This window comes from Oncorhynchus mykiss, chromosome Y, assembly GCF_013265735.2.
Source record: "Oncorhynchus mykiss isolate Arlee chromosome Y, USDA_OmykA_1.1, whole genome shotgun sequence".
NCBI lineage: Eukaryota > Metazoa > Chordata > Actinopteri > Salmoniformes > Salmonidae > Oncorhynchus > Oncorhynchus mykiss.
In genome coordinates this window covers 39752094-39824182 of record NC_048593.1, presented here as the reverse complement: position 1 = coordinate 39824182, position 72089 = coordinate 39752094, and the positions used below count along the sequence as shown (strand labels likewise).

Sequence of the window (72089 nt, the reverse complement as noted above, 5' to 3'; positions counted from 1 at the left end):
CAACATAATACAAAAATAAGAAACATGAACAACACACAGAACTGACACAGGAACAGAAACAATAACGCCTGGGGAAAGAACCAATAGGGAGTGACATATATAGGGAAGGTAATCAGGGACGTGATGAAGTCCAGGTGAGTCTGAAGACGCGCAGGTGTGCGTAACGATGGTGGCAGGTGTGCGTAACGATGGTGGCAGGTGTGCGCCATAACAAGCAGCCTGGTAATCTAGGGAGAGGGAGCACACGTGACAGTAGAAAATAGTAAAAATAAAGAAAACCCACTGCCATCAATTCTACTTGCTAACATGCAATCAATTGAATTGAAAATAAAATGACCTACGATTACGATTATTCTACCAACAGGACATTAAGAATTGTGTTTCACCGAGTCATGGCTGAACGATGACACGGATAACATAGAGCTGGAGGGATTTTCAATGAAAGGGCAGAACAGGGATTGTCCAAGCACCGGCAGAACAGAGAAGCTACGTCTGGTAAGACGAGGGGTGGGAATGTGTGTCTTCTTGTCAATAACAGCTGGTGAACGATGTCTAATACTAAAGAAGTCTCGAGGTATTACTCACCTGAGGTAGAGTACCTTATGATAAGTTGTAGACCACACTATCTACCAAGAGAGGTCTAATCTATATTATTCCTAGCCGTCTATTTACCACCACAGACAAACGCTGGCACTAAGACCGCACTAAACCAACTTTATAAGGCCATAAGCAAACAAGAAAATTCTCACCCAGAAGCAGCGCTCCTAGTGGCCGGGGACTTTAATTCAGGCAAACTTAAATAATTTTTACCATCATGTCACGTGTGCAACCAGAGGAAAAACGATTCTAAAAAACTTTTACTCCACCCATAGAGATCCATACAAAGCTCTCCCCCGCCCTCCATTTGGCAAATCTGACCATAATTATATCCTCCTGATTCCTGCTTACAAGTAAAAACTAAATCAGGAAGTACCAGTGACTCGCTCAATACGGAAGTGGTCAGATGGCGCGGATGCTACGAGCAGGACTGTTTTGCTAGCACAGACTGGAATGTGTTCCGGGATTCATCCAATGGCATTGAGGAGTATACCACCTCACTCATCAGCTTCATCAATGAGTGCATCGACGACATCGTCCCCATAGTGACCGTACGCACATATCCCAACCAGAAGCCATCGATTACAGGCAACATCTGCATCGAGCTAAAGGCTAGAACTGCCGCTTTCAGGAGTGGGACAATAGTCTGGACGCCAATAAGAAAATCCCGCTATGCCCTCAGATGAACCATCAAAGAAGCAAAGCGTCAATAGAGGATTAAGATTGACACCGGCTCTGATGCTCGTCAGATGTGGCAGGGCTTGAAAACTACTACTGATCCTCAGCACTGGGGCCCCTCAGGGGTGAGTACTTAGTCCCTGAACACTCCCTGTTCACCCACGACTGCGTGGCCAACACCATCATTAAGTGTGCTGACGACACAACAGTGGTCTGAACCCCGACAATGATGAGACAGCCTACAGGGAGGAGGTCAGAGACCTGACAGTGTGGTGCCAGGACAACAACCTCTCCCTCAATGTGAGCAAGACTAAGGAGCTGATCGTGGACTACAGATAAAGGCGTGCCGAACAGACCCCCTATAAACATCAACAGGGCTGTAGTGGAGTGGGTTCGAGAGTTTCAAGTTCCTTGATGTCCACATCACCAACAAACTAACATGGTCCAAACACACCAAGACAGTCATGAAGAGGGCACAACAAAATAGTTTCCCCCTCAGGAGACTGAAAAGATTTGGCATGGGTCCCCAGATCCTCAAAAAGTTATACAGCTGCACCATCGAGAGCATCCTGACCGGTTGCATCACCGCCTGGTATGACAACTAGTGCCTTACAGTCAGATGCCGAGCACAGAGGTTAGTGCGTACGGCCCAGTACATCACTGAGGTCAAATCTTCCTGCCATCCAGGACGTATATACCAGGCGGTGTCAGAGGAAAGCCCATAAAATAGTTATAGACTGTTTTCTCTGCTACCGCACGGCAAGCGATACCCGAGCGCCAAGTCTAGGACCAAAAGGTTCCTTAACAGCTTCTACCCTCAAGCCATAAGACTGCTGAACAATTAATCAAATAGCAACCGGACTATTACACCACCCCTGTTGTATATTATCTATGCATAGTCACTTCACCCCTACCTACATATACAAATTACCTCAACTAACCTGTACCCCCCGCACACTGACTCAGTATCGGTACCCCCTGCATATAGCCTCGTTATTGTGTTACTTTTTATTATTTTTTACTTTAGTTTATTTGCTAAATATTTTCTTAACTCTTCTTGAACTGCACTGTTGTTTTTAGGGCTTGTAAGTAAGCATTTCACCGTAAGGTATACAGTCGTGACCAAAAGTTTTGAGACACAAATATAAATGTTCACAAAGTCTGCTGCTTGTCACGACTTCCACTGAAAGTGGCTCCTCTCCCTGATCGGGCGGCGCTCGGCGCTCATCGTCACCGGTCTACTAGCTGCCACTGAAAGTGCCTCCTCTCCCTGATCGGGCGGCGCTCGGCGCTCGTCGTCACCGGTCTACTAGCTGCCACTGAAGGTGGCTCCTCTCCCTGTTCGGGCGGCGCTCGGCGGTCGTCGTCACCGGTCTACTAGCTGCCACTGAAGGTGGCTCCTCTCCCTGTTCGGGCGGCGCTCGGCGTCACCGGTCTACTAGCTGCCACTGAAGGTGGCTCCTCTCCCTGTTCGGGCGGCGCTCGGCGCTCGTCGTCACCGGTCTACTAGCTGCCACTGAAGGTGGCTCCTCTCCCTGTTCGGGCGGCGCTCGGCGCTCGTCGTCACCGGTCTACTAGCTGCCACTGAAGGTGGCTCCTCTCCCTGTTCGGGCGGCGCTCGGCGCTCGTCGTCACCGGTCTACTAGCTGCCACTGAAGGTGGCTCCTCTCCCTGTTCGGGCGGCGCTCGGCGCTCGTCGTCACCGGTCTACTAGCTGCCACTGAAGGTGGCTCCTCTCCCTGTTCGGGCGGCGCTCGGCGGTCGTCGTCACCGGTCTACTAGCTGCCACTGAAGGTGGCTCCTCTCCCTGTTCGGGCGGCGCTCGGCGTCACCGGTCTACTAGCTGCCACTGAAGGTGGCTCCTCTCCCTGTTCGGGCGGCGCTCGGCGCTCGTCGTCACCGGTCTACTAGCTGCCACTGAAGGTGGCTCCTCTCCCTGTTCGGGCGGCGCTCGGCGCTCGTCGTCACCGGTCTACTAGCTGCCACTGAAGGTGGCTCCTCTCCCTGTTCGGGCGGCGCTCGGCGCTCGTCGTCACCGGTCTACTAGCTGCCACTGAAGGTGGCTCCTCTCCCTGTTCGGGCGGCGCTCGGCGCTCGTCGTCACCGGTCTACTAGCTGCCACTGAAGGTGGCTCCTCTCCCTGTTCGGGCGGCGCTCGGCGCTCGTCGTCACCGGTCTACTAGCTGCCACTGAAGGTGGCTCCTCTCCCTGTTCGGGCGGCGCTCGGCGGTCGTCGTCACCGGTCTACTAGCTGCCACTGAAGGTGGCTCCTCTCCCTGTTCGGGCGGCGCTCGGCGTCACCGGTCTACTAGCTGCCACTGAAGGTGGCTCCTCTCCCTGTTCGGGCGGCGCTCGGCGTCACCGGTCTACTAGCTGCCACTGAAGGTGGCTCCTCTCCCTGTTCGGGCGGCGCTCGGCGCTCGTCGTCACCGGTCTACTAGCTGCCACTGAAGGTGGCTCCTCTCCCTGTTCGGGCGGCGCTCGGCGCTCGTCGTCACCGGTCTACTAGCTGCCACTGAAGGTGGCTCCTCTCCCTGTTCGGGCGGCGCTCGGCGCTCGTCGTCACCGGTCTACTAGCTGCCACTGAAGGTGGCTCCTCTCCCTGTTCGGGCGGCGCTCGGCGCTCGTCGTCACCGGTCTACTAGCTGCCACTGAAGGTGGCTCCTCTCCCTGTTCGGGCGGCGCTCGGCGGTCGTCGTCACCGGTCTACTAGCTGCCACTGAAGGTGGCTCCTCTCCCTGTTCGGGCGGCGCTCGGCGTCACCGGTCTACTAGCTGCCACTGAAGGTGGCTCCTCTCCCTGTTCGGGCGGCGCTCGGCGCTCGTCGTCACCGGTCTACTAGCTGCCACTGAAGGTGGCTCCTCTCCCTGTTCGGGCGGCGCTCGGCGCTCGTCGTCACCGGTCTACTAGCTGCCACTGAAGGTGGCTCCTCTCCCTGTTCGGGCGGCGCTCGGCGCTCGTCGTCACCGGTCTACTAGCTGCCACTGAAGGTGGCTCCTCTCCCTGTTCGGGCGGCGCTCGGCGCTCGTCGTCACCGGTCTACTAGCTGCCACTGAAGGTGGCTCCTCTCCCTGTTCGGGCGGCGCTCGGCGCTCGTCGTCACCGGTCTACTAGCTGCCACTGAAGGTGGCTCCTCTCCCTGTTCGGGCGGCGCTCGGCGGTCGTCGTCACCGGTCTACTAGCTGCCACTGAAGGTGGCTCCTCTCCCTGTTCGGGCGGCGCTCGGCGCTCGTCGTCACCGGTCTACTAGCTGCCACTGAAGGTGGCTCCTCTCCCTGTTCGGGCGGCGCTCGGCGGTCGTCGTCACCGGTCTACTAGCTGCCACCGATTCCTTTTCCCTTTTCTGTTTGTTTTGTCTTGTTTTCCACTGTTTCTTGTCTGTTGTTATTTCAGGGATATTTAAGCCTTCAGGGCCGCCTGCTTTTGTACAGGCTTGTTTATTTTTCTGTCAGTGGATGTTTGTGTTTTATTCCTGTACGGTTTGTTTTCGTTCTTGTTTTTGTGGTAATTTGTGTCTGTTGTTTTTGGCTTGACCCATATTTGGAATAAACATTCTCATTTGGAACATTTGCTCTCTGCGCTGGACTCCACACCCACCACTCCTAGCTATCGTGACACTGCTTCAGTGTCTTTAGATATTTTTGTCAGATGTTACTATGGAATACTGAAGTATAATTATGAGCATTTCATAAGTGTCAAAGGCTTTTATTGACAATTACATGAAGTTGATGCAAACAATATCAATATGTCAATATTTGCGGTGTTGACCCTTCTTTTTCAAGACCTCTGCAATCCGCCCAGGCATGCTGTCAATTAACTTCTGGGCCACATCCTGACTGATGGCAGCCCATTCTTGCATAATCAATGCTTGGAGATTGTCAGATTTTGTGGGTTTTTGTTTGTCCACCCGCCTCTTGAGGATTGACCACAAGTTCTCAATGGGATTAAGGTCTGGGGAGTTTCCTGGCCATGGACCCAAAATATCAATGTTTTGTTTCCCGAGGCACTTAGTTATCACTTTTGCCTTATGGCAATGTGTACAATAAATCCCCACACTGTCAAATCATATAGCATGTCAGCCCTATGGTGAGAGATCATTTGGACACAATCACTCTCTTTCTCTCTCTCATTCTGTCACTCCTAGTAGAGCCACGTATGAATGCAGATTAGGCTAGTAAAGCACAGGACCCTCCTAGTAGAGCCACGTATGAATGCAGATTAGGCTAGTAAAGCACAGGACCCTCCAGGGACACAAGCTGCCTGCTGTAACATGTTGATGTTGCTGCTGCTGCTGCATACAACACATTCCTCTATAACAGGCCTACAAGGTAATGACAAATATAGGGGGGGAGAGGGAGGTGGTGAGAGAGAGATGGGGGGGGAAGAGAGGGAGAATTTTTGTAATTTTTTTCATCTTTATTTTAACGGACCTAGAAAGTTAGAAACAAGCCCTAATCCTTGTCCACTATACCCCTGAGAGAGAAAGACAGAGAGAGAGAGAGAGACAGAGAGAGAGAGAGAGAGAGAGAGAGAGAGAGAGAGAGAGAGAGGGGGGGGGGAGGGGGGAGAGACAGCGAGAGAGAGGGAGAGAGAGACAGAGACAGAGAGACAGAGAGAGAGAGAGAGATAAAGAGAGAGAGAGGGGGAGAGAGGGAGAGAGAGATGGGGTGAGAGGAGAAGAATATTATTTTATAAAACTTTTTTTTAAAACTTTAACAGACCTAGAATGTTAGAAACAAGCCCCCCACCTACCATCCCTACACTCTAACCACTAGATTATCTACCATCCCTACACTCTAACCGCTAGGCTACCTGCCATCCCTACACTCTAACCACTAGGCTAACTGCCATCCCTACACTCTAACCACTAGGCTACCTGCCATCCCCACACTCTAACCACTAGGCTACCTACCATCCCTACACTCTAACCACTAGGCAACCTACCTTCCCTACACTCTAACCGCTACGCTACCTACCATCCCTACGCTCTAACCACTAGGCTACCTACCATCCCTACGCTCTAAACACTAGGCTACCTGCCATCCCTACACTCTAACCACTAGGCTACCTACCATCCCTACACTAACCACTAGGCTACCTACCATCCCTACACTCTAACCACTAGGCAACCTACCATCCATACGCTCTAACCACTAGGCTACCTACCAGCCCTACGCTCTAACCACTAGGCTACTTACCATCCCTACACTCTAACCACTAGGCTACCGACCATCCCTACACTCTAACCACTAGGCTATCTACCATCCCTACGCTCTAACCACTAGGCTACCTACCATCCCTACACTCTAACCGCTAGGCTACCTGCCATCCCTACACTCTAACCACTAGGCTAACTGCCATCCCTACACTCTAACCACTAGGCTACCTGCCATCCCCACACTCTAACCACTAGGCTACCTACCATCCCTACACTCTAACCACTAGGCAACCTACCTTCCCTACACTCTAACCGCTACGCTACCTACCATCCCTACGCTCTAACCACTAGGCTACCTACCATCCCTACGCTCTAAACACTAGGCTACCTGCCATCCCTACACTCTAACCACTAGGCTACCTACCATCCCTACACTAACCACTAGGCTACATACCATCCCTACACTCTAACCACTAGGATACCTACCATCCATACGCTCTAACCACTAGGCTACCTACCAGCCCTACGCTCTAACCACTAGGCTACTTACCATCCCTACACTCTAACCACTAGGCTACCGACCATCCCTACACTCTAACCACTAGGCTATCTACCATCCCTACGCTCTAACCACTAGGCTACCTACCATCCCTACGCTCTAACCACTAGGCTACCTACCATCCCTACAATCTAACCACTAGGCTATCAACCATCCCTACACTCTAACCACTAGGCTACCTACCATCCCTACACTCTAACCACTAGGCTACATACCATCCCTACGCTCTAACCACTAGGCTACCTGCCATCCCTACACTCTAAGCACTAGGCTACCTACCATCCCTACGCTCTAACCACTAGGCTACCTGCCACCTCTACACTCTAACCACTAGGCTACCTACCACCCCTACAGTCTAACCACTAGGCTATCTACCATCCCTAAACTCTAACCCCTAGGCTACCTACCATCCCTACGCTCTAACCACTAGGCTACCTGCCACCTCTACACTCTAACCACTAGGCTACCTACCATCCCTACACTCTAACCACTAGGCTACCTACCATCCCTACGCTCTAACCACTAGGCTATCTACCATCCCTACGCTCTAACCACTAGGCTACCTACCATCCCTACGCTCTAACCACTAGGCTACCTACCATCCCTACGCTCTAACCACTAACCTACCTACCATCCCTACGCTCTAACCACTAGGCTACCTACCATCCCTACGCTCTAACCACTAGGCTACCTACCATCCCTACGCTCTAACCACTAGGCTACCTACCATCCCTATGCTCTAACCACTAGGCTACCTACCATCCCTACGCTCTAACCACTAGGCTACCGAACAATCCCTAGGCTCTAACCACTAGGCTACCTGCCATCCCTACACTCTAACCACTAGGCTACCTGCCATCCCTACACTCTAACCACTAGGCTACCTACCATCCCTACGCTCTAACCACTAGGCTACCTACCATCCCTACACTCTAACAACTAGGCTAACTACCATCCCTACACTCTAACCACTAGGCTACCTACCATCCATACGCTCTAACCACTAGGCTACCTACCAGCCCTACGCTCTAACCACTAGTCTACTTACCATCCCTACACTCTAACCACGAGGCTACCGACCATCACTACACTCTAACCCCTAGGCTACCTACCATCCCTACGCTCTAACCACTAGGCTACCTGCCACCTCTACACTCTAACCACTAGGCTACCTACCATCCCTACACTCTAACCACTAGGCTACCTACCATCCCTACGCTCTAACCACTAGGCTACATACCATCCATACGCTCTAACCACTAGGCTACCTACCAGCCCTACGCTCTAACCACTAGTCTACTTACCATCCCTACACTCTAACCACGAGGCTACCGACCATCCCTACACTCTAACCACTAGGCTACATACATCCCTACGCTCTAACCACTAGGCTACCTGCCATCCCTACACTCTAAGCACTAGGCTACCTACCATCCCTACGCTCTAACCACTAGGCTACCTGCCACCTCTACACTCTAACCACTAGGCTACCTACCATCCCTACACTCTAACCACTAGGCTATCTACCATCACTACACTCTAACCCCTAGGCTACCTACCATCCCTACGCTCTAACCACTAGGCTACCTGCCACCTCTACACTCTAACCACTAGGCTACCTACCATCCCTACACTCTAACCACTAGGCTACATACCATCCCTACGCTCTAACCACTAGGCTACCTACCATCCCTACACTCTAACCACTAGGCTACCGACCATCCCTACACTCTAACCACTAGGCTATCTACCATCCCTACACTCTAACCACTAGGCTACCTACCATCCCTACGCTCTAACCACTAGGCTACCTACCATCCCTACAATCTAACCACTAGGCTATCAACCATCCCTACACTCTAACCACTAGGCTATCTACCATCCCTACACTCTAACCATTAGGCTACCTACCATCCCTACACTCTAACCACTAGGCTATCTACCATCCCTACACTCTAACCACTAGGCTACATACCATCCCTACGCTCTAACCACTAGGCTACCTACCATCCCTACGCTCTAACCACTAGGCTACCTACCATCCCTACAATCTAACCACTAGGCTATCAACCATCCCTACACTCTAACCACTAGGCTATCAACCATCCCTACACTCTAACCACTAGGCTACCTACCATCCCTACACTCTAACCACTAGGCTATCTACCATCCCTACACTCTAACCACTAGGCTACATACCATCCCTACGCTCTAACCACTAGGCTACCTGCCATCCCTACACTCTAAGCACTAGGCTACCTACCATCCCTACGCTCTAACCACTAGGCTACCTGCCACCTCTACACTCTAACCACTAGGCTACCTACCAACCCTTCACTCTAACCACTAGGCTATCTACCATCCCTAAACTCTAACCCCTAGGCTACCTACCATCCCTACGCTCTAACCACTAGGCTACCTGCCACCTCTACACTCTAACCACTAGGCTACCTACCATCCCTACACTCTAACCACTAGGCTACCTACCATCCCTACACTCTAACCACTAGGCTATCTACCATCCCTACACTCTAACCACTACGCTATCTACCATCCCTACACTCTAACCACTAGGCTATCTACCATCCCTACACTCTAACCACTAGGCTACATACCATCCCTACACTCTAACCACTAGGCTACCTAACATCCCTACGCTCTAACCACTAGGCTACCTACCATCCCTACACTCTAACCCCTAGGCTACCTACCATCCCTACGCTCTAACCACTAGGCTACCTGCCACCTCTACACTCTAACCACTAGGCTACCTACCATCCCTACACTCTAACCACTAGGCTACCTACCATCCCCACGCTCTAACCACTAGGCTACCTACCATCCCTACGCTCTAACCACTAGGCTACCTGCCACCTCTACACTCTAACCACTAGGCTACCTACCATCCCTACACTCTAACCACTAGGCTATCTACCATCCCTACACTCTAACCCCTAGGCTACCTACCATCCCTACGCTCTAACCACTAGGCTACCTGCCACCTCTACACTCTAACCACTAGGCTACCTACCATCCCTACACTCTAACCACTAGGCTACCTACCATCCCTACGCTCTAACCACTAGGCTACATACCATCCCTACGCTCTAACCACTAGGCTACCTACCATCCCTACACTCTAACCACTAGGCTACCTACCATCCCCACGCTCTAACCACTAGGCTACCTACCATCCCTACGCTCTAACCACTAACCTACCTACCAGCCCTACGCTCTAACCACTCTAACCACTAGGCTATCTACCATCCCTACACTCTAACCACTAGGCTATCTACCATCCCTACACTCTAACTACTAGGCTACATACCATCCCTACGCTCTAACCACTAGGCTACCTACCATCCCTACACTCTAACCACTACGCTACCTACCATCCCCACGCTCTAACCACTAGGCTACCTACCATCCCTACGCTCTAACCACTAACCTACCTACCAGCCCTACGCTCTAACCACTAGGCTACTTACCATCCCTACACTCTCACCACTAGGCTACCTGCCACCTCCACACTCTAACCACTAGGCTACCTACCATCCCTACACTCTAACCACTAGGCTATCTACCATCCCTACACTCTAACCACTATGCTATCTACCATCCCTACACTCTAACCACTAGGCTATCTACCATCCCTACACTCTAACCACTAGGCTACATACCATCCCTACACTCTAACCACTAGGCTACCTAACATCCCTACGCTCTAACCACTAGGCTACCTACCATCCCTACACTCTAACCCCTAGGCTACCTACCATCCCTACGCTCTAACCACTAGGCTACCTGCCACCTCTACACTCTAACCACTAGGCTACCTACCATCCCTACACTCTAACCACTAGGCTACCTACCATCCCCACGCTCTAACCACTAGGCTACCTACCATCCCTACGCTCTAACCACTAGGCTACCTGCCACCTCTACACTCTAACCACTAGGCTACCTACCATCCCTACACTCTAACCACTAGGCTATCTACCATCCCTACACTCTAACCCCTAGGCTACCTACCATCCCTACGCTCTAACCACTAGGCTACCTGCCACCTCTACACTCTAACCACTAGGCTACCTACCATCCCTACACTCTAACCACTAGGCTACCTACCATCCCTACGCTCTAACCACTAGGCTACATACCATCCCTACGCTCTAACCACTAGGCTACCTACCATCCCTACACTCTAACCACTAGGCTACCTACCATCCCCACGCTCTAACCACTAGGCTACCTACCATCCCTACGCTCTAACCACTAACCTACCTACCAGCCCTACGCTCTAACCACTCTAACCACTAGGCTATCTACCATCCCTACACTCTAACCACTAGGCTATCTACCATCCCTACACTCTAACTACTAGGCTACATACCATCCCTACGCTCTAACCACTAGGCTACCTACCATCCCTACACTCTAACCACTACGCTACCTACCATCCCCACGCTCTAACCACTAGGCTACCTACCATCCCTACGCTCTAACCACTAACCTACCTACCAGCCCTACGCTCTAACCACTAGGCTACTTACCATCCCTACACTCTCACCACTAGGCTACCTGCCACCTCCACACTCTAACCACTAGGCTACCTACCATCCCTACACTCTAACCAATAGGCTACCTACCATCTCTACACTCTAACCACTAGGCTACCTACCATCTCCACACTCTAACCACTAGGCTACCTACCATCCCTACACTCTAACCACTAGGCTACCTACCATCCCTACGCGCTAACCACTAGGCTACCTACCATCCCTACACTCTAACCACTAGGCTACCTACCATCCCTACACTCTAACCACTAGGCTACCTACCATCCCTACGCTCTAACCACTAGGCTAACTGTCTCTAACCACTAGGCTACCTACCATCCCTACACTCTAACCACTAGGCTACCTACAATCCCTACACTCTAACCACTAGGCTACCTACCTTCCCTACGCTCTAACCACTTGGCTACCTGTCTCTAACCACTAGGCTACCTACCATCCCTACAATCTAACCACTAGGCTATCAACCATCCCTACACTCTAACCACTAGGCTATCTACCATCCCTACACTCTAACCAATAGGCTACCTACCATCCCTACACTCTAACCACTAGGCTATCTACCATCCCTACACTCTAACCACTAGGCTACATACCATCCCTACGCTCTAACCACTAGGCTACCTGCCATCCCTACACTCTAAGCACTAGGCTACCAACCATCCCTACGCTCTAACCACTAGGCTACCTGCCACCTCTACACTCTAACCACTAGGCTACCTACCACCCCTACACTCTAACCACTAGGCTATCTACCATCCCTAAACTCTAACCCCTAGGCTACCTACCATCCCTACGCTCTAACCACTAGGCTACCTGCCACATCTACACTCTAACCACTAGGCTACCTACCATCCCTACGCTCTAACCACTAGGCTACCTACCATCCCTACGCTCTAACCACTAGGCTACCTACCATCCCTACGCTCTAACCACTAACCTACCTACCATCCCTACGCTCTAACCACTAGGCTACCTACCATCCCTACGCTCTAACCACTAGGCTACCTACCATCCCTACGCTCTAACCACTAGGCTACCTACCATCCCTATGCTCTAACCACTAGGCTACCTACCATCCCTACGCTCTAACCACTAGGCTACCGAACAATCCCTAGGCTCTAACCACTAGGCTACCTGCCATCCCTACACTCTAACCACTAGGCTACCTGCCATCCCTACACTCTAACCACTAGGCTACCTACCATCCCTACGCTCTAACCACTAGGCTACCTACCATCCCTACACTCTAACAACTAGGCTACCTACCATCCCTACACTCTAACCACTAGGCTACCTGCCATCCCTACACTCTAAGCACTAGGCTACCAACCATCCCTACGCTCTAACCACTAGGCTACCTGCCACCTCTACACTCTAACCACTAGGCTACCTACCACCCCTACACTCTAACCACTAGGCTATCTACCATCCCTAAACTCTAACCCCTAGGCTACCTACCATCCCTACGCTCTAACCACTAGGCTACCTGCCACATCTACACTCTAACCACTAGGCTACCTACCATCCCTACGCTCTAACCACTAGGCTACCTACCATCCCTACGCTCTAACCACTAGGCTACCTACCATCCCTACGCTCTAACCACTAACCTACCTACCATCCCTACGCTCTAACCACTAGGCTACCTACCATCCCTACGCTCTAACCACTAGGCTACCTACCATCCCTACGCTCTAACCACTAGGCTACCTACCATCCCTATGCTCTAACCACTAGGCTACCTACCATCCCTACGCTCTAACCACTAGGCTACCGAACAATCCCTAGGCTCTAACCACTAGGCTACCTGCCATCCCTACACTCTAACCACTAGGCTACCTGCCATCCCTACACTCTAACCACTAGGCTACCTACCATCCCTACGCTCTAACCACTAGGCTACCTACCATCCCTACACTCTAACAACTAGGCTACCTACCATCCCTACACTCTAACCACTAGGCTACCTACCATCCATACGCTCTAACCACTAGGCTACCTACCAGCCCTACGCTCTAACCACTAGTCTACTTACCATCCCTACACTCTAACCACGAGGCTACCGACCATCCCTACACTCTAACCACTAGGCTACCTACCATCCCAACACTCTAACCACTAGGCTACCTACCATCCCTATGCTCTAACCACTAGGCTACCTGTCTCTAACCACTAGGCTACCTACCATCCCTACACTCTAACCACTAGGCTATCTACCATCCCTACACTCTAACCACTAGGCTACATACATCCCTACGCTCTAACCACTAGGCTACCTGCCATCCCTACACTCTAAGCACTAGGCTACCTACCATCCCTACGCTCTAACCACTAGGCTACCTGCCACCTCTACACTCTAACCACTAGGCTACCTACCATCCCTACACTCTAACCACTAGGCTATCTACCATCCCTACACTCTAACCACTAGGCTATCTACCATCCCTACACTCTAACTACTAGGCTACATACCATCCCTACGCTCTAACCACTAGGCTACCTACCATCCCTACACTCTAACCACTACGCTACCTACCATCCCCACGCTCTAACCACTAGGCTACCTACCATCCCTACGCTCTAACCACTAACCTACCTACCAGCCCTACGCTCTAACCACTAGGCTACTTACCATCCCTACACTCTAACCACTAGGCTACCTGCCACCTCCACACTCTAACCACTAGGCTACCTACCATCCCTACACTCTAACCAATAGGCTACCTACCATCTCTACACTCTAACCACTAGGCTACCTACCATCTCCACACTCTAACCACTAGGCTACCTACCATCCCTACACTCTAACCACTAGGCTACCTACCATCCCTACGCGCTAACCACTAGGCTACCTACCATCCCTACACTCTAACCACTAGGCTACCTACCATCCCTACACTCTAACCACTAGGCTACCTACCATCCCTACGCTCTAACCACTAGGCTAACTGTCTCTAACCACTAGGCTACCTACCATCCCTACACTCTAACCACTAGGCTACCTACCATCCCTACACTCTAACCACTAGGCTACCTACCTTCCCTACACTCTAACCACTAGGCTACCTGTCTCTAACCACTAGGCTACCTACCATCCCTACAATCTAACCACTAGGCTATCAACCATCCCTACACTCTAACCACTAGGCTATCTACCATCCCTACACTCTAACCACTAGGCTACCTACCATCCCTACACTCTAACCACTAGGCTATCTACCATCCCTACACTCTAACCACTAGGCTACATACCATCCCTACGCTCTAACCACTAGGCTACCTGCCATCCCTACACTCTAAGCACTAGGCTACCAACCATCCCTACGCTCTAACCACTAGGCTACCTGCCACCTCTACACTCTAACCACTAGGCTACCTACCACCCCTACACTCTAACCACTAGGCTATCTACCATCCCTAAACTCTAACCCCTAGGCTACCTACCATCCCTACGCTCTAACCACTAGGCTACCTGCCACATCTACACTCTAACCACTAGGCTACCTACCATCCCTACACTCTAACCACTAGGCTACCTACCATCCCTACACTCTAACCACTAGGCTATCTACCATCCCTACACTCTAACCACTAGGCTATCTACCATCCCTACATTCTAACCACTAGGCTATCTACCATCCCTACACTCTAACCACTAGGCTACATACCATCCCTACGCTCTAACCACTAGGCTACCTACCATCCCTACGCTCTAACCACTAGGCTACCTACCATCCCTACGCTCTAACCACTAGGCTACCTACCATCCCTACGCTCTAACCACTAAACTACCTACCATCCCTACGCTCTAACCACTAGGCTACCTACCATCCCTACGCTCTAACCACTAGGCTACCTACCATCCCTACGCTCTAACCACTAGGCTACCTACCATCCCTATGCTCTAACCACTAGGCTACCTACCATCCCTACGCTCTAACCACTAGGCTACCGAACAATCCCTAGGCTCTAACCACTAGGCTACCTGCCATCCCTACACTCTAACCACTAGGCTACCTGCCATCCCTACACTCTAACCACTAGGCTACCTACCATCCCTACGCTCTAACCACTAGGCTACCTACCATCCCTACACTCTAACAACTAGGCTACCTACCATCCCTACACTCTAACCACTAGGCTACCTACCATCCATACGCTCTAACCACTAGGCTACCTACCAGCCCTACGCTCTAACCACTAGTCTACTTACCATCCCTACACTCTAACCACGAGGCTACCGACCATCCCTACACTCTAACCACTAGGCTACCTACCATCCCAACACTCTAACCACTAGGCTACCTACCATCCCTACGCTCTAACCACTAGGCTACCTGTCTCTAACCACTAGGCTACCTACCATCCCTACACTCTAACCACTAGGCTATCTACCATCCCTACACTCTAACCACTAGGCTACATACATCCCTACGCTCTAACCACTAGGCTACCTGCCATCCCTACACTCTAAGCACTAGGCTACCTACCATCCCTACGCTCTAACCACTAGGCTACCTGCCACCTCTACACTCTAACCACTAGGCTACCTACCATCCCTACGCTCTAACCACTAGGCTACCTGCCACCTCTACACTCTAACCACTAGGCTACCTACCATCCATACACTCTAACCACTAGGCTATCTACCATCCCTACACTCTAACCACTACGCTATCTACCATCCCTACACTCTAACCACTAGGCTATCTACCATCCCTACACTCTAACCACTAGGCTACATACCATCCCTACACTCTAACCACTAGGCTACCTAACATCCCTACGCTCTAACCACTAGGCTACCTACCATCCCTACACTCTAACCCCTAGGCTACCTACCATCCCTACGCTCTAACCACTAGGCTACCTGCCACCTCTACACTCTAACCACTAGGCTACCTACCATCCCTACACTCTAACCACTAGGCTACCTACCATCCCCACGCTCTAACCACTAGGCTACCTACCATCCCTACGCTCTAACCACTAGGCTACCTGCCACCTCTACACTCTAACCACTAGGCTACCTACCATCCCTACACTCTAACCACTAGGCTATCTACCATCCCTACACTCTAACCCCTAGGCTACCTACCATCCCTACGCTCTAACCACTAGGCTACCTGCCACCTCTACACTCTAACCACTAGGCTACCTACCATCCCTACACTCTAACCACTAGGCTACCTACCATCCCTACGCTCTAACCACTAGGCTACATACCATCCCTACGCTCTAACCACTAGGCTACCTACCATCCCTACACTCTAACCACTAGGCTACCTACCATCCCCACGCTCTAACCACTAGGCTACCTACCATCCCTACGCTCTAACCACTAACCTACCTACCAGCCCTACGCTCTAACCACTCTAACCACTAGGCTATCTACCATCCCTACACTCTAACCACTAGGCTATCTACCATCCCTACACTCTAACTACTAGGCTACATACCATCCCTACGCTCTAACCACTAGGCTACCTACCATCCCTACACTCTAACCACTACGCTACCTACCATCCCCACGCTCTAACCACTAGGCTACCTACCATCCCTACGCTCTAACCACTAACCTACCTACCAGCCCTACGCTCTAACCACTAGGCTACTTACCATCCCTACACTCTAACCACTAGGCTACCTGCCACCTCCACACTCTAACCACTAGGCTACCTACCATCCCTACACTCTAACCAATAGGCTACCTACCATCTCTACACTCTAACCACTAGGCTACCTACCATCTCCACACTCTAACCACTAGGCTACCTACCATCCCTACACTCTAACCACTAGGCTACCTACCATCCCTACGCGCTAACCACTAGGCTACCTACCATCCCTACACTCTAACCACTAGGCTACCTACCATCCCTACACTCTAACCACTAGGCTACCTACCATCCCTACGCTCTAACCACTAGGCTAACTGTCTCTAACCACTAGGCTACCTACCATCCCTACACTCTAACCACTAGGCTACCTACCATCCCTACACTCTAACCACTAGGCTACCTACCTTCCCTACACTCTAACCACTAGGCTACCTGTCTCTAACCACTAGGCTACCTACCATCCCTACAATCTAACCACTAGGCTATCAACCATCCCTACACTCTAACCACTAGGCTATCTACCATCCCTACACTCTAACCACTAGGCTACCTACCATCCCTACACTCTAACCACTAGGCTATCTACCATCCCTACACTCTAACCACTAGGCTACATACCATCCCTACGCTCTAACCACTAGGCTACCTGCCATCCCTACACTCTAAGCACTAGGCTACCAACCATCCCTACGCTCTAACCACTAGGCTACCTGCCACCTCTACACTCTAACCACTAGGCTACCTACCACCCCTACACTCTAACCACTAGGCTATCTACCATCCCTAAACTCTAACCCCTAGGCTACCTACCATCCCTACGCTCTAACCACTAGGCTACCTGCCACATCTACACTCTAACCACTTTGCTACCTACCATCCCTACACTCTAACCACTAGGCTACCTACCATCCCTACACTCTAACCACTAGGCTATCTACCATCCCTACACTCTAACCACTAGGCTATCTACCATCCCTACATTCTAACCACTAGGCTACCTACCATCCCTACGCTCTAACCACTAGGCTACCTACCATCCCTACACTCTAACAACTAGGCTACCTACCATCCCTACACTCTAACCACTAGGCTACCTACCATCCATACGCTCTAACCACTAGGCTACCTACCAGCCCTACGCTCTAACCACTAGTCTACTTACCATCCCTACACTCTAACCACGAGGCTACCGACCATCCCTACACTCTAACCACTAGGCTACCTACCATCCCAACACTCTAACCACTAGGCTACCTACCATCCCTACGCTCTAACCACTAGGCTACCTGTCTCTAACCACTAGGCTACCTACCATCCCTACACTCTAACCACTAGGCTATCTACCATCCCTACACTCTAACCACTAGGCTACATACATCCCTACGCTCTAACCACTAGGCTACCTGCCATCCCTACACTCTAAGCACTAGGCTACCTACCATCCCTACGCTCTAACCACTAGGCTACCTGCCACCTCTACACTCTAACCACTAGGCTACCTACCATCCCTACGCTCTAACCACTAGGCTACCTGCCACCTCTACACTCTAACCACTAGGCTACCTACCATCCATACACTCTAACCACTAGGCTATCTACCATCCCTACACTCTAACCACTACGCTATCTACCATCCCTACACTCTAACCACTAGGCTATCTACCATCCCTACACTCTAACCACTAGGCTACATACCATCCCTACACTCTAACCACTAGGCTACCTAACATCCCTACGCTCTAACCACTAGGCTACCTACCATCCCTACACTCTAACCCCTAGGCTACCTACCATCCCTACGCTCTAACCACTAGGCTACCTGCCACCTCTACACTCTAACCACTAGGCTACCTACCATCCCTACACTCTAACCACTAGGCTACCTACCATCCCCACGCTCTAACCACTAGGCTACCTACCATCCCTACGCTCTAACCACTAGGCTACCTGCCACCTCTACACTCTAACCACTAGGCTACCTACCATCCCTACACTCTAACCACTAGGCTATCTACCATCCCTACACTCTAACCCCTAGGCTACCTACCATCCCTACGCTCTAACCACTAGGCTACCTGCCACCTCTACACTCTAACCACTAGGCTACCTACCATCCCTACGCTCTAACCACTAACCTACCTACCAGCCCTACTCTCTAACCACTAGGCTACTTACCATCCCTACACTCTAACCACTAGGCTACCTGCCACCTCCACACTCTAACCACTAGGCTACCTACCATCCCTACACTCTAACCAATAGGCTACCTACCATCCCTACACTCTAACCACTAGGCTACCTACCATCTCCACACTCTAACCACTAGGCTACCTACCATCCCTACACTCTAACCACTAGGCTACCTACCATCCCTACGCTCTAACCACTAGGCTACCTACCAACCCTACACTCTAACCACTAGGCTACCTACCATCCCTACACTCTAACCACTAGGCTACCTACCATCCCTACGCTCTAACCACTAGGCTAACTGTCTCTAACCACTAGGCTACCTACCATCCCTACACTCTAACCACTAGGCTACCTACCATCCCTACACTCTAACCACTAGGCTACCTACCTTCCCTACGCTCTAACCACTAGGCTACCTGTCTCTAACCACTAGGCTACCTACCATCCCTACACTCTAACCACTAGGCTACCTACCATCCCTACGCTCTAACCACTAGGCTACCTGTCTCTAACCACTAGGCTACCTACCATCCCTACACTCTAACCACTAGGCTACCTACCATACCTACACTCTAACCACTAGGCTACCTACCATCCCTACACTCTAACCACTAGGCTACCTACCATCCCTACACTCTAACCACTAGGCTACCTACCATCCCTACACTCTAACCACTAAGCTACCTACCATCCCTACACTCTAACCACTAGGCTACCTACCATCCCTACACTCTAACCACTAGGCTACCTACCATCCCTACACTCTAACCACTAGGCTACCTACCATCCCTACGCTCTAACCACTAGGCTACCTACCATCCCTACGCTCTAACCACTAGAATACCTGTCTCTAGCCACTAGGCTACCTGCCACCTCTACACTCTAACCACTAGGCTACCTACAATCCCTACACTCTAACCACTAGGCTATCTACCATCCCTACACTCTAACCACTAGGCTATCTACCACCTCTACACTCTAACCACTAGGCTACCTGCCACCTCTACACTCTAACTACTAGGCTACATACCATCCCTACGCTCTAACCACTAGGCTACCTACCATCCCTACACTCTAACCACTAGGCTACCTACCATCCCCACGCTCTAACCACTAGGCTACCTACCATCCCTACGCTCTAACCACTAACCTACCTACCAGCCCTACGCTCTAACCACTAGGCTACTTACCATCCCTACACTCTAACCACTAGGCTACCTGCCACCTCCACACTCTAACCACTAGGCTACCTACCATCCCTACACTCTAACCAATAGGCTACCTACCATCCCTACACTCTAACCACTAGGCTACCTACCATCTCCACACTCTAACCACTAGGCTACCTACCATCCCTACACTCTAACCACTAGGCTACCTACCATCCCTACGCTCTAACCACTAGGCTACCTACCATCCCTACACTCTAACCACTAGGCTACCTACCATCCCTACACTCTAACCACTAGGCTACCTACCATCCCTACGCTCTAACCACTAGGCTAACTGTCTCTAACCACTAGGCTACCTACCATCCCTACACTCTAACCACTAGGCTACCTACCATCCCTACACTCTAACCACTAGGCTACCTACCTTCCCTACGCTCTAACCACTAGGCTACCTGTCTCTAACCACTAGGCTACCTACCATCCCTACACTCTAACCACTAGGCTACCTACCATCCCTACGCTCTAACCACTAGGCTACCTGTCTCTAACCACTAGGCTACCTACCATCCCTACACTCTAACCACTAGGCTACCTACCATCCCTACACTCTAACCACTAGGCTACCTACCATCCCTACACTCTAACCACTAGGCTACCTACCATCCCTACACTCTAACCACTAGGCTACCTACCATCCCTACACTCTAACCACTAGGCTACCTACCATCCCTACACTCTAACCACTAGGCTACCTACCATCCCTACACTCTAACCACTAGGCTACCTACCATCCCTACACTCTAACCACTAGCTACCTACCATCCCTACGCTCTAACCACTAGGCTACCTACCATCCCTACGCTCTAACCACTAGGCTACCTGTCTCTAACCACTAGGCTACCTACCATCCCTACACTCTAACCACTAGGCTACCTACCATCCCTACACTCTAACCACTAGGCTACCTACCATCCCTACACTCTAACCACTAGGCTACCTACCATCCCTACACTCTAACCACTAGGCTACCTACCATCCCTACGCTCTAACCACTAGGCTACCTGTCTCTAACCACTAGGCTACCTACCATCCCTACACTCTAACCACTAGGCTACCTACCATCCCTACACTCTAACCACTAGGCTACCTACCATCCCTACACTCTAACCACTAGGCTACCTACCATCCCTACACTCTAACCACTAGGCTACCTACCATCCCTACACTCTAACCACTAGGCTACCTACCATCCCTACACTCTAACCACTAGGCTACCTACCATCCCTACACTCTAACCACTAGGCTACCTACCATCCCTACACTCTAACCACTACCTGCCACCCCAGATATATAATCTTACCATTCCATAAACATCCGATTATGGTCAACCCTGTACGTTTAAGGTAAAGCATGATGGACATAGACAGAAAGTAACTTCCCGATTCACAACAACAGCATGATGTGATGTGACTGTCGTTGGATATGGCTATGGGCCCATGTATGTGTACCATTCATAGGGTGAACAGGCAAGACAAAATACTCAAGTGCCTCTGAACGAGGTTTGAGTGTGTCAAGAACTGCAATGCTGCTGGTGTTTTTCACATTCAACAATTTCCAGTGTGTATCAAGAACTGTTTCACCACCCAAAGGACATCCAGCCAACTTGACACAACTGTGAGAAGCATTGGAGTTGACGTAGGCCAGCATCCCTGTGGAACGCTTTCAACACCTTGTAGAGTTTCATGCTCTGATGAATAGAGGCTGTTCTGAGGGCAAAAGGGGAGAGTGCAACTCAATAGTAGGAAAGTGTTCTTAATGTTTTGTACACTCAGAGTATATTCTCCTGTATAAGACCCTATGATCTGTGCACCGCACATGATACAGACATCTTCATGTCGTTAAACTCCCTATAGTGTGTTTTAAAATACGTAGTAGGTCTAGATTCTGAAATTAAACCTTTCACATTACAAATGTTATGTCTCCAAACTACCCTTATTGTTTGTAACAATATACTCTACAAGTACATCACATTTCCAGAGGCTCTGTGCTAAATCTGAAGTAATGAAACATGTTATGAGAATCCACAACATGGTGAATGGGAAAATGGATTTAAAGAGAACTCCCTCTGCTGGTGATTTGCTGAATGTGCAATCCTAAAGGAGTGCTGTGATTGGTTAATGACCTATAGTGTCAGTTTTTAGGTATAAAATGAGCCATATCATTAAAAGTACCAGAAAGCACCACTCTGGAAATGTGAAGGGTTCGAAGAGTATATTGTTAGAAACAGTTTTTTTTTTTAAATAAGAAAAATCAAAGGGTGGTTTTGAGATATTCATAAATATTTGTAATGTTGAACTAATTCACGTGAAAATGTGTATTTCAGAATCTATGCATACTCCATTTGTTAGAGCACACCATGAGGAGTATAATGACAGCACAATGTCTGTATCATGTCTGGTTCACAGCTCATAGGAACGAATAGATCTAAAAATTGCCTAAAGGTTTTGTGATACAAATGTAAAAAGCATGTCAAACATCCTTTCCAGAACAATCTGAGATACCAACAACAACAAAAAATCAGACTACGCTGGCATGGAATCGCCCTATGGTATGGACAGTGTAGACAACCTACTGTATGGCTGACATGTAGGAGGAGGACGGAAGGTTTATGACACACTGTGTCACGGTGTTCTATGGAACCCTATGTAAGGTTTATGACACGCTGTGTCACGGTGTTCTATGGAACCCTATGTAAGGTTTATGACACGCTGTGTCACGGGGTTCTATGGAACCCTATGTAAGGTTTATGACACTCTGTGTCGCAGTGTTCTATGGAACCCTATGTAAGGTTTATGACACACTGTGTCACAGGGTTCTATGGAACCCTATGTAAGGTTTATGACACACTGTGTCACAGGGTTCTATGGAACCCTATGTAAGGTATATGACACGCTGTGTCACAGTGTTCTATGGAACCCTATGTAAGGTTTATGACACACTGTGTCACAGGGTTCTATGGAACCCTATGTAAGGTTTATGACACACTGTGTCACAGGGTTCTATGGAACCCTATGTAAGGTATATGACACACTGTGTCACGGTGTTCTATGGAACCCTATGTAAGGTTAATGACACGCTGTGTCACAGTGTTCTATGGAACCCTATGTAAGGTTTATGACACGCTGTGTCACAGTGTTCTATGGAACCCTATGTAAGGTTTATGACACGCTGTGTCACGGGGTTCTATGGAACCCTATGTAAGGTTTATGACACACTGTGTCACAGGGTTCTATGGAACCCTATGTAAGGTTTATGACACGCTGTGTCACGGTGTTCTATGGAACCCTATGTAAGGTTTATGACACGCTGTGTCACGGGGTTCTATGGAACCCTATGTAAGGTTTATGACACGCTGTGTCACGATGTTCTATGGAACCCTATGTAAGGTTTATGACACGCTGTGTCACAGTGTTCTATGGGACCCTATGTAAGGTTTATGACACGCTGTGTCACAGTGTTCTATGGAACCCTATGTAAGGTTTATGACACGCTGTGTCACGGTGTTCTATGGAACCCTATGTAAGGTTTATGACACGCTGTGTCACGGGGTTCTATGGAACCCTATGTAAGGTTTATGACACACTGTGTCACAGGGTTCTATGGAACCCTATGTAAGGTATATGACACGCTGTGTCACAGTGTTCTATGGAACCCTATGTAAGATTTATGACACGCTGTGGCACAGGGTTCTATGGAACCCTATGTAAGGTTTATGACACACTGTGTCACGGTGTTCTATGGAACCCTATGTAAGGTTTATGACACGCTGTGTCACAGTGTTCTATGGAACCTTATGTAAGGTTTATGACACGCTGTGTCACAGTGTTCTATGGAACCCTATGTAAGGTATATGACACACTGTGTCACGGTGTTCTATGGAACCCTATGTAAGGTTAATGACACGCTGTGTCACAGTGTTCTATGGAACCCTATGTAAGGTTTATGACACGCTGTGTCACAGTGTTCTATGGAACCCTATGTAAGGTTTATGACACGCTGTGTCAGTGTTCTATGGAACCCTATGTAAGGTTTATGACACGCTGTGTCACAGTGTTCTATGGAACCCTATGTAAGGTTTATGACACGCTGTGTCACAGTGTTCTATGGAACCCTATGTCCTGTATAGTGCACTACTTTTTACCTGAACATATGGCCCATGTTCTAAAGTAGTGCACTATATACGGAATAGGGTGCCATTTGGGAAGCATTCTAAGTTTGATATTTTGTCGTACAGCCAGACTAGCATTCCTGTCTGTATGAAAGTCTGTAGAGGGTTTTATTATGGCATCAAACAGGACTCACTGACCATGGCGGTGAGACAGAGGACATGAGTGAAGGAAATGCCATTAGTTTTGTTGTGAGGATTAAACCTGTGTGCTCAAATTCATTCAATCTGTCCCTGAGGATTGAAGGGCTAGGTCACCTTTACGTGGCCCAATCAAATGAAATAATCTACTGTATGTCTGATGATGTGTATAGGTCGTTATTGTAACAGATAATGTGTTCTTACCTGGTTAAAAAATGACAAATAAAATATGAAACATTATGGGCTGGTTTCCCGGACAACAGATTAAAGATAGTTCTGGACTAAAAAGCATGCCAATCTCAATGGGGGAACTCTAGTACAGGACAATGCCTAATCTGTGTCTGGGGAAACTGGCCCTGTGTGTCTGATCATACACTGTCCCAACAGAGTATTTAGGGACACATCCCAGATCTGTTGGTGCAGTCTTGCCAACTCCTATGGTTATTGTTACGCCAGCACAAACAGATCTGGGACCAGGTTACCATGACACTTTACCACAGGAAAACCCATTAGTCTGGGAATGTAATGTTTGTTGTTACTATAAAAACAGTATTGCTGTTTTAGATCCATAAAGTAGCTAAATCCGTACGCACTTACGTAACCATAGTCACGGGAAGCAGATGGCTATATCGGATCACTAATACAGAACTATTAAAGGCTCAGTGCACTACTTTGGTGCAAAAAATAATTATTTTAACATAAAACGTATGTAATTATTACTGTGTAACAGGAGCAGCAGGTGGTGTGTGTGATTGAACTGGCTTTCATACTGCTAGCTAGCATGACGACGAAAACAGCAGTTTATTTTCAAAACTACCGGTCGTTCAATCTTCTCAGTGTAACAGTTGAGGATAAAGGGACATTTCTCATCCCTGGAATGAGGTACATTTTCCGAGCTATATCTTGCCGGCTCCACTCTGTGTCTTAATCTACACCGGAGGCCTGTCAGACCCTAGTGCAGCTGTAAACAAGCGGGTCGGACCTGCTGGCTAGGTTACACTCCTGATGTAATCAACAGCAAAACCATAGCAGCAACCTATGTGGTTCACCAACGTTTCCATTTTATAATACAGGTCGTGGTCTATAGCAGGTAGTAATGTACAGTATGTTCACTGAAGTAGGTCTGCGTTATTGGTGGAGGGGCCTTGTAACTGGCAGAAGTGCAATGCACCCCCGTTTTGTTGAAAACATGTAGTGGTGCATTTTGCATCACACCTGCAACCAATCACAGCACACACAAGCAACTCATTCAAACCAATAGCAAAGCATACCATAACCTCATAACTAATACATAACTAATACCATAACCCAGGGCTCTCTAACCCTGTTCCTGGAGAACTACCCTCCTGTAGGTTTTAACTCCAACCCTGTTCTTGGAGAGATAACCTCCTGGAGGTTTTAACTCCAACCCTGTTCCTGGAGAGATAACCTCCTGTAGGTTTTAACTCCAACCCTGTTCTTAGAGAGATACCCTCCTGTAGGTTTTAACTCCAACCCTGTTCCTGGAGAGATACCCTTCTGTAGGTTTTAACTCCAACCCTGTTCCTGGAGAACTACCCTCCTGTAGGTTTTAACTCCAACCCTGTTCCTGGAGAACTACCCTCCTCTAGGTTTTAACTCCAACCCTGTTCCTGGAGAGATAACCTCCTGTAGGTTAACTCCAACTCTGTTCCTGGAGAACTACCCTCCTGTTGGTTTTAACTCCAACTCTGTTCCTGGAGAGATACCCTCCTGTAGGTTTTAACTCCAACCTTGTTCCTGGAGAGATACCCTCCTGTAGGTTTTAACTCCAACCCAAGATGTAACTAACTTGATTCAGTTTATCAACCAGCTAATTATTAGGATCAGGTGTGCTAGATTAGGGTTGGAGTGAAAACCTGCAGGACAGTAGCTCTCCAGGAACAGGGTTGGAGAGATCATTACATAACGTAACAATCCCTAACGCAGGGGTATTCAATTCTTACACTGTAAGGTCTAGAGCATCCTGGTTTTCTGTTCTACCTGGTAAATAATTACACCCACCTGGTCTAAATCAGTCCCTGGTTAGAGGGGAACAATGAAAACATGTAGTGGAACTGTTTTCCAGGTCAGAGTTGAGTTTGAGAGAAAAAAGAAATGCTTGAAACTATGTAGATCCACTACATCCTTCAAACTCTGGACTTCAGAGCCAATTCCACCGGGGACTGATTTAGACCTGGGAGCCAGATCCACTGAGGACTGATTTAGACCTGGGAGCCAGTTCCACTGGGGACTGATTAAGACCTGGGAGGCAGTTCCACTGGGGACTGATTTAGACCTGGGAGCCAGTTCCACTGGGGACTGATTAAGACCTGGGAGGCAGTTCCACTGGGGACTGATTTAGACCTGGGAGCCAGTTCCACTGGGGACTGATTTAGACCTGGGAGCTAGTTCCACTGGGGACTGATTTAGACCTGGGAGCCAGTTCCACTGGGGACTGATTAAGACCTGGGAGACAGTTCCACTGGGGACTGATTTAGACCTGGGAGCCAGTTCCACTGGGGACTGATTTAGACCTGGGAGCCAGTTCCACTGGGGACAGATTTAGACCTGGGAGGCAGTTCCACTGGGGAGTGACTTAGACCTGGGAGCCAGTTCCACTGGGGACTGATTTAGACCTTGAGAGGAGGATTTAGAGTTGAGAGGAGGGTTTCGCAATGAGGGTGTTTGATCCATCTGGCCCTGGCGCCTGTTTTGCACTGTCTGAAAGTTGATTGTATTCTATTTGGATCTGAGCTGTCTCCTGGGCGTGAGCCAGGTGCCTAGTACATCTGACAGAAAAGTCATCTCAAAACAAAAGTGATGTAATGAAGCATGTGTAGAAATGAGGAGGATTCTGTGTTTTCACGTGCAAAAGTCAAACATTTATTTTATACAAGAGTTTCTGGGCGATGCACCATGCTGTCGTGTTGACAACATGAACGAGTGGCGCAGATTACTGTTCGTTTTAAGAGGGGCTCTCCTCCCTCCCCACTTTCGCCTGATCACATGACGTGCCATAGCCCGGTGTACCCTGGGCCAGATTAACTTAACCCCCTCCTTGTTAACGTCCAAAAGTGGGAGCTGCTTCACAGGGTCTCTTTCCAATTCCATGAAAACCGGAAACATCCGTAGGCTCTGCTAATAAAATAACAAAAACACCCCTATCCTTTTACATTCATGACTGATATGATTTATTTAAGTGTCCTACACCTATCGGTGCCCAGCCCACATGGGTTTACAAGAAACTACAGAACAAAATAACATTTGACAAATCATACGCATACAGTACAGCTACCATCCAGCTACACTACACAACCAGCTACCATGCAGCTACCATCCAGCCACACTACACAACCAGCTACCATGCAGCTACCATCCAGCTACACTACACAACCAGCTACCATGCAGCTACCATCCAGCCACACTACACAACCAGCTACCATGCAGCTACCATCCAGCTACACTACACAACCAGCTACCATCCAGCTACACAACCAGCTACCATCCAGCTACACTACACAACCAGCTACCGTCCAGCTACACAACCAGCTACCATCCAGCCACACTACACAACCAGCTACCATCCAGCTACACAACCAGCTACCATCCAGCTACACTACACAACCAGCTACCATCCAGCTAAACAACCAGCTACCATCCAGCCACACTACACAACCAGCTACCATCCAGCTACACAATCAGCTACCATCCAGCTACACAACCAAATCAAATCAAATCAAATGTATTTATATAGCCCTTCGTACATCAGCTACACAACCAGCTACCATGCAGCTACCATCCAGCCACACTACACAACCAGCTACCATGCAGCTACCATCCAGCTACACTACACAACCAGCTACCATCCAGCTACACAACCAGCTACCATCCAGCTACACTACACAACCAGCTACCATCCAGCTACACAACCAGCTACCATCCAGCTACACTACACAACCAGCTACCATCCAGCTACACAACCAGCTACCATCCAGCTACACTACACAACTAGCTACCATCTAGCTACACAACCAGCTACCATCCAGCTACACTACACAACCAGCTACCATCCAGCCACACAACCAGCTACCATCCAGCCACACTACACAACCAGCTACCATCTAGCCACACTACACAACCAGCTACCATCCAGCCACACTACACAACCAGCTACCATCCAGCTACACTACACAACCAGCTACCATCCAGCTACACTACACAAACAGCTACCATCCAGCTACACAACCAGCTACCATCCAGCCACACTACACAACCAGCTACCATCCAGCCACACTACACAACCAGCTACCATCCAGCTACACTACACAACCAGCTACCATCCAGCTACACAACCAGCTACCATCCAGCCACACAACCAGCTACCATCCAGCCACACTACACAACCAGCTACCATCCAGCTACACTACACAACCAGCTACCATCCAGCTACACAACCAGCTACCATCCAGCCACACTACACAACCAGCTACCATCCAGCCACACTACACAACCAGCTACCATCCAGCCACACTACACAACCAGCTACCATCCAGCCACACTACACAACCAGCTACCATCCAGCCACACTACACAACCAGCTACCATCCAGCCACACTACACAACCAGCTACCATCCAGCCACACTACACAACCAGCTACCATCCAGCCACCCTACACAACCAGCTACCATCCAGCCAACCTACACAACCAGCTAACATCCAGCCAACCTACACAACCAGCTACCATCCAGCCAACCTACACAACCAGCTACCATCCAGCCACACTACACAACCAGCTACCATCCAGCCACACTACACAACCAGCTACCATCCAGCCAACCTACACAACCAGCTACCATCCAGCCACACTACACAACCAGCTACCATCCAGCCACCCTACACAACCAGCTACCATCCAGCCACACAACCTGTACATTTCTCCTTGTCCTCCAGGCATTGTGAACAAACTGAGCAATCTCAAACATGCCCTGTCTGAAACATACTTCAAGCCTCTACTCGTCCTGTAAGCAGTATACTTCAAGTTAATGGAAAAAAAATAACGTCTTAGATTGTCAATAAAACACAAAAATAAAACACAAAATAAATGTTGTTTTTGATTTCACCAAGATCAGTAAAATGATCTTCTCTTTAGACACTCTGTTAAATCTATGCATCTCTATAGCCAGAGGGAGGGTGCCAGATCTGACCTTTGGCTTTTTGTTAGATTCAGGCGGTATATAGGGATGTAATTCTCTTTGATGCGAGTGTAGGTTCTAAGATTAGGTTGAAACCAAATATCATGTCCATTTTCCTTGTAGATCACAAAAGGGCTTGTCCTTGATTTGGTTAACACCACATTGTTCCCGAATTACAGTCCCTTCAGAAAATATTCACACCCCTTGACGTTTTCCACATTTTGTTGTGTTTCGAGGTGTTATTCAAATGGATTTAATTGTCATTTTTCTGTCAACGATCTACACAAAATAGTCTGTAATGTGAAAGTGGAAGAACAATTCTAACATTTGTAAAACATTTATGAAATATAAAACACTAATACGGGGGTTATTTGTTCCTGAATGCAGTGCATTCGGAAAGTATTCAGACCCTTTGACTTTTTTCCACATTTTGTTACGTTACAGCCTTATTCTAAAAATGGATTCAATTGTTTTTTTTCCCTCATCCATTTATACACAATACCTCATAATGACAAAGCAAAAACTGTTTTTTAGAAATGTTTACAAATGTATAAAATAAAATAAAATGAAATATGACATTTACATAACTATTCTTACCGTTTCCTCTGTACTTTGTTGAAGCACATTTGGCAGTGATTACAGCCTTGAGTCTTCTTGGGTATGACACTACAAGCTTGGAACACCTGTATTTGGGGAGTTTCTCCCATTCTTCTCTGCAGATCCTCTCAAACTCTGTCAGGTTGGATGGGGAGCGTCGCTGCACAGCTATTTTCAGGTCTCTCCAGAGATGTTTGATCAGGTTCAAGTCCGGGCTCTGGCTGGGCCACTCAAGGACATTCAGAGACTTGTCCCGAAGCCACTCCTGCGTTGTATTGGCTGTGTGCTTAGGGTCGTTGTCCTGTCGGAATGTGGACATTTGCCCCAGTCTGAGGTCCTGAGCGCTCTGGAGCAGGTTTTCATCAAGGATCTCTCTCTGTACTTTGCTCCGTTCATATTTCCCTCGATCCTGACCTGTCTCCCAGTCCCTGCCGCTGAAAAACATCCCCACAGCATAATTCTGCCACCACCATGCTTCACCGTAGGGATGGTGCCAGGTTTTTTCCAGTACCTGGTGTAATTGTAGCTTATATTTGCTGTTCTCAGAATAGCATTTTCAAGTAAAAAAAAAAAACTGTATGGAAATGCATAAGTCTGTACCTCAAACCTCAAACCCTGGTAACGGCCCTGATCATAATTGATTTAATCTGTAGCCTAATAAACGACATGGTTTCCTGAGTCATAATGGGAGGACCACACACCAACATCATCGCGCGACTCCCACATTTATTTTGATATGATGGTTATATCAATATTTGCTGACAATGGCGTTTTCATAATACATTTTGCACCAAAAGATCCCACCAGTATTTATAATTATTTAATAAAATTGTACCTGAAGCAACCTGTTAACATCACTACTGTCATTAATTTCTTTTTATACCTTATGACTTTACCTGCATAAAAATTGTGGATCGGAAGATGTCTTCTTGGCCCTGAAAAGTTAGACCTGGACCCGAGGTCACCAATCATACCTGATATATTGTTTAAAGGGGGACCAGGACCCGAATGGACCCGAGGTCACCAATCATGCCTGATATATTGTTGAAAGGGGGACCAGGACCCGAATGGACCCGAATGGACCCGAGGTTACCAATCATACCTGATATATTGTTTAAAGGGGGACCAGGACCCGAATGGACCCGAGGTCACCAATCATACCTGATATATTGTTTAAAGGGGGACCAGGACCCGAATGGACCCGAATGGACCCGAGGTTACCAATCATACCTGATATATTGTTTAAAGGGGGACCAGGACCCGAATGGACCCGAGGTCACCAATCATACCTGATATATTGTTTAAAGGGGGACCAGGACCCGAATGGACCCGAGGTCACCAATCATACCTGATATATTGTTTAAAGGGGGACCAGGACCCGAATGGACCCGAAGACAAAATAAGTCATGTTTATCAGCCAAGTTGCTCTTCTAGTTAACTAATAGGTCTTTATATGTTGGCTAGGCCTTCTATAAGTCAATACATTCACCTTATTAGCATAAAATACATGTGCTAAAGGCTATGTAGAGCTGTGGTTGGGTCCATTCGGGTCCACTCAGGTCTATCAGTTAGTTACATAGACCCGATACCAATCAACCAGGACAGTCGGGTCCCGGATCGGGTCTCGGCCGGGTATTCGGGTGGAACCATGAAGACCTTTAGTGTGTATGAATTATTTTCATGCAATGAACCACTATGCTGCATTTAGACACAAATTCTGATCTTTTTTTCCACTAATTGGTGACATTAGATCTTTTCACATCAGATTAAATTCAGAGCAGATCTGATTTGGACAAAATACCAATTAGTGAATAAAAGATCAGTATTAGACCAAACTCATCCATTTCAGTAATACAATAAAAACACGTCTTTCAGAAGATCCACGTTAGACTTTTGAAAAGTCCGTCCCACCCACTGTTGAATGTTGTGATGCATCTGTTATTGTAGGTCCCTCCCCGTATCTAAATCTCCCTCCCCCTGACTAATTCTCCCTCCCCCTGGCTAATTCTCCCTCCCCCTGGCTAATTCTCCCTCCCTGTGTCTAATTCTCCCTCCCCCTGGCTAATTCTCCCTCCCTGTGTCTAATTCTCCCTCCCCTGGCTAATTCTCCCTCCCTGTGTCTAACTCTCCCTCCCCGTGTCTAATTCTCCTTCCGTGTCTAATTCTCCCTCGCCGTGTCTAATTCTCCCTCCCCGTCTCCTTCCCCCTGTCTAATTCTCCCTCCCTGTGTCTAATTCTCCCTCCCACTGTCTAATTCTCCCTCCCACTGTCTAATTCTCCCTTCCAGTCTCCCTCCCTGTGTCTAATTCTCCCTCCCTGTGTCTAATTCTCCCTCTCTGTCTAATTCTCTATCCCTGTGCCTAATTCTCCCTCCCTGTCTAATTCTCCCTCTCTTTCTAATTCTCCCTCCCTGTGTCTAATTCTCCCTCTCTGTCTAATTCTCCCTCTCTGTTTAATTCTCCTTCCCTGTGTCTAATTCTCCCTCTCTGTCTTGTTCTCCCTCCCTGTGTCTAATTCTCCCTCTCTGTCTAATTCTCTATCCCTGTGCCTAATTCTCCCTCCCTGTCTAATTCTCCCTCCCTGTCTAATTCTCCCTCTCTGTCTTATTCTCCCTCCCTGTGTCTAATTCTCCCTCTCTGTCTAATTCTCTAACCCTGTGCCTAATTCTCCCTCCCTGTCTAATTCTCCCTCTCTGTCTAATTCTCCCTCCCTGTGTCTAATTCTCCCTCTCTGTCTAATTCTCTATCCCTGTGCCTAATTCTCCCTCCCTGTCTAATTCTCCCTCCCTGTCTAATTCTCCCTCCCTGTGTCTAATTCTCCCTCCCTGTTTCCAATTCTCCCTCCCCCTGTCTAATTCTCCCTCCCCCTGTCTAATTCTCCCTCCCTGTGTCTAATTCTCCCTCCCCCTGTGTAATTCTCCCTCCCTATGTCTAATTCTTCCTCCCCCTGTCTAATTCTCCCTCCCTATGACTAATTCTCCCTCCCCCTGTCTAATTCTCCCTCCCTGTGTCTAATTCTCCTCCCCCTGTCTAATTCTCTTTCCCTGTGTCTAACTCTCCCTCCCCGTGTCTAATTCTCCTCCGTGTGTCTAATTCTCCCTCCCCCTGTCTAACTCTCCCTCCCCCTGTCTAATTCTCTTTCCCTGTGTCTAACTCTCCCTCCCCCTGTCTAATTCTCTTTCCATGTGTCTAATTCTCCCTCTCTGTCTAATTCTCCCTCTCTGTTTAATTCTCCTTCCCTGTGTCTAATTCTCCCTCTCTGTCTTATTCTCACTCCCTGTGTTTAATTCTCCCTCTCTGTCTAATTCTCTATCCCTGTGCCTAATTCTCCCTCCCTGTCTAATTCTCCCTCCCTGTGTCTAATTCTCCCTCTCTGTTTAATTCTCCTTCCCTGTGTCTAATTCTCCCTCTCTGTCTAATTCTCTAACCCTGTGCCTAATTCTCCCTCCCTGTCTAATTCTCCCTCCCTGTCTAATTCTCCCTCCCTGTGTTTAATTCTCCCTCCCTGTTACCAATTCTCCCTCCCCCTGTCTAATTCTCCCTCCCCCTGTCTAATTCTCCCTCCCTGTGTCTAATTCTCCCTCCCCGTGTGTAATTCTCTCTCCCTATGTCTAATTCTTCCTCCCCCTGTCTAATTCTCCCTCCCTATGTCTAATTCTCCCTCCCCCTGTCTAATTCTCCCTCCCTGTGTCTAATTCTCTTTCCCTGTGTCTAACTCTCCCTCCCCCTGTCTAATTATCTTTCCCTGTGTCTAACTCTCCCTCCCCCTGTCTAATTCTCTTTCCATGTGTCTAATTCTCCCTCCCTGTCTAATTCTCCCTCCCTGTGTCTAATTCTCCCTCCCTGTGTCTAATTCTCCCTCCCCCTGTCTAACTCTCCCTCCCCCTGTCTAATTCTCTTTCCCTGTGTCTAACTCTCCCTCCCCCTGTCTAATTCTCTTTCCCTGTGTCTTATTCTCCCTCCATGTCTAATTCTCCCTCCCTGTGTCTAACTCTCCCACCCTGTGTCTAATTCTCCTCCCGGTGTCTAATTCTTTCTCCCCCTGTCTAACTCTCCCTCCCCCTGTCTAATTCTCCCTCCCTGTGTCTAATTCTCCTCCCCCTGTCTAATTCTCTTTCCCTGTGTCTAACTCTCCCTCCCCTTGTCTAATTCTCTTTCCATGTGTCTAATTCTCCCTCCCTGTCTAATTCTCCCTCCCTGTGTCTAATTCTCCCTCCCTGTGTCTAACTCTCCCTCCCTGTGTCTAATTCTCCTCCCTGTGTCTAATTCTCCCTCCCCCTGTCTAACTCTCCCTCCCCCTGTCTAATTCTCTTTCCCTGTGTCTAACTCTCCCTCCCCCTGTCTAATTCTCTTTCCCTGTGTCTAACTCTCCCTCCCCCTGTCTAATTATCTTTCCCTGTGTCTAATTCTCCCTCCTTGTCTAATTCTCCCTCCCTGTGTCTAATTCTCCCTCCCTGTGTCTAACTCTCCCTCCCCCTGTCTAATTATCTTTCCCTGTGTCTAATTCTCCCTCCCTGTCTAATTCTCCCTCCCTGTGTCTAACTCTCCCTCCCTGTGTCTAATTCTCCTCCCTGTGTCTAATTATTTCTCCCCCTGTCTAACTCTCCCTCCCCCTGTCTAATTCTCCCTCCCCGTCTCCCTCCCCCTGTCTAATTCTCCCTCCCTGTGTCTAATTCTCCCTCCCCCTGTCTAATTCTCCCTCCCCGTCTCCCTCCCCCTGTCTAATTCTCCCTCCCCCTGTCTAATTCTCCCTCCCTGTGTCTAATTCTCCCTCCCTGTGTCTAATTCTCCCTCCCTGTGTCTAATTCTCCCCCCCTGTCTAATTCTCCCTCCCCCTGTATAATTCTCCCTCCCCCTGTATAATTCTCCCTCCCCCTGTCTAATTCTCCCTCCCCGTCTCCCTCCCCCTGTCTAATTCTCCCTCCCTGTGTCTAATTCTCCCTCCCCCTGTCTAATTCTCCCTCCCCCTGTCTAATTCTCCCTCCCTGTTTCCCTCCCCCTGTCTAATTCTCCCTCCCTGTGTCTAATTCTCCCTCCCCTTGTCTAATTCTCCCTCCCTGTGTCTAATTCTCCCTCCCTGTGTCTAACTCTCCCTCCTTGTGTCTAACTCTCCCTCCCCCTGTCTAATTCTCCCTCCCCGTCTCCCTCCCCCTGTCTAATTCTTCCTTCTAATTCTCTATCCCTGTGCCTAATTCTCCCTCTCTGTCTAATTCTCCCTCCCTGTGTCTAATTCTCCCTCTCTGTCTAATTCTCCCTCTCTGTTTAATTCTCCTTACCTGTGTCTAATTCTCCCTCTCTGTCTAATTCTCTATCCCTGTGTCTAATTCTCCCTCCCAGTGTCTAATTCTCCCTCTCTGTCTTATTCTCCTTCCCTGTGCCTAATTCTCCCTCCCTGTCTAATTCTCCCTCCCAGTGTCTAATTCTCCCTCTCTGTCTTATTCTCCTTCACTGTGCCTAATTCTCCCTCAATGTCTAATTCTCCCTCCCAGTGTCTAATTCTCCCTCTCTGTCTTATTCTCCTTCCCTGTGTCTAATTCTCCCTCCCTGTCTAATTCTCCCTCTCTGTTTACTTCTCCTTCCCTATGTCTAATTCTCCCTCTCTGTCTTATTCTCCCATCCTGTGTCTAATTCTCCCTCTCTAATTCTCTATCCCTGTGCCTAATTCTCCCTCCCTGTCTAATTCTCCTTCTCTGTCTAATTCTCCCTCCCTGTGTCTAATTCTCCCTCTCTGTCTAATTCTCTATCCCTGTGTCTAATTCTCCCTCCCTGTCTAATTCTCCCTTCCTGTCTAATTCTCCCTCTCTGTCTAATTCACCCTCCCTGTGTCTAATTCTCCCTCTCTGTTTAATTATCCTTCCCTGTGTCTAATTCTCCCTCCCCCTGTCTAATTCTCCCTCCCCATGTCTAATTCTTCCTCCCTATGTCTAATTCTTCCTCCCCCTGTCTAATTCTCCCTCCCTAGGTCTAATTCTCCCTCCCCCTGTCTAATTATCTTTCCCTGTTTCTAATTCTCCCTCCCTGTGTCTAATTCTCCCCCCCTGTCTAATTCTCTTTCCCTGTGTCTAATTCTCCTCCCCCTGTCTAATTCTCTTTCCTGTGTCTAATTCTCCCTCCCTGTCTAATTCTCCCTCCCTGTGTCTAATTCTCCCTCCCTGTGTCTAATTCTCCCTCCCTGTCTAATTCTCCCTCCCTGTGTCTAATTCTCCCTCCCTGTCTAATTCTCCCTCCCTGTGTCTAATTCTCCCTCCCTGTGTCTAATTCTCCCTCCCTGTCTAATTCTCCCTCCCTGTGTCTAATTCTCCCCCCCTGTCTAATTCTCCCTCCCCCTGTCTAATTCTCCCTCCCTTTGTCTAATTCTCCCTCTCTGTCTTATTCTCCTTCCCTGTGTCTAATTCTCCCTCTCTGTCTTATTCTCCCTCCCTGTGTCTAATTCTCCCCCCCTGTCTAATTCTCTATCCCTGTGCCTAATTCTCCCTCCCTGTCTAATTCTCCCTCTCTGTCTAATTCTCCCTCCCTGTGTCTAATTCTCCCTCTCTGTCTAATTCTCTAACCCTGTGCCTAATTCTCCCTCCCTGTCTAATTCTCCCTTCCTGTCTAATTCTCCCTCCCTGTGTCTAATTCTCCCTCTCTGTGTCTAATTCTCCCTCCCTGTGTCTAATTCTCCCTCCCCCTGTCTAATTCTCCCTCCCCGTCTCCCTCCCCCTGTCTAATTCTCCTCCCTGTCTAATTCTCCCCCCTGTCTAATTCTCCCTCACCGTGTCTAATTCTCCCTCCCCGTGTCTAATTCTCCCTCCCCGTCTCCCTCCCCCTGTCTAATTCTCCCTCCCTGTGTCTAATTCTAGGCCATGCATCAAGTTTTTACAAAGTTTTACAAAGTTTATTTGCCATGTGTAAAGGAATATTACTTGAGCTCTCACAATAAAAACACAAAGATCAAGAAATAAGTATACAATGTTCATATATACAACAACCAGCAATGAAATGATAAACATGATATGCCTACAGTGGTACAGTGAAACAGGCTGTATGTAGTAACCAGTCAGTTACTGAGTATCCACATTGTATACTGTATGTAGTAACCAGTCAGTCAGTTACTGAGTATCCACATTGTATACTGTATGTAGTAACCAGTCAGTTACTGAGTATCCACATTGTATACTGTATGTAGTAACCAGTCAGTTACTGAGTATCCACATTGTATACTGTATGTAGTAACCAGTCAGTCAGTTACTGAGTATCCACATTGTATACTGTATGTAGTAACCAGTCAGTTACTGAGTATCCACATTGTATACTGTATGTAGTAACCAGTCAGTTACTGAGTATCCACATTGTATACTGTATGTAGTAACCAGTCAGTTACTGAGTATCCACATTGTATACTGTATGTAGTAACCACCAGTCAGTTACTGAGTATCCACATTGTATACTGTATGTAGTAACCAGTCAGTCAGTTACTGAGTATCCACATTGTATACTGTATGTGGTAACCAGTCAGTCAGTTACTGAGTATCCACATTGTATACTGTATGTAGTAACCAGTCAGTCAGTTACTGAGTATCCACATTGTATACTGTATGTAGTAACCACCAGTCAGTTACTGAGTATCCACATTGTATACTGTATGTGGTAACCAGTCAGTTACTGAGTATCCACATTGTATACTGTATGTAGTAACCAGTCAGTTACTGAGTATCCACATTGTATACTGTATGTAGTAACCACCAGTCAGTTACTGAGTATCCACATTGTATACTGTATGTAGTAACCAGTCAGTCAGTTACTGAGTATCCACATTGTATACTGTATGTAGTAACCACCAGTCAGTTACTGAGTATCCACATTGTATACTGTATGTAGTAACCAGTCAGTTACTGATTATCCACATTGTATACTGTATGTAGTAACCAGTCAGTTACTGAGTGTCCACATTGTATACTGTATGTAGTAACCAGTCAGTCACTGAGTATCCACATTGTATACTGTATGTAGTAACCACCAGTCAGTTACTGAGTATCCACAGTGTATACTGTATGTAGTAACCAGTCAGTTACTGAGTATCCACATTGTATACTGTATGTAGTAACCAGTCAGTTACTGAGTATCCACATTGTATACTGTATGTAGTAACCAGTCAGTCAGTTACTGAGTATCCACATTGTATACTGTATGTAGTAACCAGTCAGTTACTGAGTATCCACATTGTATACTGTATGTAGTAACCACCAGTCAGTTACTGAGTATCCACATTGTATACTGTATGTAGTAACCAGTCAGTTACTGAGTATCCACATTGTATACTGTATGTAGTAACCACCAGTCAGTTACTGAGTATCCACATTGTATACTGTATGTAGTAACCACCAGTCAGTTACTGAGTATCCACATTGTATACTGTATGTAGTAACCAGTCAGTCAGTTACTGAGTATCCACATTGTATACTGTATGTAGTAACCAGTCAGTCAGTTACTGATTATCCACATTGTATACTGTATGTAGTAACCAGTCAGTCAGTTACTGAGTATCCACATTGTATACTGTATGTAGTAACCAGTCAGTCAGTTACTGAGTATCCACATTGTATACTGTATGTAGTAACCAGTCAGTCAGTTACTGAGTATCCACATTGTATACTGTATGTAGTAACCAGTCAGTTACTGAGTATCCACATTGTATACTGTATGTAGTAACCAGTCAGTCAGTTACTGAGTATCCACATTGTATACTGTATGTAGTAACCAGTCAGTTACTGAGTATCCACATTGTATACTGTATGTAGTAACCAGTCAGTTACTGAGTGTCCACATTGTATACTGTATGTAGTAACCAGTCAGTCAGTTACTGAGTATCCACATTGTATACTGTATGTAGTAACCACCAGTCAGTTACTGAGTATCCACATTGTATACTGTATGTAGTAACCAGTCAGTTACTGAGTATCCACATTGTATACTGTATGTAGTAACCAGTCAGTTACTGAGTATCCACATTGTATACTGTATGTAGTAACCAGTCAGTCAGTTACTGAGTATCCACATTGTATACTGTATGTAGTAACCAGTCAGTTACTGAGTATCCACATTGTATACTGTATGTAGTAACCAGTCAGTTACTGAGTATCCACATTGTATACTGTATGTGGTAACCAGTCAGTCAGTTACTGAGTATCCACATTGTATACTGTATGTAGTAACCAGTCAGTCAGTTACTGAGTATCCACATTGTATACTGTATGTAGTAACCACCAGTCAGTTACTGAGTATCCACATTGTATACTGTATGTAGTAACCACCAGTCAGTTACTGAGTATCCACATTGTATACTGTATGTAGTAACCAGTCAGTTACTGAGTATCCACATTGTATACTGTATGTAGTAACCAGTCAGTTACTGAGTATCCACATTGTATACTGTATGTAGTAACCAGTCAGTTACTGAGTATCCACATTGTATACTGTATGTAGTAACCAGTCAGTTACTGAGTATCCACATTGTATACTGTATGTAGTAACCAGTCAGTCAGTTACTGAGTATCCACATTGTATACTGTATGTAGTAACCACCAGTCAGTTACTGAGTATCCACATTGTATACTGTATGTGGTAACCAGTCAGTTACTGAGTATCCACATTGTATACTGTATGTAGTAACCAGTCAGTCAGTTACTGAGTATCCACATTGTATACTGTATGTAGTAACCAGTCAGTTACTGAGTATCCACATTGTATACTGTATGTAGTAACCAGTCAGTTACTGAGTATCCACATTGTATACTGTATGTAGTAACCAGTCAGTCAGTTACTGAGTATCCACATTGTATACTGTATGTAGTAACCAGTCAGTCAGTTACTGAGTATCCACATTGTATACTGTATGTAGTAACCAGTCAGTCAGTTACTGAGTATCCACATTGTATACTGTATGTAGTAACCAGTCAGTCAGTTACTGAGTATCCACATTGTATACTGTATGTAGTAACCACCAGTCAGTTACTGAGTATCCACATTGTATACTGTATGTAGTAACCAGTCAGTTACTGAGTATCCACATTGTATACTGTATGTAGTAACCAGTCAGTTACTGAGTATCCACATTGTATACTGTATGTAGTAACCAGTCAGTTACTGAGTATCCACAGTGTATACTGTATGTAGTAACCAGTCAGTCAGTTACTGAGTATCCACATTGTATACTGTATGTAGTAACCAGTCAGTCAGTTACTGAGTATCCACATTGTATACTGTATGTAGTAACCACCAGTCAGTTACTGAGTATCCACATTGTATACTGTATGTAGTAACCAGTCAGTCAGTTACTGAGTATCCACATTGTATACTGTATGTAGTAACCACCAGTCAGTTACTGAGTATCCACATTGTATACTGTATGTAGTAACCAGTCAGTTACTGAGTATCCACATTGTATACTGTATGTAGTAACCACCAGTCAGTTACTGAGTATCCACATTGTATACTGTATGTAGTAACCAGTCAGTTACTGAGTATCCACATTGTATACTGTATGTAGTAACCAGTCAGTTACTGAGTATCCACATTGTATACTGTATGTAGTAACCAGTCAGTTACTGAGTATCCACATTGTATACTGTATGTAGTAACCACCAGTCAGTTACTGAGTATCCACATTGTATACTGTATGTAGTAACCAGTCAGTTACTGAGTATCCACATTGTATACTGTATGTAGTAACCACCAGTCAGTTACTGAGTATCCACATTGTATACTGTATGTAGTAACCAGTCAGTTACTGAGTATCCACATTGTATACTGTATGTAGTAACCAGTCAGTTACTGAGTATCCACATTGTATACTGTATGTAGTAACCAGTCAGTCAGTTACTGAGTATCCACATTGTATACTGTATGTAGTAACCAGTCAGTTACTGAGTATCCACATTGTATACTGTATGTAGTAACCAGTCAGTTACTGAGTATCCACATTGTATACTGTATGTAGTAACCAGTCAGTTACTGAGTATCCACATTGTATACTGTATGTAGTAACCAGTCAGTTACTGAGTATCCACATTGTATACTGTATGTAGTAACCAGTCAGTTACTGAGTATCCACATTGTATACTGTATGTAGTAACCAGTCAGTTACTGAGTATCCACATTGTATACTGTATGTAGTAACCAGTCAGTCAGTTACTGAGTATCCACATTGTATACTGTATGTAGTAACCACCAGTCAGTTACTGAGTATCCACATTGTATACTGTATGTAGTAACCAGTCAGTTACTGAGTATCCACATTGTATACTGTATGTAGTAACCAGTCAGTCAGTTACTGAGTATCCACATTGTATACTGTATGTAGTAACCAGTCAGTTACTGAGTGTCCACATTGTATACTGTATGTAGTAACCAGTCAGTTACTGAGTATCCACATTGTATACTGTATGTAGTAACCAGTCAGTTACTGAGTATCCACATTGTATACTGTATGTAGTAACCAGTCAGTTACTGAGTATCCACATTGTATACTGTATGTAGTAACCAGTCAGTCAGTTACTGAGTATCCACATTGTATACTGTATGTAGTAACCAGTCAGTTACTGAGTATCCACAGTGTATACTGTATGTAGTAACCAGTCAGTTACTGAGTATCCACATTGTATACTGTATGTAGTAACCAGTCAGTTACTGAGTATCCACATTGTATACTGTATGTAGTAACCAGTCAGTTACTGAGTATCCACATTGTATACTGTATGTAGTAACCAGTCAGTTACTGAGTATCCACATTGTATACTGTATGTAGTAACCAGTCAGTTACTGAGTATCCACAGTGTATACTGTATGTAGTAACCACCAGTCAGTTACTGAGTATCCACATTGTATACTGTATGTAGTAACCAGTCAGTTACTGAGTATCCACATTGTATACTGTATGTAGTAACCAGTCAGTCAGTTACTGAGTATCCACATTGTATACTGTATGTAGTAACCAGTCAGTTACTGAGTATCCACATTGTATACTGTATGTAGTAACCAGTCAGTTACTGAGTATCCACATTGTATACTGTATGTAGTAACCAGTCAGTTACTGAGTATCCACATTGTATACTGTATGTAGTAACCAGTCAGTTACTGAGTATCCACAGTGTATACTGTATGTAGTAACCAGTCAGTTACTGAGTATCCACATTGTATACTGTATGTAGTAACCAGTCAGTTACTGAGTATCCACATTGTATACTGTATGTAGTAACCAGTCAGTCAGTTACTGAGTATCCACATTGTATACTGTATGTAGTAACCAGTCAGTCAGTTACTGAGTATCCACATTGTATACTGTATGTAGTAACCACCAGTCAGTTACTGAGTATCCACATTGTATACTGTATGTAGTAACCAGTCAGTCAGTTACTGAGTATCCACATTGTATACTGTATGTGGTAACCAGTCAGTTACTGAGTATCCACATTGTATACTGTATGTGGTAACCAGTCAGTTACTGAGTATCCACATTGTATACTGTATGTAGTAACCAGTCAGTTACTGAGTATCCACATTGTATACTGTATGTAGTAACCAGTCAGTTACTGAGTATCCACATTGTATACTGTATGTAGTAACCAGTCAGTTACTGAGTATCCACATTGTATACTGTATGTAGTAACCAGTCAGTCAGTTACTGAGTATCCACATTGTATACTGTATGTAGTAACCACCAGTCAGTTACTGAGTATCCACATTGTATACTGTATGTAGTAACCAGTCAGTTACTGAGTGTCCACATTGTATACTGTATGTAGTAACCACCAGTCAGTTACTGAGTATCCACATTGTATACTGTATGTAGTAACCAGTCAGTTACTGAGTATCCACATTGTATACTGTATGTAGTAACCACCAGTCAGTTACTGAGTATCCACATTGTATACTGTATGTAGTAACCACCAGTCAGTTACTGAGTATCCACATTGTATACTGTATGTAGTAACCAGTCAGTTACTGAGTATCCACAGTGTATACTGTATGTAGTAACCAGTCAGTTACTGAGTATCCACATTGTATACTGTATGTAGTAACCAGTCAGTTACTGAGTATCCACATTGTATACTGTATGTAGTAACCAGTCAGTCAGTTACTGAGTATCCACATTGTATACTGTATGTAGTAACCAGTCAGTTACTGAGTATCCACATTGTATACTGTATGTAGTAACCAGTCAGTTACTGAGTATCCACATTGTATACTGTATGTAGTAACCACCAGTCAGTTACTGAGTATCCACATTGTATACTGTATGTGGTAACCAGTCAGTCAGTTACTGAGTATCCACATTGTATACTGTATGTAGTAACCACCAGTCAGTTACTGAGTATCCACATTGTATACTGTATGTAGTAACCAGTCAGTCAGTTACTGAGTATCCACATTGTATACTGTATGTAGTAACCAGTCAGTTACTGAGTATCCACATTGTATACTGTATGTAGTAACCACCAGTCAGTTACTGAGTATCCACATTGTATACTGTATGTAGTAACCAGTCAGTCAGTTACTGAGTATCCACATTGTATACTGTATGTAGTAACCAGTCAGTTACTGAGTATCCACATTGTATACTGTATGTAGTAACCAGTCAGTTACTGAGTATCCACATTGTATACTGTATGTGGTAACCAGTCAGTTACTGAGTATCCACATTGTATACTGTATGTAGTAACCAGTCAGTCAGTTACTGAGTATCCACATTGTATACTGTATGTAGTAACCAGTCAGTCAGTTACTGAGTATCCACATTGTATACTGTATGTAGTAACCAGTCAGTCAGTTACTGAGTATCCACATTGTATACTGTATGTAGTAACCAGTCAGTCAGTTACTGAGTATCCACATTGTATACTGTATGTAGTAACCAGTCAGTCAGTTACTGAGTATCCACATTGTATACTGTATGTAGTAACCAGTCAGTTACTGAGTATCCACATTGTATACTGTATGTAGTAACCAGTCAGTTACTGAGTATCCACAGTGTATACTGTATGTAGTATCCACCAGTCAGCTCCTCAGTAGCCACACTGTCTGAGTCTGGAGATCTGTGTTCAATACTACAGTATCGCCTACCGGACCATAGTGGTGACAACAGTTCAGGACCAGGCTGACTAGGGTCCTAGGAATTACACATGAAACAAAACCATGAGTGTTGAGTTGAAGGAATGGCTGTAGTCTGGTGCTGACTTGACATAAGGTGTAACCTGGGACTGTTGGATCCGTACGGTTAAGATCTAGAGATGTTTAAACGGTATGAAAATCCGAAAAATGGTCATGTTGTTACATGAAACATTCACAATGTCCAGTCACTATTTTATTTCACATACCTCTATGCATTTGACAAAACATTTTAGTGATGCCCATTATTTTGACTGTTAACATGCAACACACTACAGGACACATATGTTATAACTGCGCTGCCCTTGTACGCTGTACTGATCAACATCGTTTAAGTGGTCGACATGACAAGACAGTTAAGGACACGTTTCATTCCGATCCATTCAACTGTGACTTAAAGGAGGTTCATTACATACAGTCAGAGTAGCCTTCTTCATCACAGGTTATGTATTCAATGGAAACGTTTGTGATGAACGCAGACTCAATCACTACAAAAAAAGGCTGATTACATGATTTCACAGCTCTTGTCATCTTGTTTTGGCCTCTCCCTCTCCCTTTGGATCCTCTCCCTTTGGATCCTCTCCCTTTGGATCCTCTCCCTCTCCATCTCCATCCACTCCATCCACTCCATCCACTCCATCATCTCCATTCTCTCCCTCCTTTCCATTCTCTCCCTCCTCTCCATATTGAACATCTCCTCTATCTCCCTCTGGATCCTCTCCTCTATCTCCCTCTGGATCCTCTCCTCCTCCCTCTGGATCCTCTCCTCCTCCTCTTTCTTAATCCTGGCTGCACCCTCAAACATCTCATTGGTGTAGCAGGATCCTCCATTGTCCTCCACCATTCTGTCTATCTTCTCCATCAGCTCTGTGACCTGAGCTCTGTTTCCTCTGGCTTTATTGTTGAGGATATGGTACCTCCCCCCACACTGCTCTACCACTCTACTGAGGTCTCTGTTCCCACCAATCAGCTTCTCTAGACTGTAACCCTCTAAAGCATCTCCATGGGTGAAGAGGATGATGGCGTACTTTGCCAGTCCTGACCCAAACACACTCTCTAGAGTTTCAAAAGCTATTTTCTCCTGCTCTGTGAACCTGTCATTCACTCGTAAAACTATGAGGAAGGCATGAGGCCCTGGGCTAGACTCATAGATGCTCCTACCAATCTCCATTGCTAATTCTTCAGCAGGAAGCTGTGTGTCAAACAGTCCTGGAGTGTCAACCACACTGACATCCCTCCCATCTACTGCTGCCTGCTTCATTTCTGTTTTACGTGTTACTGAGGACCAGTTCTGTTCAGAATGGAAACTTGTCCCACCAAGGATGGTGTTTCCTGTTGCACTCTTCCCAACACCGGTTTTTCCAAGCAGAATAATCCTTCTCTCTGGGAGATTCCTGATGGAGGAGCTCCTTGAAAGTGTTGAATCTGTATAGAGAAATACATCACATTTGATAAACGGATACAGTAAAATGACTACCATCTCATCCCCTGTACAGGCAGTTATTGGTGCACTGAATAATGCTGATTTATGTCTGGTGTTTAAATCTTTATGGTGAATGTGGAGTTCAGGTGGGATTTGTAAAAGGGATCTGTCACCAAGACAACTTATTAAAGTTACAATGGGGGGGATAATTCATTTACATTATTGTTATCCCAGAATAAGAGACCAGAGGGTTTTACTACGTAGTGGGATAGAGGAGTTAGCTAGCTAACTTTGGTGAATTCTGAGTTCAACTCGGGATAACTGTTAAACTTAACGAGAACCCCTTTTTCCACGCCTATAGAAAATACTAGTATTAAGTCTCACTAAGTTATACTGTGTGTTATGATTCAAATGCATCCTGTCATTACTAAATGTGTACTGTATTTCAATATTACTATATTAACACAAAATAACATTTATTAGTAAATATTTAATCAATCTTCAAGTATTGTCTCAGTCATTGTCATGAAAACTACATAACTGGTCTTACAATTCTCAGGCAGGACGACCTATAATCACCTCAGCTACAGGAGACATATGAAAAGATTGTGTTCATAACGTTATCAATGACATGACCTACTGAGCTCTCATCTAGAATATCTAGTTTTCTATCATCAGTATTATACACTTCAAAACACAGTATTTCAATCATGGAAACATTTACAGTTAGTCAACATTACATTTCTGGCTAATCCTTTATATAAACAGTTATACTTACTGAGATAGATGAATGTCTTTTCTAGCAGTGATTTGACCTGCTCAGGATCACCCCTCTTGTTGTTGAACACATGGTATCTTCCACTGTATTTTCTCATCACTTCTGTGAGGTCATCTGATTCAGCAATGAATTGTTCTATAGTCTGGTCTTCCAACTCATCTCCTCTGGTGAACAGGATCCAGGTTTGCTTCAAAAGACTCTCTCCTAGAAGACCTTCTACTTTACTGATGACCCTCTTCTCTTCTTCTGTTAATCTGTCTGTCTTCACCACCAGGAGAAACACACGGGGACCAGATGAGGTTAACTTGAGGACTTCCTGGAATTTCTCCTGAATTTGCTCTTCAGGTTGATCGGAGTTACAGAATCCTGGAGTGTCATACACGACAAGATCTATTCCTTCAATGGTGACATTTTGTTTCTCAATATCAGCAGTCACTGATTTTAATTTTTTCTTTGGGCGAAAATCTTTGCGGCCCAGGATGGTGTTTCCTGTTGCACTCATTCCTGCTCCTGTTTTACCAAGTAACACCACCTGCAATGGTCTGGATGTCTGTTGCACAGGTTTGGAAAGGTGCCCCATCTTCAAGGAATTATCTTGTTATAGCCGAGCAGTGTGAAGTGTGAGGCAGGAATCTAAATACAAATACAATATAAATAAATTATTACATTATTTTCTAAGATGCAAAATGCAGAAAAACAAGTAACAACCCAATGACATGAACAGCCATCACCTGGTTATTACATGTGTAACGGATGTGAAACGGCTAGCTTAGTTAGCGGTGGTGCGCGCTAAATAGCGTTTCAATCGGTGACGCGTGGGTAAACGATGCTTCGTGGGTGTCAGTTGTTGATGTGTGCAGAGGGTCCCTAGTTCGCGCCCGTGTATGGGCGAGGGGACGGTCTAAAGTTATACTGTTACACATGCAAACTGGAATTAATTTAAGCACAAAAAATGTGAGTTGAGTTTAAATGGGTAAAGGGTTTAAAAGCAGAACTATAAACAGAACATGTCTAGTTAACAGCATTGATTGTTAATCTATAACTGTTTGCAGATGGTAGGCTACAAGCACCCCAATCGGCACAGACATCACTTCAACATCTAGTTTTGGTTTATATTGACGTCAAATATCGTGAATTCAATGTGAAATCAACAAAACCCCTGAGCCATGTCATTGCATTTCCTGCTTTGTTTCAGGAATAGGACTATGTGTCATCGACATTTATCATAAAACTATCATTGAATTTACTGTTAATTACTAAAATAAAAAATATTTAGGCTACATATTCTTATTAAATCAGACAACACAATCGTAGCATAACACGATCATATGAACAATAGGCCTGTATTGAAAATACGTCTTCAATGACGCAGTTATAATTGTCGAAATCCAGACCACCTTTGAAGCTAACATATTGTTTTTCATGTTGGCCATTATTCTACTGAAGACAGTCCTAGGCTACTAATAATGTAGTAATCTAATAGATTTACATAAATCATTCTGAAAAATAACAACTTACCTACTTTCTTATTACAAATGTTTGAGGTTTGCAAATGCTATGGAGTTGAAACTGTTCAACTTCAACAGTTTCACTTTCAGCCTCCGGTGATCTTATTTTATCTGACACTTAAACCACTCCCCTAAGTTCCCTAGACAGACCAAATATCATCGTAGCCTTTTTTCCCTGCTGATAAACTCCCAACAAAACTCAGTTTATCAATAACATTTCAAAATGTATCATATAGAAAAAATAATTCATGTGTTGAGGTCAGTAAACAATCATTGTCGGCAAGCGCACTGTCGTTCACAGGCTACTGTCTGCACCTTTTAAAAGGATATTTCCACGAAGTTCGTGCTGACAGAAAATAGCAAGGTTTTGAAAAAAAATTGGTATGTAGATGAAGGTCATGATGATGGGGAATTAACTACAAAGGGAAATAAATGGCTACAGTTTACACTTTTTTGTTATTTCATGTCATGTTGTTTTCAGAAATGGGATGTTTTTTTAAGTGTGGGGTAACTGAGTATGGGCTCGTGAGTAGTGCAGCGGTCTAAGGCACTGCATCTCAGTGCTTGAGGCATCACTACAGACACCCTGGTTCGATTCCAGGCTGTATCACAACCGGCTGTGATTGGGAGTCCCATAGGGTCTTTACCTGGTAACAACAAATGAAAACAAAACTAGGACTAAAGCAATAGTCTGGTTACATCTGTGTAGTTGTTTCAGTGCACTCAGGCTGTTGTTATAAGAATAGAACTCAACACAGAGTTAGAACTGGGTCAATCAGGAACAGTCTGTGATACAGCCTGGATTCAAACCAGGGACTGTAGTGATGCCTCGCACTGTGATGCAGTGCCTTAGACCGCTGCATTCATGTGTGTGTTAACTATTTAACTGTACTAGAATGCTTAAAAGGTCACTAAAAAGTTTAATACCGGTTATAGGTATCGTTTTTCTTGGCAAGGAAAATATCGGATATCGGTATCGGCCAAAAATGTAATATCGGTGCATCACTACTTCTGACCCCACCAGAGACAGGAACCCCACCAGGACCTCTGACCCCACATTAACTACTAAAAAACCTACAACAGCACACTTACTACTGAAGGACCTACAAAGGAACTCCTATCAAGGCATTTGTCCCTAAGGTTGCCCCCATTGCCATAACTGTCCCTCCTGCTATCACTGTCAATATGGCTGACACTTTGCCTATAACTGTCAATACAGCTGTACATATGACTGTCCCTATAGATGTGCCTACCTTTGTTGCTATAGATGTACAGTGAGGGGGAAAAGTATTTGATCTCCTGCTGATTTTGTACGTTTGCCCACTAACAAAGAAATTAACAGTCTATAATTTTAATGGTAGGTTTATTTGAACAGTGAGAGACAGAATAACAACAACAAAACCCCCCAAAACACATGTCAAAAATGTTATAAATTGATTTGCATTTTAATGAGTGCAATAAGTATTTGACACCCTCTCAATCAGAAAGATTTCTGGCTCCCAGGTGTCTTTTATACAGATAACGAGCTGAGGAGCACAGTCTTAAAGGGAGTGCTCCTAATCTTAGTTTGTTGCCCGTATAAAAGACCTGTCCACAGAAGCAATCAATCAATCAGATTCCAAACTCTCCACCATGGCCAAGACCAAAGAGCTCTCCAAGGATGTCAGGGACGAGATTGTAGACCTACACAAGGCTTGAATGGGCTACAAGACCATCGCCAAACAGCTTGGTGAGAAGGTGACAACAGTTGATGCGATTATTCGCAAATGGAAGAAACACAAAAGAACTGTCAATCTCCCTCGGCCTGGGGCTCCATGCAAGATCTCACCCTGTGGAGTTGCAATGATCATGAGAACGGTGAGGAATCAGCCCAGAACTACACGGGGGGATCTTGTTAATGATCTCAGAACAGCTGGCACCATAGTCACCAAGAAAACAATTGGTAACACTACGCCGTGAAGGACTGAAATCCTGCAGCGCCCGCAAGGTCCCCCTGCTCAAGAAAGCACATATACTTGCCCGTCTGAAGTTTGCCAATGAACCTGAATGATTCAGAGGGCAGCTGGGTGAAAGTGTTGTGGTCAGATGAGACCAAAATGGAGCTCTTTGGCAGCAACTCAACTCGCCATGTTTGGAGGAGGAATGCTGCCTATGACCCCAAGAACACCATCCCCACCGTCAAACATGAAGGTGTAAACATTATGCTTTGGGGGTGTTTTTCTGTTAAGGGGACAGGACAACTTCACCGCATCAAAGGGACGATGGACGGGGTCATGTACCGTCAAATCTTGGGTGAGAACCTCCTTCCCTCAGCCAGGGCATTGAAAATGGGTCGTGGATGGGTATTCCAGCATGACAATGACCCAAAACACACGGCCAAGGCAACAAAGGAGTGGCTCAAGAAGAAGCACATTAAGGTCCTGGAGTGGCCTAGCCAGTCTCCAGACCGTAATCCCATAGAAAATCTGTGGAGGGAGCTGAAGGTTCAAGTTGCCAAACGTCAGCCTTGAAACCTTAATGACTTGGAGAAGATCTGCAAAGAGGAGTGGGTCAAAATCCCTCCTTAGATGTGTGCAAACCTGGTGGCCAACTACAAGAAACGTCTGACCTCTGATTTGCCACCAAGTACTAAGTCATGTTTTGCAGAGGGATCAAATACTTTTTTCCCTCACTGTATATGTGCTTCAGTCTGTCTCTTTGGTTGATCCTGTACCTGTTCCCATGCTGTTAGCTATCACTCTCCCTATGGATTCAGCTGTCTGTACCCATGTCACTGCCACTAGCACTGCTGTTGCCCATCTCCAATCTGTTATCTCTGTCCCTATCCCTGCTACTACCACAAGTCTTAGCAATCCCCCATAAAACATCCCTACCCGTTGCTGGTCCTACCACTATCACTGCTGCTAACAATCTCCCTTCATTTACCACTGGCACTACCAGTGCCCCTATACCTACCACTGCTGCTACCCATAACCTAACCCCTGAAGTTACCACTAACGGGTCCCCTGTCATTACCCCTTCCACTACCACTGCTGCTACCACAGCTAGCACCTCTACCTCTCCCCATGACAGTATCCCTGCCCCTGCTGGTAGCCCTGAGAGCACTACTGATGTCCCTATGATTACCCCTGTCACTAGACCTGCCCATTGTCCTACCATTGCCCTTTTCTTTGCTATAAATATATTTACCCCTGCTGCATACCTTACCCATCTCCATAGTGTTGGCATTACTGCTAACTCTGCCCCTCCTTCTGTTCCCATCACTGCCCCTTTCCCTACAGGTATCATTGCTGCTATCACTAGCACTAATGCTACCACTGCCCTTATTCCTGTCCTTACCCCAGTCCATGTCCTTACCCCAGCCCCTGTCCTTACCCCAGCCCCTGTCCTTACCTCAGCCCCTGTCCTTACCCCAGCCCATGTCCTTACCCCAGCCCTGTCCTGACCCCAGCCCCTGTCCTTACCCCTGTCCCTGTCCTTACCCCTGTCCCTGTCCTTACCCCTGTCCCTGTCCTTACCCCAGCCCCTGTCCTTACCCCAGCCCCTGTCCTTACCCAAGCCCCTGTCCTTACCCCAGCCCCTGTCCTTACCCTGGTCCTTACCCCAGCCCCTGTCCTTACCCTGGTCCTTACCCCAGCCCCTGTCCTTACCCCAGCCCATGTCCTTACCCTGGTCCTTACCCCAGCCCCTGTCCTTAACCCAGCCCCTGTCCTTACCCCAGCCCATGTCCTTACCCCAGCCCATGTCCTTACCCCAGCCCATGTCCTTACCCCAGCCCCTGTCCTTACCCCAGCCCATGTCCTTACCCTGGTCCTTACCCCAGCCCCTGTCCTTACCCCAGCCCCTGTCCTTACCCCTGTCCCTGTCCTTACCCCAGCCCATGTCCTTACCCCAGCCCATGTCCTTACCCCAGTCCCTGTCCTTACCCTGTCCTTACCCCAGCCCCTGTCCTTACCCCAGCCCCTGTCCTTACCCCAGTCCCTGTCCTTACCCCAGTCCCTGTCCTTACCCCAGTCCCTGTCCTTACCCCAGCCCCTGTCCTTACCCCAGCCCATGTCCTTACCCCAGCCCCTGTCCTTACCCCAGCCCCTGTCCTTACCCCAGCCCCTGTCCTTACCCCAGCCCCTGTCCTTACCCACTCCCCTGTCCTTACCCCAGCCCATGTCCTTACCCCAGCCCCTGTCCTTACCCACTCCCCTGTCCTTACCCCAGCCCCTGTCCTTACCCTGGTCCTTACCCACTCCCCTGTCCTTACCCACTCCCCTGTCCTTACCCACTCCCCTGTCCTTACCCACTCCCCTGTCCTTACCCACTCCCATGTCCTTACCCCAGCCCCTGTCCTTACCCACTCCCCTGTCCTTACCCCAGCCCATGTCCTTACCATGGTCCTTAGCCACTCCCCTGTCCTTACCCTGGTCCTTACCCACTCCCCTGTCCTTACCCTGGTCCTTACCCACTCCCCTGTCCTTACCCACTCCCCTGTCCTTACCCACTCCCCTGTCCTTACCCCAGCCCCTGTCCTTACCCACTCCCCTGTCCTTACCCTGGTCCTTACCCACTCCCCTGTCCTTACCCTGGTCCTTACCCACTCCCCTGTCCTTACCCACTCCCCTGTCCTTACCCACTCCCCTGTCCTTACCCCAGCCCCTGTCCTTACCCACTCCCCTGTCCTTACCCACTCCCCTGTCATTACCCACTCCCCTGTCCTTACCCACTCCCCTGTCCTTACCCCAGCCCATGTCCTTACCCCAGCCCATGTCCTTACCCACTCCCCTGTCCTTACCCATGTCCTTACCCCAGCCCCTGTCCTTACCCATGTCCTTACCCCAGCCCCTGTCCTTACCCCAGCCCCTGTCCTTACCCCAGCCCATGTCCTTACCCACTCCCATGTCCTTACCCCAGCCCCTGTCCTTACCCACTCCCCTGTCCTTACCCCAGCCCATGTCCTTACCATGGTCCTTAGCCACTCCCCTGTCCTTACCATGGTCCTTAGCCACTCCCCTGTCCTTACCCTGGTCCTTACCCACTCCCCTGTCCTTACCCTGGTCCTTACCCACTCCCCTGTCCTTACCCACTCCCCTGTCCTTACCCACTCCCCTGTCCTTACCCCAGCCCCTGTCCTTACCCACTCCCCTGTCCTTACCCACTCCCCTGTCATTACCCACTCCCCTGTCCTTACCCACTCCCCTGTCCTTACCCCAGCCCATGTCCTTACCCCAGCCCATGTCCTTACCCATGTCCTTACCCCAGCCCCTGTCCTTACCCATGTCCTTACCCCAGCCCCTGTCCTTACCCCAGCCCCTGTCCTTACCCCAGCCCATGTCCTTACCCACTCCCCTGTCCTTACCCCAGCCCCTGTCCTTACCCCAGCCCCTGTCCTTACCCCAGCCCCTGTCCTTACCCACTCCCCTGTCCTTACCCCAGCCCCTGTCCTTACCCCAGCCCCTGTCCTTACCCCAGCCCATGTCCTTACACTGGTCCTTACCCCAGCCCCTGTCCTTACCCCAGCCCCTGTCCTTACCCCAGCCCCTGTCCTTACCCCAGCCCATGTCCTTACCCCAGCCCATGTCCTTACCCCAGCCCATGTCCTTACCCCAGCCCCTGTCCTTACCCCAGCCCCTGTCCTTACCCCAGCCCATGTCCTTACCCTGGTCCTTACCCCAGCCCATGTCCTTACCCCAGCCCATGTCCTTACCCCAGTCCCTGTCCTTACCCTGTCCTTACCCCAGCCCCTGTCCTTACCCCAGCCCCTGTCCTTACCCCAGTCCCTGTCCTTACCCCAGTCCCTGTCCTTACCCCAGCCCCTGTCCTTACCCCAGCCCATGTCCTTACCCCAGCCCCTGTCCTTACCCCAGCCCCTGTCCTTACCCCAGCCCCTGTCCTTACCCCAGCCCCTGTCCTTACCCACTCCCCTGTCCTTACCCCAGCCCATGTCCTTACCCCAGCCCCTGTCCTTACCCACTCCCCTGTCCTTACCCCAGCCCCTGTCCTTACCCTGGTCCTTACCCACTCCCCTGTCCTTACCCACTCCCCTGTCCTTACCCACTCCCCTGTCCTTACCCACTCCCATGTCCTTACCCCAGCCCCTGTCCTTACCCACTCCCCTGTCCTTACCCCAGCCCATGTCCTTACCATGGTCCTTAGCCACTCCCCTGTCCTTACCCTGGTCCTTACCCACTCCCCTGTCCTTACCCTGGTCCTTACCCACTCCCCTGTCCTTACCCTGGTCCTTACCCACTCCCCTGTCCTTACCCACTCCCCTGTCCTTACCCACTCCCCTGTCCTTACCCCAGCCCCTGTCCTTACCCACTCCTCTGTCCTTACACACTCCCCTGTCATTATCCACTCCCCTGTCCTTACCCACTCCCCTGTCCTTACCCCAGCCCATGTCCTTACCCCAGCCCATGTCCTTACCCACTCCCCTGTCCTTACCCATGTCCTTACCCCAGCCCCTGTCCTTACCCATGTCCTTACCCCAGCCCCTGTCCTTACCCCAGCCCCTGTCCTTACCCCAGCCCCTGTCCTTACCCCAGTCCCTGTCCTTACCCCAGTCCCTGTCCTTACCCCAGTCCCTGTCCTTACCCCAGCCCCTGTCCTTACCCCAGCCCATGTCCTTACCCCAGCCCCTGTCCTTACCCCAGCCCCTGTCCTTACCCCAGCCCCTGTCCTTACCCCAGCCCCTGTCCTTACCCACTCCCCTGTCCTTACCCCAGCCCATGTCCTTACCCCAGCCCCTGTCCTTACCCACTCCCCTGTCCTTACCCCAGCCCCTGTCCTTACCCTGGTCCTTACCCACTCCCCTGTCCTTACCCACTCCCCTGTCCTTACCCACTCCCCTGTCCTTACCCACTCCCCTGTCCTTACCCACTCCCATGTCCTTACCCCAGCCCCTGTCCTTACCCACTCCCCTGTCCTTACCCCAGCCCATGTCCTTACCATGGTCCTTAGCCACTCCCCTGTCCTTACCCTGGTCCTTACCCACTCCCCTGTCCTTACCCTGGTCCTTACCCACTCCCCTGTCCTTACCCACTCCCCTGTCCTTACCCACTCCCCTGTCCTTACCCCAGCCCCTGTCCTTACCCACTCCCCTGTCCTTACCCTGGTCCTTACCCACTCCCCTGTCCTTACCCTGGTCCTTACCCACTCCCCTGTCCTTACCCACTCCCCTGTCCTTACCCACTCCCCTGTCCTTACCCCAGCCCCTGTCCTTACCCACTCCCCTGTCCTTACCCACTCCCCTGTCATTACCCACTCCCCTGTCCTTACCCACTCCCCTGTCCTTACCCCAGCCCATGTCCTTACCCCAGCCCATGTCCTTACCCACTCCCCTGTCCTTACCCATGTCCTTACCCCAGCCCCTGTCCTTACCCATGTCCTTACCCCAGCCCCTGTCCTTACCCCAGCCCCTGTCCTTACCCCAGCCCATGTCCTTACCCACTCCCATGTCCTTACCCCAGCCCCTGTCCTTACCCACTCCCCTGTCCTTACCCCAGCCCATGTCCTTACCATGGTCCTTAGCCACTCCCCTGTCCTTACCATGGTCCTTAGCCACTCCCCTGTCCTTACCCTGGTCCTTACCCACTCCCCTGTCCTTACCCTGGTCCTTACCCACTCCCCTGTCCTTACCCACTCCCCTGTCCTTACCCACTCCCCTGTCCTTACCCCAGCCCCTGTCCTTACCCACTCCCCTGTCCTTACCCACTCCCCTGTCATTACCCACTCCCCTGTCCTTACCCACTCCCCTGTCCTTACCCCAGCCCATGTCCTTACCCCAGCCCATGTCCTTACCCATGTCCTTACCCCAGCCCCTGTCCTTACCCATGTCCTTACCCCAGCCCCTGTCCTTACCCCAGCCCCTGTCCTTACCCCAGCCCATGTCCTTACCCACTCCCCTGTCCTTACCCCAGCCCCTGTCCTTACCCCAGCCCCTGTCCTTACCCCAGCCCCTGTCCTTACCCACTCCCCTGTCCTTACCCCAGCCCCTGTCCTTACCCCAGCCCCTGTCCTTACCCCAGCCCATGTCCTTACACTGGTCCTTACCCCAGCCCCTGTCCTTACCCCAGCCCCTGTCCTTACCCCAGCCCCTGTCCTTACCCCAGCCCATGTCCTTACCCCAGCCCATGTCCTTACCCCAGCCCATGTCCTTACCCCAGCCCCTGTCCTTACCCCAGCCCCTGTCCTTACCCCAGCCCATGTCCTTACCCTGGTCCTTACCCCAGCCCATGTCCTTACCCCAGCCCATGTCCTTACCCCAGTCCCTGTCCTTACCCTGTCCTTACCCCAGCCCCTGTCCTTACCCCAGCCCCTGTCCTTACCCCAGTCCCTGTCCTTACCCCAGTCCCTGTCCTTACCCCAGCCCCTGTCCTTACCCCAGCCCATGTCCTTACCCCAGCCCCTGTCCTTACCCCAGCCCCTGTCCTTACCCCAGCCCCTGTCCTTACCCCAGCCCCTGTCCTTACCCACTCCCCTGTCCTTACCCCAGCCCATGTCCTTACCCCAGCCCCTGTCCTTACCCACTCCCCTGTCCTTACCCCAGCCCCTGTCCTTACCCTGGTCCTTACCCACTCCCCTGTCCTTACCCACTCCCCTGTCCTTACCCACTCCCCTGTCCTTACCCACTCCCATGTCCTTACCCCAGCCCCTGTCCTTACCCACTCCCCTGTCCTTACCCCAGCCCATGTCCTTACCATGGTCCTTAGCCACTCCCCTGTCCTTACCCTGGTCCTTACCCACTCCCCTGTCCTTACCCTGGTCCTTACCCACTCCCCTGTCCTTACCCTGGTCCTTACCCACTCCCCTGTCCTTACCCACTCCCCTGTCCTTACCCACTCCCCTGTCCTTACCCCAGCCCCTGTCCTTACCCACTCCTCTGTCCTTACACACTCCCCTGTCATTACCCACTCCCCTGTCCTTACCCACTCCCCTGTCCTTACCCCAGCCCATGTCCTTACCCCAGCCCATGTCCTTACCCACTCCCCTGTCCTTACCCATGTCCTTACCCCAGCCCCTGTCCTTACCCATGTCCTTACCCCAGCCCCTGTCCTTACCCCAGCCCCTGTCCTTACCCCAGCCCATGTCCTTACCCACTCCCCTGTCCTTACCCCAGCCCCTGTCCTTACCCCAGCCCCTGTCCTTACCCCAGCCCCTGTCCTTACCCACTCCCCTGTCCTTACCCCAGCCCCTGTCCTTACCCCAGCCCCTGTCCTTACCCCAGCCCATGTCCTTACACTGGTCCTTACCCCACCCCTGTCCTTACCCCAGCCCCTGTCCTTACCCCTGTCCCTGTCCTTACCCCAGCCCATGTCCTTACCCCAGCCCATGTCCTTACCCCAGTCCCTGTCCTTACCCTGTCCTTACCTCAGCCCCTGTCCTTACCCCAGCCCCTGTCCTTACCCCAGTCCCTGTCCTTACCCCAGTCCCTGTCCTTACCCCAGCCCCTGTCCTTACCCCAGCCCCTGTCCTTACCCCAGCCCCTGTCCTTACCCCAGCCCCTGTCCTTACCCCAGCCCCTGTCCTTACCCCAGCCCCTGTCCTTACCCCAGCCCCTGTCCTTACCCACTCCCCTGTCCTTACCCCAGCCCATGTCCTTACCCCAGCCCCTGTCCTTACCCACTCCCCTGTCCTTACCCCAGCCCCTGTCCTTACCCTGGTCCTTACCCACTCCCCTGTCCTTACCCACTCCCCTGTCCTTACCCACTCCCCTGTCCTTACCCACTCCCCTGTCCTTACCCACTCCCATGTCCTTACCCACTCCCCTGTCCTTACCCCAGCCCATGTCCTTACCATCGTCCTTAGCCACTCCCCTGTCCTTACCCTGGTCCTTACCCACTCCCCTGTCCTTACCCTGGTCCTTACCCACTCCCCTGTCCTTACCCTGGTCCTTACCCACTCCCCTGTCCTTACCCTGGTCCTTACCCACTCCCCTGTCCTTACCCCAGCCCCTGTCCTTACCCACTCCCCTGTCCTTACCCACTCCCCTGTCATTACCCACTCCCCTGTCCTTACCCACTCCCCTGTCCTTACCCCAGCCCATGTCCTTACCCCAGCCCATGTCCTTACCCACTCCCCTGTCCTTACCCATGTCCTTACCCCAGCCCCTGTCCTTACCCATGTCCTTACCCCAGCCCCTGTCCTTACCCCAGCCCCTGTCCTTACCCCAGCCCATGTCCTTACCCACTCCCCTGTCCTTACCCCAGCCCCTGTCCTTACCCCAGCCCCTGTCCTTACCCCAGCCCCTGTCCTTACCCACTCCCCTGTCCTTACCCCAGCCCCTGTCCTTACCCCAGCCCCTGTCCTTACCCCAGCCCATGTCCTTACCCCAGCCCCTGTCCTTACCCACTCCCCTGTCCTTACCCCAGCCCCTGTCCTTACCCTGGTCCTTACCCACTCCCCTGTCCTTACCCACTCCCCTGTCCTTACCCACTCCCCTGTCCTTACCCACTCCCATGTCCTTACCCCAGCCCCTGTCCTTACCCACTCCCCTGTCCTTACCCCAGCCCATGTCCTTACCATCGTCCTTAGCCACTCCCCTGTCCTTACCCTGGTCCTTACCCACTCCCCTGTCCTTACCCTGGTCCTTACCCACTCCCCTGTCCTTACCCCAGCCCCTGTCCTTACCCACTCCCCTGTCCTTACCCACTCCCCTGTCATTACCCACTCCCCTGTCCTTACCCACTCCCCTGTCCTTACCCCAGCCCATGTCCTTACCCACTCCCCATGTCCTTACCCACTCCCCTGTCCTTACCCATGTCCTTACCCCAGCCCCTGTCCTTACCCATGTCCTTACCCCAGCCCCTGTCCTTACCCCAGCCCCTGTCCTTACCCCAGCCCCTGTCCTTACCCACTCCCCTGTCCTTACCCCAGCCCCTGTCCTTACCCCAGCCCCTGTCCTTACCCCAGCCCCTGTCCTTACCCACTCCCCTGTCCTTACCCCAGCCCCTGTCCTTACCCCAGCCCATGTCCTTACCCCAGCCCCTGTCCTTACCCACTCCCCTGTCCTTACCCACTCCCCTGTCCTTACCCCAGCCCCTGTCCTTACCCACTCCCCTGTCCTTACCCCAGCCCCTGTCCTTACCCACTCCCCTGTCCTTTCCCCAGCCCCTGTCCTTACCCCAGCCCCTGTCCTTACCCCAGCCCCTGTCCTTACCCCAGCCCCTGTCCTTACCCACTCCTCTGTCCTTACCCACTCCCCTGTCCTTACCCACTCCCCTGTCCTTACACCAGCCCCTGTCCTTACACCAGCCCCTGTCCTTACCCACTCCCCTGTCCTTACCCACTCCCCTGTCCTTACCCCAGCCCCTGTCCTTACCCACTCCCCTGTCCTTACCCCAGCCCCTGTCCTTACCCCAGCCCATGTCCTTACCCCAGCCCCTGTCCTTACCCCAGCCCCTGTCCTTACCCCAGCCCCTGTCCTTACCCCAGCCCCTGTCCTTACCCACTCCCATGTCCTTACCCTAGCCCATGTCCTTACCCACTCCCATGTCCTTACCCCAGCCCCTGTCCTTACCCCAGCCCCTGTCCTTACCCCAGCCCATGTCCTTACTCCAGCCCATGTCCTTACCCCAGCCCCTGTCCTTACCCCAGCCCATGTCCTTACCCACTCCCCTGTCCTTACCCCAGCCCCTGTCCTTACCCCAGCCCATGTCCTTACCCACTCCCCTGTCCTTACTCCAGCCCATGTCCTTACCCCAGCCCCTGTCCTTACCCACTCCCCTGTCCTTACCCTGGTCCTTACGCCAGCCCATGTCCTTACCCACTCCCCTGTCCTTACCCTGGTCCTTACCCAGCCCATGTCCTTACCCACTCCCCTGTCCTTACTCCAGCCCATGTCCTTACCCACTCCCCTGTCCTTACTCCAGCCCATGTCCTTACCCCAGCCCCTGTCCTTACCCACTCCCCTGTCCTTACCCTGGTCCTTACCCCAGCCCATGTCCTTACCCAATCCCCTGTCCTTACCCTGGTCCTTACCCCAGCCCCTGTCCTTACCCCAGCCCCTGTCCTTACCCCAGCCCCTGTCCTTACCCCAGCCCATGTCCTTACCCCAGCCCCTGTCCTTACCCACTCCAATGTCCTTACCCCAGCCCATGTCCTTACCCACTCCCCTGTCCTTACTCCAGCCCATGTCCTTACCCACTCCCCTGTCCTTACTCCAGCCCATGTCCTTACCCCAGCCCATGTCCTTACCCACTCCCCTGTCCTTACTCCAACCCATGTCCTTACCCCAGCCCATGTCCCCAGTTCCCTACCCTTGTCCTTACCCCAGTCCTTACCCTTGTCCTGTCCTTACCCATGTCCTTACCCCAGCCCCTGTCCTTACCCCAGCCCCTGTCCTTACCCCAGCCCATGTCCTTACCCACTCCCCTGTCCTTACCCCAGCCACTGTCCTTACCCCAGCCACTGTCCTTACCCCAGCCCCTGTCCTTACCCCAGCCCCTGTCCTTACCCACTCCCCTGTCCTTACCCCAGCCCCTGTCCTTACCCCAGCCCATGTCCTTACCCCAGCCCCTGTCCTTACCCACTCCCCTGTCCTTACCCACTCCCCTGTCCTTACCCACTCCCCTGTCCTTACCCACTCCCCTGTCCTTACCCCAGCCCCTGTCCTTACCCACTCCCCTGTCCTAACCCCAGCCCCTGTCCTTACCCACTCCCCTGTCCTTACCCCAGCCCCTGTCCTTACCCCAGCCCCTGTCCTTACCCCAGCCCCTGTCCTTACCCCAGCCCCTGTCCTTACCCACTCCCCTGTCCTTACACCAGCCCCTGTCCTTACCCACGCCCCTGTCCTTACACCAGCCCCTGTCCTTACCCACTCCCCTGTCCTTACCCACTCCCCTGTCCTTACCCCAGCCCCTGTTCTTACCCACTCCCCTGTCCTTACCCCAGCCCCTGTCCTTACCCACTCCCCTGTCCTTACACCAGCCCCTGTCCTTACCCCAGCCCATGTCCTTACCCCAGCCCCTGTCCTTACCCCAGCCCCTGTCCTTACCCCAGCCCCTGTCCTTACCCCAGCCCATGTCCTTACCCCAGCCCCTGTCCTTACCCACTCCCATGTCCTTACCCCAGCCCATGTCCTTACCCCAGCCCATGTCCTTACCCACTCCCATGTCCTTACCCCAGCCCATGTCCTTACCCCAGCCCCTGTCCTTACCCCAGCCCCTGTCCTTACCCCAGCCCATGTCCTTACTCCAGCCCATGTCCTTACCCCAGCCCCTGTCCTTACCCCAGCCCATGTCCTTACCCCAGCCCATGTCCTTACCCACTCCCCTGTCCTTACCCCAGCCCCTGTCCTTACCCCAGCCCATGTCCTTACCCACTCCCCTGTCCTTACCCCAGCCCCTGTCCTTACCCACTCCCCTGTCCTTACCCTGGTCCTTACCCCAGCCCATGTCCTTACCCACTCCCCTGTCCTTACCCTGGTCCTTACCCCAGCCCATGTCCTTACCCCAGCCCCTGTCCTTACCCACTCCCCTGTCCTTACCCTGGTCCTTACCCCAGCCCATGTCCTTACCCACGCCCGTGTCCTTACCCTGGTCCTTACCCCAGCCCCTGTCCTTACCCCAGCCCCTGTCCTTACCCCAGCCCATGTCCTTACCCCAGCCCCTGTCCTTACCCACTCCCATGTCCTTACCCCAGCCCATGTCCTTACCCACTCCCCTGTCCTTACTCCAACCCATGTCCTTACCCCAGCCCCTGTCCTTACCCACTCCCCTGTCCTTACTCCAGCCCATGTCCTTACCCACTCCCCTGTCCTTACTCCAGCCCATGTCCTTACCCCAGCCCATGTCCTTACCCACTCCCCTGTCCTTACTCCAACCCATGTCCTTACCCCAGCCCATGTCCCCAGTTCCCTACCCTTGTCCTTACCCCAGTCCTTACCCTTGTCCTTGTCCTTGCCCTTGTCCTTACCTCAGCCTGCTTAACTTTAGTTTCTGATTGTACAGAGGATTCCTTATTCTCATAGTGGAAACCTCTATCAAGGTTTGTGTTTCCGTTTGTACTCTTCTCGGGATAGTGTTTGCAATGCAGCAGCATTCTTGGTTCTGTTAGATAGTCAGTCCTAACATAGGACAATCCCTTGATGTGTTTGAAACTGTTCAGAGAAAAAGAGAACTGTGAAGAGATGGTAGGCTACAAATTTTAAACCACAAATGTTTTGTTAGATGGGCAGATATTTTTCTGGCTACATTGTTGTATTTTTTCCATTCATAAGAACGTATTTATAATTATTACTAAGAACTTATTAACAATAATTATTTTGACAAACAATAATAATATATACTATGTATGATTATTTATAAGCATTTATAACAGCTTATTAGTGAACATTATTATAAAGTTATACCAATATATTTTCCCAACTCACTGTTGGGACGGTCAGCATGAGGTATGCTTCCCTTGGCCTGATTGTCTCAGTCTCCATCCTCGCTCACTAAAGAAAACGTTACATCACAATGCTGTGTTCACAAAGAAAGAACACACTGTTTTTTTTTTTTAGCACTATTTATACTCCCACAAACATATTTTGTCTGCCCTTAAGTTTAGCTCTATTGTAGTGGGGTAATATTTGATTTGTGCATATTTTTAAAAAATTTATTTTACCTTTATTTAACTAGGCAAGTCAGTTAAGAACAAATTCTTATTTTCAATGACGGCCTAGGAACAGTGGGTTAACTGCCTTGTTCAGGGGGCAGAACGATAGATTTTTACCTTGTCAGCTCGGGGATTTGATCTTGCAACCTTTCGGTTACTACTAGTCCAACACTCTAACCTCTAGGCTACCCTGCCACCCCAAGCGGTACCAGTCAACAGTTTGGACACACCTACTTATTCAAGGGTTTTTCTTTATTTTTTACTATTTTCTACATTGTAGAATAATAATGAGACATCACAACTATGAAATAACACCTATGGAATCATGTAGAAACCAAACAAGTGTTAAACAAATATTTTATATTTGAGATTCTTCAAAGTAGCCACTCTTTGCCTTGATGACAGCTTTGCACTCTTCGAAATTCTCTCAATCAGCTTCTTGAGGTAGTCACCTGAAATGCATTTCAATTAACAGGTATGCCTTGTTAAAAGTTCATTTGTGGAATTTCTTTCCTTCTCAATGTGTTTGAGCCAATCAGATGTGTTGTGACAAGGTAGGGGTGGTATACAGCCCTATTTGGTAAAAGACCAAGTCCATATTATGGCAAGAACAGCTCAAATAAGCAAAGAGAAACAACAGTCCATCATTACTTTAAGACATAAAGGTCAGTCAATCTGGAACATTTCAAGAACTTTGAAAGTTTCTTCAAGTACAGTGGCAAAAACCATCAAGCGCTCTGATGAAACTGGCTCTCATGAGGACCGCCACAGGAAAGGAAGACCCAGAGTTACCTCTGCTGCAGAGGATAAGTTCATTAGAGTTTAGAGTCCTGGAGTGTCAATCACACTGACATCCCTCCCATCTACTGCTGCCTGCTTCATTTCTGTTTTACGTGTTACTGAGGACCAGTTCTGTTCAGAATGGAAACTTCTCCCACCAAGGATGGTGTTTCCTGTTGCACTCTTCCCAACACCGCTTTTTCCAAGCAGAACAATCCTTCACTCTGGGAGATTCATGGTGGAGGAGCTCCTTGAATCTGTGTATAGAAAAATACATCACATTTGATAAACTGATACAGTAAAATGACTACTATCTCATCCCCTGTACAGACAGTTATTGGTGTACTGAATAATAATGATTTATGTCTGGTGTTTAAATCTTTGTGGTGAATGTGGAGTTCTGGGGAGTTCTGGCACACCAAGCCAATTTATTAAAGCTTCAATCTGGGATTTGGGAAGCTGTTCAATAGACATTTCAAGTCTTTATATGCATTGATTCTTGAATAATATCACATAAATGCATCATAAGATCATTATAACACAATGTAAGATTTAATTACTCCAATTTGCATTGATTCTTGAATAATATCATTTATAAATGCCTCAAAAGATCATTATAATACAAAATGTAAGGTTTAATTTACTCCAATTTTTGAAAACAACAAAAATGTAAACAAACAAGTTTATAGCTTCAACATAAAAAACTATCTATTGGTTGTGATGGACTGTCAGTCATTGTATCTAAACCACTGAGAGGTTACATTTCTCCAGCCCCATCCCAGCTGTATACCACATTAAGTGGCTGAGAGGTTACATTTCTCCAGCCCCATCCCAGCTGTATACCACATTAAGTGGCTGAGAGGTTACATTTCTCCAGCCCCATCCCAGCTGTATACCACATTAAGTGGCTGAGAGGTTACATTTCTCCAGCCCCATCCCAGCTGTATACCACATTAAGTGGCTGAGAGGTTACATTTCTCCAGCCCCATCCCAGCTGTATACCACATTAAGTGGCTGAGAGGTTACATTTCTCCAGCCCCATCCCAGCTGTATACCACATTAAGTGGCTGAGAGGTTACATTTCTCCAGCCCCACCCCAGCTGTATACCACATTAAGTGGCTGAGAGGTTACATTTCTCCAGCCCCATCCCAGCTGTATACCACATTAAGTGGCTGAGAGGTTACATTTCTCCAGCCCCATCCCAGCTGTATACCACATTAAGTGGCTGAGAGGTTACATTTATCCAGCCCCATCCCAGCTGTATACCACATTAAGTGGCTGAGAGGTTACATTTCTCCAGCCCCATCCCAGCTGTATACCACATTAAGTGGCTGAGAGGTTACATTTCTCCAGCCCCATCCCAGCTGTATACCACATTAAGTGGCTGAGAGGTTACATTTCTCCAGCCCCATCCCAGCTGTATACCACATTAAGTGGCTGAGAGGTTACATTTCTCCAGCCCCATCCCAGCTGTATACCACATTAAGTGGCTGAGAGGTTACATTTCTCCAGCCCCATCCCAGCTGTATACCACATTAAGTGGCTGAGAGGTTACATTTCTCCAGCCCCATCCCAGCTGTATACCACATTAAGTGGCTGAGAGGTTACATTTCTCCAGCCCCATCCCAGCTGTATACCACATTAAGTGGCTGAGAGGTTACATTTCTCCAGCCCCATCCCAGCTGTATACCACATTAAGTGGCTGAGAGGTTACATTTCTCCAGCCCCATCCCAGCTGTATACCACATTAAGTGGCTGAGGGGGACATTGTTGTCTTCCCAGAATGTATATATTTAACCAGAAGACCAGAGGGTTATACTAATTAGTAAACATTTAATAAATCTTCCTCAAGTATTGTCTCAGTCATTGTCATGTCAAACAAAATAACTGGTCTTACAATTCTCAGACTCCAGTCACCACATTCATAGACTGTTCTCTCTACTACCGCATGGCAAGTGGTACCGGAGTGTCAAGTCTAGGTCCAAGAGGCTTCTAAACAGCTTCTACCCCTAAGCCATAAGACTCCTGAACATCTAATCAAATGGCGACCCAGACTATTTCCATTGCCCCCCCCCCCCCCCCCCCTTTTACACTGCTGCTACTCTGTTATCATCTATGCATAGTCACTTTAATAACTCTACCTACATGTACATATTACCTCGACTAACCGGTGCCTCCGCACATTGACTCTGTACTGGTACCCCCTGTATATAGCCTCCACATTGACTCAGGACAGGTACCCCCTGTATATAGCCTCCACATTGACTCTGTACTGGTACCCCTGTATATAGCCTCCACATTGACTCTGTACAGATACCCCTGTATATAGCCTCCACATTGACTCAGGACAGGTACCCCCTGTATATAGCCTCCACATTGACTCAGGACAGGTACCCCCTGTATATAGCCTCCACATTGACTCTGTACTGGTACCCCTGTATATAGCCTGCACATTGACTCTGTACTGGTACCCCCTGTATATAGCCTCCACATTGTCTCAGTTCCGGTACCCCCTGTATATAGCCTCCACATTGACTCTGTACTGGTACCCCTGTATATAGCCTGCACATTGACTCTGTACTGGTACCCCCTGTATATAGCCTCCACATTGACTCAGTTCCGGTACCCCCTGTATATAGCCTCCACATTGTCTCTGTACAGATACCCCCTGTATATAGCCTCCACATTGACTCTGTACAGATACCCCCTGTATATAGCCTCCACATTGTCTCTGTACAGATACCCCCTGTATATAGCCTCCACATTGTCTCTGTACAGATACCCCCTGTATATAGCCTCCACATTGACTCTGTACCGGTACCCCCTGTATATAGCCTCCACATTGTCTCTGTACAGATACCCCCTGTATATAGCCTCCACATTGACTCTGTACCGGTACCCCCTGTATATAGCCTCCACATTGACTCTGTACTGGTACCCCCTGTATATAGCCTCCACATTGACGCAGTACCAGTACCCCCTGTATATAGCCTTCACATTGACTCTGTACTGGTACCCCCTGTATATAGCCTCCACATTGACTCTGTACTGGTACCCTCTGTATATAGCCTCCATATTGACTCAGTACCGGTACCCCCTGTATATAGCCTTCACATTGACTCTGTAACGGTACCCCCTGTATATAGCCTCCACATTGACTCTGTACTGGTACCACCTGTATATAGCCTCCACATTGACTCAGTACCAGTACCCCCAGTATATAGCCTCCACATTGACGCAGTACCAGTACCCCCTGTATATAGCCTCCACATTGACTCTGTACTGGTACCCCCTGTATATAGCCTCCACATTGACTCTGTACCAGTACCCCCTGTATATAGCCTCCACATTGACTCTGTACTGGTACCCCCTGTATATAGCCTCCACATTGACTCTGTACTGGTACCCCCTGTATATAGCCTCCACATTGACTCTGTACCAGTACCCCTGTATATAGCCTCCACATTGACTCTGTACTGGTACCCCCTGTATATAGCCTCCATATTGACTCAGTACCGGTACCACCTGTATATAGTCTCCACATTGACTCTGTACTGGTACCCCCTGTATATAGCCTCCACATTGACTCTGTACTGGTACCCCCTGTATATAGCCTCCACATTGACTCTGTACTGGTACCCCCTGTATATAGCCTCCACATTGACTCTGTACCAGTACCCCCTGTATATAGCCTCCACATTGACTCTGTACCGTAATACCCTGTATATAGCCTCCACATTGACTCTGTACTGGTACCCCCTGTATATAGCCTCCACATTGACTCTGTACTGGTACCCCCTGTATATAGCCTCCACATTGACTCTGTACTGGTACCCCCTGTATATAGCCTCCACATTGACTCTGTACCAGTACCACCTGTATATAGCCTCCACATTGACTCTGTACTGGTACCACCTGTATATAGTCTCTACATTGACTCAGTACTGGTACCACCTGTATATAGCCTCCACATTGACTCTGTACTGGTACCACCTGTATATAGCCTCCACATTGACTCTGTACTGGTACCACCTGTATATAGCCTCCACATTGACTCTGTACTGGTACCACCTGTATATAGCCTCCACACTGACTCAGTACTGGTACCACCTGTATATAGCCTCCACATTGACTCAGTACCGGTACCACCTGTATATAGCCTCCACATTGACTCTGTACTGGTACCCCCTGTATATAGTCTCCACATTGACTCAGTACCGGTACCACCTGTATATAGCCTCCACATTGACTCTGTTCTGGTACCACCTGTATATAGCCTCCACATTGACTCTGTACTGGTACCACCTGTATACAGCCTCGTTATTGTTATTTTACTGCTGCTCTTGAATGATTTGTTACTTCTATTTATTTATTTTATTAAAAACTGCACTGTTGTATTCGGCGCATGTGACAAATCCATTTTAATATAAACAGTTAGTTAAACTTACTGAGACAGATGGATGTCTTTTCTAGCAGTGATTTGACCTGTTCCGGATCACCCCTCTTGTTGTTGAACACATGGTATCTTCCACTGTATTTTCTCATCACTTCTGTGAGGTCATCTGAGTCAGCAATGAATTGTTCTATAGTCTGGTCTTCTAACTCATCTCCTCTGGTGAACAGGATCCAAGTTTGCTTCAAAAGACTCTCTCCTAGAAGACCTTCTACTTTACTGATGACCCTCTTCTCTTCTTCTGTTAATCTGTCTATCTTCACCACCAGGAGAAACACACGGGGACCAGATGAGGTTAACTTGAGGACTTCCTGGAATTTCTCCTGAATTTGCTCTTCAGATTGATCGGGGTTACAGAATCCTGGAGTGTCATACACGACAAGATCTATTCCTTCAATGGTGACATTTTGTTTCTCAATATCAGCAGTCACTGATTTGGAACTCTTCTTTGAGACAAAATCCTTTCGTCCCAGGATGGTGTTTCCTGTTGCACTCTTCCCAACACCGGTTTTTCCAAGCAGAACCATCCTTCTCTCTGGGAGATTCCTGATGGGGGAGCTCCTTGAATCTGTTGAATCTGTGTATAGAGAAATACATCACATTTGATAAACTGATACAGTAAAATGACTACCATCTCATCCCCTGTACAGGCAGTTATTGGTGTACTGAATAATAATGATTTATGTCTGGTGTTTAAATCTTTATGGTGAATGTGGAGTTCTGGCACACCAAGCCAATTTATTAAAGCTTCAATCTGGGATTTGGGAAGCTGTTCAATAGACATTTCAATTCTTTATGTACATTGATTCTTGAATAATATCACATAAATGCATCATAAGATCATTATAACACAATGTAAGATTTCATTACTCCAATTTTTGCAAACAAAAATGTAAACAAACAGGTCTATAGCTTCAACATATAAAACTCTGGGATGTCATGGACTGTCCGTTATTGCATCTGAGAGGTTACATTTCTTCAGCCCATCCCAGCTGTATACCACATTAAGTGGCTGAGGGGGACATTGTTGTCTTCCCAGAATGTATATCTTTAACCAGAAGACCAGAGAGGTATACTACGTAGCGGGATAGAGGAGTTAGCTAGCTAACTTTGGTGAATTCTGAGTTCAACTCGGGATAACTGTTAAACTTAACGAGAACCCCTTTTCCACGCCTATAGAAAATACTAGTATTAAGTCACACTAAGTTATACTGTGTGTTATGATTCAAATGCATCCTGTCATTACTAAATGTGTAGTGGGATGTAATTTAATATTACTATTTAACACAAAATAACATTTTATTAGTAATTATTTAATCAATCTTCAGGTATTGTCTCAGTCATTGTCATGAAAACAAAATAACTGGTCTTACAATTCTCAGGCAGGACGACCTATAATCACCTCAGCTACAGGAGACATATGAAAAGATTGTGTTCATAACGTTATCAATGACATGACCTACTGAGCTCTCATCTAGAATATCTAGTTCTCTATCATCAGTATTATACTGCTTCAAAACACAGTATTTCAATCATGGAAACATTAACAATTAGTCAACATTACATTTCTGGCTAATCCTTTATATAAACAGTTAGTTATACTTACTGAGACAGATGGATATCTTTTGCAGCAGTGATTTGACCTGCTCAGGATCACCCCTCTTGTTGTTGAACACATGGTATCTTCCACTGTATTTTCTCATCACTTCTGTGACAGAGTCAGCAATTAATTCTTCTATAGTCTGGTCTTCTAACTCATCTCCTCTGGTGAACAGGATCCAGGTTTGCTTCAAAAGACTCTCTCCTAGAAGACCTTCTACTTTATTGATGACCCTCATCTCTTCTTCTGTTAATCTGTCTATCTTCACCACCAGGAGAAACACACGGGGACCAGATGAGGTTAACTTTAGGACTTCCTGGAATTTCTCCTGAATTTGCTCTTCAGATTGATCGGAGTTACAGAATCCTGGAGTGTCATACACGACAAGATCTATTCCTTCAATGGTGACATTTTGTTTCTCAATATCAGCAGTCACTGATTTGGAACTCTTCTTTGAGAAAAAATCTTTGCGTCCCAGGATGGTGTTTCCTGTGGCACTCTTCCCTGCTCCTGTTTTACCAAGTAACACCACCTGCAATGGTTTGGATGTAGCTTGCAAAAGTTTGGATTGGTGCCTGATCTTGAAGGAATTATCAAAACCCTGAGCCATGTCATTGCATTTACGTTGATTTAAACTGACAGTTTTGCAGCTTTGGTTCACCAATAGGCGTGTGTGTCATTGAGTTCTATCATAAATCTATCATGTAAAAGCAGTCCATTGAAATGTATTATTGGTAGGGTAATATTTAGGCTACATATTCGTATTAAATCAGACATAACACAATCAAGATTGATCATGTCTTCCGTGACGCAATTAGCTTGAAACTTCGTTTTATCGGCATATTCAACAGCGTTTACTAAACATTACCTTCAACAGTGTTATCCTGTGATCAAGCCATCAATGTTTTGTGATTATTGTTAGCGTAAAAATGTTAGTTAATGGGTTAGCAATTAGCATATTTGACGTTTCAGTGGAAACATTACTATTAACAGCTTTTTGATAAGCGGTTTAGCAAACAAATACGTCCAGTATTATCGTCATACGGTCCCCAGTTATTGGCCACCTTATTATTTTGTTCAATTACAAGATATATCCGTTTAATTGTGTTCGAAAAAGAGGCACCGACCTCTTCTCCGAAGTGTTTACTAGATAGTTGGCTCGTCTTCCGGTTAAAAAAAGATACTTGTCCGTCAACTTTTCATTGCGTTGCCCGGCGCGCGCGCCTGTGGACTTCTTCTAAGGTTTAACGGCGGTTGGCATCCAGTTTGTTACATTACCGCCACCTACTAGACTGGAGTACAACTCCCTTATACTTTACTTGAAAAAAATAAATACCCTACCATCTAACACTATACTCACTAATTTCCAAATTATATAAAATAAAATGTACCCCCTACTCCACTAATTAAACGTATTTATTCCTACCTCATGCCATCACTCTGACACACATCCTGTAACTCTTCTGCTGTCAAGTCTCGCACACCCAAATACCTCTCTGCAGCTGCCACTACAACCTCAATTTTCGGAGACTTCCGATTCATCCCTGCAGTACAATTAATAACCATTGCTTAAATTCTAAAAATCTAATCTTACTGAATCTTATTTAGCTTTTTGGCCTATCCCTCTGTACTGATATATCTCTACTACTCTCACCACTCCTCCCCCTTGACCCATCTTCCTCTACTTTCTTCACTGCCTCAGCATATGACAACTCCTGCTCTACTCTAACCCTGGAAACCTCAACCGGCTTCTCTCTCGCACGAGACGTTTCTGATCCCCAGCTCCATGGGCACCCCTACAATTAACACATTCCATTACTTTCCCCAATGCTACACATTCCTTTGTCTAAATGCCCTTCTGCACATTTCTCACTCCTTGGACCCTACCACCTACACACTGCTGCCACATAGGAACACCTTGGACCCTCCCACCTACACACTGCTGCCACATAGGAACACCTTGGACCCTCCCACCTACACACTGCTGCCACATGCCCATAAGCTGGACACCTGTAACAACGTAATGTATGAGGTACATACGCTCTTACAGGATAACTTATATATCCTAACTTCTCTTTATCAGGCAAAGACTCAACTTCAAA

The 72089-nt window shown here is 48.1% G+C and overlaps 1 protein-coding gene across 1 annotated transcript; it reads right to left on the bottom strand.

The window, feature by feature from the left end:
• Positions 1-45363: 45363 nt before the first annotated feature.
• LOC110521967 (GTPase IMAP family member 8) lies at positions 45364-71166 on the bottom strand. Its single transcript, XM_036967723.1, has 3 exons — positions 69994-71166; positions 68872-68964; positions 45364-46190 (listed from the first exon to the last, which is right to left on the bottom strand). Exons 1-3 carry the CDS (start codon positions 70595-70597, stop codon positions 45364-45366), a joined length of 1524 nt encoding a protein of 507 aa, XP_036823618.1. The 5' UTR covers positions 70598-71166.
• Positions 71167-72089: the final 923 nt, after the last annotated feature.

Bases quoted from the DNA above. Each gene is read 5' to 3' on its own strand.
- LOC110521967 (XM_036967723.1), bottom strand. From the start codon at position 70,597: ATGGCTCAGGGTTTTGATAATTCCTTCAAGATCAGGCACCAATCCAAA. The intron at 68,965-69,993 runs GTAAGTATAACT...CTCTATACACAG, and splicing joins AAAGATATCCATCTGTCTCA to ATTCAACAGATTCAAGGAGC. The intron at 46,191-68,871 runs GAAACACCATCC...AGAGTGCAACAG, and splicing joins TGTTGGGAAGAGTGCAACAG to GAAACACCATCCTTGGTGGG.